The following is a 72,089-nucleotide window of genomic DNA, read 5'->3' as shown; positions in this document are numbered from 1 at the left end:
CCATCATTGTATTTAGTGGAAGGTCCGAAGTAGCCTGGGACAGGCATGGACCACTGCACATTATGTCGCTACAGCCTATCGCTTCCGATTTTTCGGAAAGTTGGTTTTGTTTGAGTTAAACATTTGTACGGGACAGTATAAGCCCATCTGGTTCAATTTCGGGGAAGTTCCAAATGGCTGCTGTAGAGAATTTTGGGAGTTCTAGTTGCCTAATAACTATAATTTCTTGGCCAAAAGTCAACCCTAGAAGTTTTAGAGATGAATCCTTGGATTCTTAATTTCAATAGATCTAGGACTTATATAAACCCCCCTCTTATGCCTTTTAGAACCTAACATAGGACACTTTAACTTTAAACCCTTAGGTTAAAGAGACTTATAACCTAGAATTAGATCCTCCCTAATCTTTGGCCCTTTAAATCCTAAAAACCCTAGGTCCTTAAGCCCCCAATTCTATGCGATTCCAATAGCGATGAAACCCTAAAATTGCAATTTAAAACTGAAAATTAAAACTTTGAGGGAAATATTTTCACGGTAAAATTGCCTTAACTTTTGGTTAGGGAAGAAACCATACAAAAATAAAACCCATGGGAAAATATTTTACCATAAAATGGTCCGTTTTGTATGAAAACAAAACCATACCTCAATCAGTGGGGAACCTTACCCGAGTTTTATTTTCACACGTAAAACCCACTATTTTTAGTATTTATATTATAATATATATAATGAAAAAGTTTATATAAGGTTGCAACCTATGTTATTGAAGTGAGGTGCACCTAAAAATTCAATAGAAGAGAGTGTCCTTATGTTGGAGAACTCTCTAGTTGAACAGCTCGACCACAAGATGTATGGACATAAAGAAAAAGAAGAATAATGAGTTCAAAAAATAATGCAAATGTAACAAGTTATCCGGGTCATCTATTTTCAAATTTTTCAAGTGTTTCTTGAACTTCATGATCGGTATTTCAAGTTTTAATTTTTAGAACTAGGGATAAAAATAAATTTTAAAGCTATCAGAAGATTTAAGATGGAACGACATCTCGGAGAAAATTTTAGAGTATAAGGAGGCAACCTTAGATAATGGGATTGTGGTTGGGGTCGTGGTGGCAACATCACTTGTGCCCTAACTAAAGTCTAGGCTTCTATTCTCACCTAACACATTAAAAAACCACTAACGATTTAAAAAAAGGGTAGGAGCTCGCCATCCCACTGAATTACCCAAAAAAATAAAAATAAAAATATGGAGGCAACCTTACATAAACCTCATTCATTATATAATATTTTATTTTTGTATATTAAATAAAATATTTAAGATATAAATAATATTTTAATAATATTTACTATATAATATATAAATAATATATTATGTATATAATGTATAAATAATATTTATATAAATAATATATTATGTATATAATGTATATATATATAACACTGCCGGCCTGGAATGAGTACCTATCCCCCTACACGAATCGAACTCATGTCTTTGACATGAAAAGATAATGTCCTAACCGCTAGACGAAAGGAACAAAAAAACCAATCTTCTCTAAACCTCAGCCCCGAGATTGGAGGTGGTTCAAGTTTTGTCATTAGCGCAATGATTCAATAAAGTGATTACAATCGTTAGCACAACCAACTTAAGCTCAACAACAAGGCCTTTTTTATTCGTGAGTTCCGTCATTAGTGTAACTACATGGCCCTCATTGTTGAGCGCCTTTTGCTACTGCCCAAAAGCCATGAACAAAGTCATGGCCGACTACGAGCAACAAAGTTCTAGTATAATAACTAGAACTAGTACTAGTAGTGACAGTTCTTACCATATAAGAAGAAGATCTAATAATATTGAGAAAAAAAATTTTAAAAAAAAATATGGGTTCAATGTGAGAATTGTTATGCATTGAATTACAATAAATTATTTAGATCCAAAATGAATGTTGGTGAACAATGTGGATATCACTTGAAAATGAGTAGTTCATATAGAATATATAGTGTATTTATATTTATACTATTATTATATATTTATATTATATTATATTACATTATATATTTATAATTATAATAAATTATTTAGGTCTAAAATGAATGTTTGTGAACAATGTGGATATCACATGAAAATGAGTAGTTCAGATAGAATATATATTATATTATATTGTATTATATTATATATTTATACTTATATTTATATTATTATATATTTGTATTATATATTAATGATCTGATTGAAAAGATCTATATGGATTTAAGGTTTCAAGGCATATAAATGTTGAAGGAATAGAAGGATGGGCTTTTGATAAGTGATCAAAGTTGGGTTTCTGTGGCCATTAAAAGTCTTATGAGTAGGGCTGCCAATGGACAAGGCCGGGCCTCAGGCTTCCGAGTAGGGCCGGCAAGTGGGCCTCCAATGGGCCGGTCAATGGGTTGGGATTGACCGAGTCATTGTGGGTATATAGTTTTATCGGACAGGGCCGGTCCAGGCTGAAAAAATCCCAAAATCTGCTTAATTGGCCAGGCTGCTCTGATAAGCCCAAAAATGCCTCGACTAAGCTTAAAATGGCCTGGCCCATTTAGCCTTTTTTTTTTTAATAACTTCACTCTTCACAATTTTATTATTCGTAGTAAGGCAAAATTAAAACAAAAATAAATATAAGCTAAAATATTTTCTATAAAACTAAAACTCATTCTCTCTCTAGAAATTCAATCTGACTTTTATCTCTAAAAACTCATTCTCTCTTTCTCTCTCTAGAAACCCAATATATCTCTCTAAAAACTCAATCTTTGTTATTATATCTAAAACTTATTCTCTCTCTAAAAACCCAATCTCTCTCTCTTAAAACTAATGCTCTCTCTTTAGAAACCTAATATCTCATAAAACTCAATATCTCTCTCTCTCTCTGTAAAAGCTCATTTTCGCTTTAGAAACCCATTGTCTTGGCCCATTTGGCCTTTGTTTTTTAAATAACTTCACTCTTCACGTTTTTATTAGTTGTAGTAAGGCAAAAATTAGAGAAAAACAAATATTTACTCAAATATTTTTTAAAAAAATTAAAACTCATTCTCTCTGTAGACACTCAATCTGTCTTTTATCTCTTAAAACTCATTCTCTCTTTGTCTCTCAAGAAACCCAATATCTCTCTCTGTCTAAAAAATCAATCATTGTGACTATCTCTAAGACTTATTCTCTCTCTAAAAACCCAATCTCTCTTTCTAAAAACTGGTGCTCTCTCTTTAGAAACCTAATATCTCATTCTCTTATAAAACTCAATCTTTCTCTCTCTCTGAAAGCTCATTCTTTCTTTAGAAACCCGATCTCTCTTTCTCTCTCTAAAAACCAAATCTCTCTCTCAACCCCATTCTCTCTCTCTAAACACCCAATCAGTCTTTCTCTCTCTAAAAAATATTTTAGCATATGTTTTTTGGCCTACTATTAATAAAAGCTTGGATAATGAGAAAAAAAAATGATATTCTTTAAGAAAACAGGGTTTCTTAATGGGTCGGCCCTGGCTGGGCCTGAACACCTAACTTTGCATCCAAATTAGCACAATGATTCAATAAAGTGATTACAGTCGTTAGCGCAACCAACTTAAGCTCAACAATAAGCCCTTTTTAATTCACGAGTTCAGCCATTAGTTCAAAAACAAGGCCCACGTTGTTGAGCGCTTTTTGCTATTGCCCAAAAGCCGTGAACAAAGTCACGGCCGACTACGAGCAACAAAGTTCGAGTATAAGAACTATAACTAATACTAGTAGTGACCGTTCTTACCATATAAGAGGAAGATCTAATAATTTCGAGAAAAATAAAAAATTAAAAAAATTATGGGTTTAATGTGAGAATTGTTATGTATTGAATTATAATAAATTATTTAGGTCTAAAATGAATGTTTGTGAACAATGTGGATATCACATGAAAATGAGTAGTTCAGATAGAATATATATTATATTATACTGTATTATATTATACTGTATCATATTATATATTTATACTTATATTTATATTATTATATATTTGTATTATATATATTAATGATCTGATTGAAGAGATCTCTATGGATTTAAGGTTTCAAGGCATATAAATGTTGAAGGAATAGAAGGATGGGCTTTTGATAAGTGATCAAAGTTGGGTTTCTGTGGCCATTAAAAGTCTTATGAGTAGGGCTGTCAATGGACAAGGCCGGGCCTCAGGCTTTCGGGTAGGGCCGGCAAGTGGGCCTTCAATGGGCCGGTCAACGGGTCGGAATTGACCGAGTCATTGTGGGTATATAGTTTTATCGGACAAGGCCGGTCCAGGCTGAAAAAATCCCAAAATCTGCTTAATTGGCCAGGTTGCTCTGATAAGCCAAAAAATGCCTCGGCTAAGCCTAAAATGGCCTGGCCCATTTAGCCTTTTTTTTTTTTAATAACTTCACTCTTCACAATTTTATTATTTGTAGTAAGGCAAAATTAAAACAAAAATAAATATATGCTAAAATATTTCTATAAAACTAAAACTCATTCTCTCTCTAGAAATTCAATCTGACTTTTATCTCTAAAAACTCATTCTCTCTTTCTCTCTCTAGAAACCCAATATATCTCTCTAAAAACTCAATCTTTGTTATTATATCTAAACTTATTCTCTCTCTAAAAACCCAATCTCTCTCTCTAAAAACTAATGCTCTCTCTTTAGAAACCTAATATCTCATTCTCTCATAAAACTCAATATCTCTCTCTCTCTGTGTAAAAGCTCATTTTCGCTTTAGAAACCCATTCTCCTGGCCCATTTGGCCTTTTTTTTTTAAATAACTTCACTCTTCACATTTTTATTAGTTGTAGTAAGGCAAAAATTAGAGAAAAACAAATATTTACTCAAATATTTTTTAAAAAAATTAAAACTCATTCTCTCTGTAGACACTCAATCTGTCTTTTATCTCTTAAAACTCATTCTCTCTTTCTCTCTCAAGAAACCCAATATCTCTCTCTATCTAAAAAATCAATCATTTTAACTATCTCTAAGACTTATTCTCTCTCTAAAAACCCAATCTCTCTTTCTAAAAACTGGTGCTCTCTCTCTAGAAACCTAATATCTCATTCTCTTATAAAACTCAATCTTTCTCTCTCTGAAAGCTCATTCTTTCTTTAGAAACCCGTTCTCTCTTTCTCTCTCTAAAAACCAAATCTCTCTCTCAACCCCATTCTCTCTCTCTAAACACCCAATCAGTCTTTCTCTCTCTTAAAAATATTTTAGCATATGTTTTTTGGCCTACTATCAATAAAATTTGAATAATGAGAAAAAAAAAATGATATTCTTTAAGAAAAAAGGGTTTCTTAATGGGTCGGCCCTGGCTAGGCCTGAACGCCTAACTTTGCATCCAAATTAGCGCAATGATTCAATAAAGTGATTACAGTCGTTAGCGCAACCAACTTAAGCTCAACAACAAGCCCTTTTTAATTCACGAGTTCAGTCATTAGTTCAAATACAAGGCCCACGTTGTTGAGCGCTTTTTGCTATTGCCCAAAAGCCGTGAACAAAGTGACGGCCGACTACGAGCAACAAAGTTCTAGTATAAGAACTAGAACTAGTACTAGTAGTGATCGTTCTTACCATATAAGAGGAAGATCTAATAATTTCGAGAAAAATAAAAAATTTAAAAAATTATGGGTTCAATGTGAGAATTGTTATGCATTGAATTAAAATAAATTATTTAGATCTAAAATGAATGTTGGTGAAGATTGTGGATATCACTTGAAAATGAGTAGTTCATATAGAATATATATTGTATTTATATTTATACTATTATTATATTTTTATATTATATTATATTACATTATATCTTTATAATTATAATAAATTATTTAGGTCTAAAACGAATGTTTGTGAACAGTGTGGTTATCATCTGAAAATGAGTTGTTCAGATACAATATATATTATATTATACTGTATTATATTATATATTTATATTTATATTATTATATATTTGTATTATATATATATTAATGATATGATTGAAGAGATCTCTATGGATTTAAGGTTTCAAGGCATGTAAGTGTTGAAGGAATAGAAGGATGGGTTTTTGATAGGTGATCAATGTTGGGTTTTTGTGGCCATTAAAAGTCTTATGAGTAGGGCATCCAATGGACAAGGTCAGGCCTCAGGCTTCTGGGTAGGGTCGGCAAGCGGGCCTCCAATGGACCGGTCAACGTGTCGGGCATGACCGAGTCATTGTTGACATATAGTTTTATCGGGCCGGGCCGGGCCAGTCCAGGTTGAAAAAATTCCAAAATCTGCTTATTCGCCAGGCTGCTCTGATAAACCCAAAAATGCCTCAGCTTGGCCTAAAAAGGCCCGGCCCATTTAGCCTTTTTTTTTTTAATAACTTCACACTTCACAATTTTATTATTTGTAGTATGGAAAAATTAAAACAAAAATAAATATATGCTCAAATATTTTCTATAAAATTAAAACTCATTCTCTCTCTAGAAACTCAATCTGTCTTTTATCGCTAAAAACTCATTCTCTCTCTAGAAATCCAATATCTCTCTCTAAAAACTCAATCTTTGTTGCTATCTCTAAAACTTATTATCTCTGTAAAAACCCAATCTCTCTATCTAAAAACCAATGCTCTCTCTCTAGAAACCTAATAACTCATTCTCTCATAAAACTCAATCTCTCTTTTTCTCTAAAAGCTCATTCGCTCTTTAGAAACCCGATCTCCTGGCCCATTTGGCTTTTTTTTTTTTAAATAATTTCGCTCTTCACATTTTTATTATTTGTAGTAAGACAAAACTAAATATATACTCAAATATTTTTTATAAAATTAAAACTCATTCTTTCTCTGGAAACTCAATTTGTCTTTTATCTCTTAAAACTCATTCTCTCTTTCTCTCTCAAGAAACACAATACCTCTGTCTCTAAAAAATCAATCTTTGTTACTATATCTAAAACTTATTCTTTCTCTAAAAACTCAGTCTCTCTCTCTAAAACTAATGCCCTTCCTCTAGAAACCTAAAATAAATTTTTCTCTCTCGAAAAGCTCATCTCTCTCTCAACCCCCTTCTTTCTCTCTAAAAACCCAATCAATCTTCCAATCAATATTCTTTGAGAAAAAGGGGTTTCTTAATGGCTCGGCGCTGGTTGGGCCTGAACGCCTAACATTGCATCCAAATTAGCGCAATGATTCAATGAGGTGATTACAATCGTTAGTGCAACCAACTTAAGCTCAACAACAAGGCTTTTTTGATTCGCGAGTTTAGTCATTAGTGTAACTATATGGCCCTTGTTGTTGAGTGCCTTTTGCTACTGCCCAAAAGCCATGAATAAAGTCATGGCCGACTACGAGCAACAAAGTTCTAGTATAAGAACTAGAACTAGTACTAGTAGTGACAGTTCTTACCGTATAAGAGAAAGATCTAATAATTTCGAGAAAAATAAAAAATTAAAAAAATTATGGGCTCAATGGGAGAGTTTTTATGCATTGAATTATAATAAATTATTTAGATCTAAAATGAACGTTGGTGAACAATGTGGATATCACTTGAAAATGAGTGGTTCACATAGAATACATATTGTATTTATATTTATACTATTATTATATATTTATAATATATTATATTACATTATATATTTATAATTATAATAAATTATTTAGGTCTAAAATGAATGTTTGTGAGCAATGTGGATACCACTTGAAAGTGAGTAGTTCAGATAGAATATATATTATATTATACTGTATTATATTATATATTTATACTTATATTATTATATATTTGTATTATATATATTAATGATCTGATTGAAGAGATCTCTATGGATTTAAGGTTTCAAGGCATATAAGTCTTGAAGGAATAGAAGGATGGATTTTTTATATAATCAATGTTGGATTTCTTTGGCCATTAAAAGTCTTATGAGTAGGGCAGCCAATGGACAAAACCGGGCCTCGGACTTCCGGGTAGGGCGGCAAGCGAGCCTCCAATGGGCCGGTAAACTGGTCGGGCATGACCGAGTCATTGTGGGTAAATAGTTTTATCAGGCTGGGCCAGTCCGGCTGAAAAATTCTCAAAATCTGCTTAATTGGCCAAGCTGCTCTGATAAGCCCAAAAATGCCTCGGCTAGGCCTAAAAAGGCCCGGCCCATTTAGCCTTTTTTTTTTAATAACTTCACTCTTCAAAATTTTTTTATTTGTAGTAAGACAAAATTAAAACAAAAATAAATATATGCTCAAATATTTTCTATAAAATTAAAACTCATTCTCTATCTAAAAACTCAATTTGTCTTTTATCTCTAAAAACTCATTCTCTCTTTCTCTCTTTAGAAAGCTAATATCTCTCTTTAAAAACTCAATTTTTGCTACTATCTCTAAAACTCATTCTCTATCAAAAAACCCAATCTCTCTCTCTAAAAACTAACGTTGTCTCTCTAGACACCTAATATCTCATTCTCTCATAAAACTCAATCTCTCTCTCCCTCTCTCTCTCTCTAAAAGCTCATTTTCTCTTAAGGAACCCGATCTCCTGACCCATTTGGCCTTTTTTTTTCAAATAACTTCACTCTTCACATTTTTATTATTTGTAGTAAGGCAAAAATAAGACAAAAATAAATATATACTAGAATATTTTTTATAAAATTAATACTCATTACCTCTACAGAAACTCAATCTATCTTTTATCTCTTAAACTCATTCTCTCTTTCTCTCTCTTGAAACCTAATATCTCATTCTCTTATAAAACTCAATCTTTCTCTCTCTAAAAGTTCATTCTCTCCTTAGAAACTCGATCTCTCTTTCTCTCTTTAAAAACCAAATCTCTCACTTAACCCCATTCTTTCTCTCTAAAAACCCAATCAACCTTTCTCTCTCTAAAAAATATTTTAGCATATGTTTTTTGGCTCACTATCAATAAAAGTTTGAATAATGAGAAAAAAAAATGATATTCTTTAAGAAAAATGGGTTTCTTAATGGGTCGGCCCTGGCTGGGCCTGCCTAACATTGCATCCAAATTAGCGCAATGATTCAATAAAGTGATTACAGTCGTTAGCGCAACCAACTTAAGCTCAACAACAAGCCCTTTTTGATTCGCGAGTTCAGTCATTAGTGCAACTACAAGGCCCTCGTTGTCGAGCGCTTTTTGCTACTGCCCCAAAGCTGTGAACAAAGTCACGGCCGACTACGAGCAACAGAGTTCTAGTATAAGCACTAGAACTAGTACTAGTAGTGACAGTTCTTACCATATAAGAGGAAGATCTAATAATTTCGAAAAAAATAAAAAGTTAAAAAAATTATGGGTTCAATGTGAGAATTGTTATGCATTGCATGATAATAAATTATTTAGACCTAAAATGAATGTTGGTGAACAATGTGGATATCACTTGAAAATGAGTCGTTCATATAGAATATATATTGTATTTATATTTATACTATTATTATATATTTATAGTATATTATATTTATTATATATTTATAATTATAATAAATTATTTAGGACTAAAATGAATGTTTGTGAACAATGTGGATAGCACTTAAAAATGAGTAGTTCAGGTAGAATATATATTATATTATATTGTATTATATTATATATTATATATTTATATTATTATATATTTGTATTATATATTAATGATCTGATTGAAGAGATCTCTATGGATTTAAGGTTTCAAGGCATATAAGTGTCGAAGGAATAGAAAGATGGGTTTTTGATAGGTGATCAATGTTTCTGTGGCCATTAAAAGTCTTATGAGTAGGGCTGCCAATGGAAGAGGTCGGGCCTCAGGCTTCCAGGTAGGGCCGCAAGCGGGCCTCCAATGGACCGATCAATGGTTCGGGCATGACCGAGTCATTGTGGGTATATAGTTTTATCAGGCAGGGCCGGTCCAAGCTGAAAAAATCCCAAAATCTGCTTATTGGCCAGGCTGCTCTGATAAGCCCAAAAATGCCTTAGCTAGGTCTAAAAAGGCCCTGACCATTTAGCCTTTTTTTTTAATAACTTCACTCTTCACAATTTTATTATTTGTAGTATGGCAAAATTAAAACAAAAAAAAATATATGCTCAAATATTTTCTATAAAATTAAAATCATTCTCTCTCTAGAAACTCAATCTATTTTTATCTCTAAAAACTCATTCTCTCTTTTTCTCTCTAGAAATCCAATATTTCTCTCTCTAAGAACACAATCTTTGTTACTATCTCTAAAACTTATTCTCTCTCTAAAATCCCAATCCCTCACTCTAAAAACTAATTCTTTCTCTTTAGAAACCTAATATCTCGTTCTCTCGAAAAACTCAATCTCTTTTTCTCTCTAAAAGCTCATTCTCTCGTTAGAAACCCGATCTCCTGGCCCATTTGACCGTTTTTTAAAAAAATAACTTCACTCTTCACATATTTATTATTTGTAGTAAGGCAAAAATAAGAAAAAAATAAATATATACTCAAATATTTTTTATAAAATTAAAACTCATTCTTTCTCTAGAAACTCAATCTGTCTTTTATCTCTTAAAACTCATTCTCTCTTTCTCTCTCAAGAAACCCAATATCTCTCTGTAAAAAATCAATCTTTATTACTATCTCTAAAACTTATTCTCTCTCTAAAAACCTAATTTCTCTCTCTAAAAACTAATGCCCTCTCTTTAGAAACCCAATATCTCATTCTCTCATAAAACTCGATCTTTCTCTCTCTAAAAGCTCCTTATCTCTTTAGAAACTCGATCTCTCGTTCTCTCTCTAAAAACTGAATCTCTCTCTCAACCCCTTTCTCTCTCTCTAAAAACCAATCAGTCTTTCCCTCTCTAAAAAATATTTTAGCATATGTTTTTTGGCCCCACTATCAATAAAAGTTTGAATAATGAGAAAAAAAAAGATATTCTTTAAGAAAAATGGGTTTCTTAATGGGTCGGCCCTGGCTGGGCCTGAGCGCCTAACATTGCATCCAAATTAGTGCAATGATTCAATAAATTGATTACGGTCGTTAGCGCAACCAACTTAAGCTCAACAACAAGCCCTTTTTGATTCGCGAGTTCAGTCATTAGTGTAACTACAAGGCCCTCGTTGTTGAGCGCTTTTTGCTACTGCGCCAAAGCAGTGAACAAAGTCACGACCGACTATTAGCAACAAAGTTCTAGTATAAGAACTAGAACTAGTACTTGTAGTGACAGTTCTTACCATATAAGAGGAAGATCTAATAATTTCGAGAAAAATAAAAATTTTAAAAAATTATGGGTTCGATGTGAGAATTGTTATGCATTGAATTATAATAAATTATTTAGATCTAAAATGAATGTTGGTGAACAATGTGGATATCACTTGAAAATGAGTAGTTCATATAGAATATATATTGTACTTATATTTATACTATTATTATTTATTTATATTATATTATATTACATTGTATATTTATTATTCTAATAAATTATTTAGGTCTAAAATGAATGTTTGTGAACAATGTGTATATCACTTGAAAATGAGTAGTTCAGATAGAATATATATTATATTATAATGTATTATATTAGATATTTATATTTATATTATTATATATTTGTATTATATATATTAATGATCTGATTGAAATGATCTCTATGGATTTAAGGTTTCAAGGTATTTAAGTTTTGAAGGAATAGAACGATGGGCTTTGGATAGGACATCAATGTTGGGTTTCTGTGGCCATTAAAAGTCTTATGAGTAGGGTTGCCAATGGACAAGGCCGGACCTCGGGCTTTCGGTTAGGGTCGACAAGCGGGCCTCCAATGGGCCGGTCAACAGAACTAGACGTGTATGAGTCTCGACTCGGACCAAGAGTGGGTCTAGGTTCGGACCTGGGTGTGAACCTGATTCAGACCTGGAATGAGCTTGGTACAAGCCTGGGCTTGGACCAAGAGGGTTTTGATAATCCGACTGGATGTGGACCTAGACTGGATCAAGGTTGAGTTCGGCACAAGCCCTTGGCTCGAACCAAAAAGGGGGCCTAGGTTCAGACCAAGGTGTGAACCTGGTTAGGACCTTGGCTAATAATCAGACCGAGTAAGGAGGACTAGATCAAGGTAGGCACGAGCCCTGGCTAGGACCAAAAGAGGGCCTAGGTTCAAGTCAAGGTGTGAACCTGGTTCGGACCTAGGCTCAGTTGGGTACAATCCTGGACTTAAACTCAGAGGTTTTTGCTCGGACCAGAAGCGGATCCGGACTGAGATCTAAGATTAATCAACCATAATAAGCAAGCACAACACTCGAAAACCTTTGCTTTAAATTGTGGGAAGGCTTGGTCTGAGTTGGTTCTTGACTATTGAAATACGGTTAGGCTGAGTAGGTCCCCACATACGTCCTGACCTCCTGTTATAGGATTTTCAACGGGTCCTACTATGTGTGGAGTTTCTTTGAGACAAAGGATTACGAATGGCCGTTCACAGTTAAAGTTACGTGAATCCCAACTGCCTCGGCTCTCAATGCTAGGTTCCCCTCACACAGTTTTTGTGGATTTTGGGGATTTTCAAAAATATTTGTTGGTTTCCCGGGGCTTCCCCGGTCCGGTGTGTGCAAGAGTGTGTAAAGAAGCACACTGTGCAAGAGTGTGTAAAGAAGCACACAAGCAAAAATAAAATGGCAAGCAAGCAAACACACAATGCAAGAAAGAAATAAAGTGAGCACTCGGCACCAATCATGTCAAGCGATGCGTGCTTCGAGGCTGAGCTCGCTCGATAGCACAGTAAAGATGGAGGGGTAAGCAACCCCTAAGAAGTTATACAGTAAAATAAGAGTGAAACTAGGCATAGTTCGTGCCTAGTCGAGTGCGACCCGAGTCCAGGGTGACTCGAACGGGACACAATTCAAAGAGAGTGCAAGCAACGCTCAAAATAATTAATTTAATTTAATTTTTTTAGTTTTAATGAGGCAGAGTTAAACTAAGCATGATAAAGAAGGGAAATCATGATTTCTAACAAAATAAATTAAAGTAAAATAAAATAAGAAAAGCACAAAGATCTGTCTCAAGCAAAATATTTTTTTGTATTTTTTGAACAATTTATTTTGACCCAAAATTTGCTGAGTAGTAAGATGAAGGGTCCTGAAGGGTTGTGGGGGTGGGAGGGGGGGGCGGGCGGCGGCGGGGGTGGGTGTTTCCAGGACCTCTGATTGTGGGTGACACAGGGAATGTCGCCTGGGTGACACAGGTGGTGTCGCCTGGAACTGGGTGGCACTGGTGGTGTCACCCAAGGCAGACAACTAAAATACAAAGTTTTAAGAAAAATATTTTTTCATATTTTTAAAAAATTTAAATTTTTACTTAAAAATTGGTGTGCAGCAAGAACCAAGGTCCTAAATTTTTCGAGACCTATGACTTTGGGTGACACATGGTTGTGTCGCCTGGACCTGGGCAGTACTTGTGGTGTTGCTGGGCGGCACTGGTTAGGTGCCTCGATCTTGCCCTTCAGATCCCTGGGGGATCGGGCGGCTCACGTCTCGGGTTTTGAGGAAGACCCAGGATGTTCATGACATCGCTCTCTCGGGAACTTTATTTGAAAATGGGGGCAGGTGTTACCAACTGGTGAGAGAGGAATTTAAAAGGTGGGTTCGGGACTTACTCAGGCTGACTCATGTAGGCGCCCTCTTAGATCACGAAGAAAGGCCCCTAGTAATAAAACTGGTATGGCATTGCCTCCCTTGGCTCGTATTCTTCTTATTTTTTGCTTCTCTGCAATCACGAACATATATGGCAAAGGTTACAGGATAGGTGGGTCAGACCTCACCCTTTTCCTCTCTAATGAGGTTACACAAGCATGCACATTCAAAAAGAAGAAAGAAAGATGGGGGGAGGGAAAAATTCGGACAAGCTAGAGGATCAGAGCAATGACTAGGCTGGCAGATAATTGACATAATGTGGTAACGAAATGGGCTTGATAACTGAGACCGACTCACAAGATCGCTACTAGACGTTATTGCCGATATCGATTAGCTAGGCACGATGGTCGGTCTGTCATGGCAATAAAGCGGACCAAGCGAACCTGGCGCAACAACATTATAGCTAGACGACAAGACTGCCATGCGATGCTAACCTCAATCCCTCTTGGTCGAACGAGAGAGCAGCAAGGGAATGGTTAAAGAGAAGAAGAGGATAAATGAAAGGAGAAAGAATAAGGAAGAGAGGAGGAAGAAGAAGGAAGAGGAGATGCAGTAGGCGTTAGACATCGCCGACTATTTCAGAGATGGGAGAGAGAGGAAGCAGTCGGAGTTAGGCTTCGCCGACTGTGTCAGATGAGAAGAGAGGAAGGGAGCCAACTGGCGCTTAGTCTTGCCGACTGATAGAAGAGGAGAGAGAAAACCAGTTGGCGTTAGGTCTCACTGACTGATAGAAGAAGATAGAGAAGACCAACCGGCACTAGGCCTTACCGACTGGTAGAGAGAGAAAAGACAACCGACGTTAGGCATAACCGACTGGTAGAAGAAGAGAGAGAAAACCGACCAATGCTAGGTCTCGCCGACTGATAGATGAAGAGAGAGGAAACCAACCAGCACTAAGTCTCGTCGATTGATAGACGAATAGAGAGAAGATCAACTAGTGCTAGGTCTTGCTGGCTGGCAAAGTAAGAGAGAGGAAACCAACCGACTCTAAGTCTCACTGACTGATAAACGAAGAGAGAGAAGACCAACTAGCGCTAAGTCTCACCCCTTGACAAAAGAAGAGAGAGAAAGCCAACCAACGCTAGGTCTCGCCAGTTGACAAAAGAAGAGATAGAAAGCCAACCGGCGCTAGGTCTCGCCAGTTGACAGAAGAAGAGATAGAAGGCCAACCGACATTAGGTCTCACTAGAAGAAGAGAGAGAAGGCCAACCGGCATTAGATCTCGTTAGAAGAAGAGAGAGAAGGCCAATCGACGCTAGGTCTTGCCAGAAGAAGAGAGAGAAGGGAGAGAGAGTGTAGAAAGAAAGAGAGAAGAGAGAGAAGAGAGAGAAAGAGAGAAGAGAGAAAGAGAGAAGAAAGAGAAAGAAAGAGAAGAGTATGAGTCTCGGCTCGGACCAAGAGTGGGTAGTTTGCATTGCCCTTACTCTCATGATATTTGGTTTCGACAATTAGGTTCCCCTTTATTCTTACATGCAGATGTTATGGGAGATTTGCATGCTCTTTCGGTCCCTTCTTTACCTCAAACTGGTGCTATTAATTGGCAACTAAGTCGAGGAGTGATTCTTTGGGAAATTTGAAAGGAACGAAACCAAAGAGTATTTGAGGGGGCCTCATTGCCTTGGAATAGCGTGTTGGAGAAGATCCTCCATTTTGTCTGGATGTACTTAGCGGTTCATAAGGTGGGGAAAGATATTGTTGAGGTTGATGTAATGTTCAATTTATCTACTCTTTTCCAGTTAGGATGCCGCAAGGTGAGACCCATGGAAAGATGGTCTTCGCCAGTCAGAGGGATGTTTAAATTGAATTTTGATGGGAGTTCATATGGAAATCTTGGGGTTGCGGGTTATGGAGGTGTTTTTAGGGATTGGGAGGGTCATATCTTGTTTTCTTATGCATGGCCGTTAGGGGTAAAGACATCAAACTTTGTTGAATTTTATGCTCTTATTCAAGGTCTTCGTCTCTTCAGGGATAAGAATTTTGGGACGAGGTGTGAAGGGGACACTTTGAACGTTATAAACTGGTGCAAAATGGAGAAGAAAGTACCATGGGAGCTTAGATTTTTCTTATTGGATCTCTCTAGCCTTTTATCCATTTCCTTTCTTCATGTCTTTAGGGAGGTAAATGTCATGGTGGATTCCCTTGCTAAACATGATTATTTTCTTGATAATTTGGTGGTTTATGATGTTCTCCTTTCCTAATCTATTGTACTACTTTTATAATTGAACAAAATTTATAGAATTTCCGTAAAAAAGAAGAAGAAATGGTGACGATCAAGCAAATATATAAACACTTCAAAATCTCGAAAATGGATGGTTCAAATAATGTGTTTGAAGATGCCTATTTTAAGACTAGAAATTCCGAGGTCAAAATGGGTGATTTGAGGGTTTTCCAGCATGAGAACAACCTTATCCCTATAGTATAAGGTTGACACTTTATATAAACTTTTACCTATGTGAAGAACAACTAAAATTTATAAATCATCATGGAAACCCAATGATTGAAAACTGATGAGACCATTGGGATCTCATTGAGTGAAGCATTGTAGAGCTTTATTTCTTTTCAATTTTAAATAGAAAAAGTTTATATCAAGTGTCTACCTTACAGGTGCACTACAAATTCCCACCTAAAAAAGATCGTTGTGATGCTAAAAAAATCCACGAATTGATCAATTCCACTTTGAGGTGTGCCACATATATACATGAATTTATTTTTTTTCAAGTCGGGAATATGCATCTTGTTATGTATTATTTGAATCATCTGTTTTCAAGAATGTCAAGTATTGATAGATCAACTCTATCTATATTATTTTTTGAGCTTTAAATTTTATAATTAAAGATAAAAAATAGATTTTTGAGTAATTGTAGGATTTTTTGGGACTGAAACATCTCTCCATATGATTTAGAAGTGCACCTTGCTTTACTTGTTTAAGGTTGGGACTTGGGACCTTATCCCAACCGCACCCATTTTAAATTGCTAGCCAATTTCACTCAACATACGAGTTATCCCGAAGTGAGTTTTTTATGGAAAATGATTTAATAGGGTTGCAACCCTATAAAAATCAGTATAGCCTCATTGTATAACTCATCGAAATTTGATGTTCAGGCATTGGAAAACCTTTAAATCGATCATTTCGACTTGAACATTATGATTATGAAAAAAAAAAATTCCAAGCTCTACAAATAGTGTATATTATAACAAATTTTTTACACCGTCCATTTCGCCCTAAAATTAAATGTTCATAGATCCATAATATCTTTGCATTTTTTAAATTTAAAATTTTACTTTTGGTATTGAAAATTGATTTTAAAGCTATCATGGATATTTTCGTTTGCTGGAAGCGCTTTATGGACATGGATTTGAGATGAGGTTTTATTTTGTTTTCATAAAGCTTAAACCTTACAAAAACTTATAAAATATCTTGGTAAATTGCTTTTCATTTCCATAAAAACAAACTTCTTTTTTCATGCGGGTTGGATTTCATTTCTATATATGCGGTCCAGAAAGTATAACGCATCTATCTTAAAGATGGACGCAAGTAGGTGTTCCATTTAAAAAAAATGGAAACTAACGGTCTAAATGTTTTCTTATTAGAATTATTATTTTCAGTTTTGTAAAATTATTTATTTATTCATATTCATGATCTCTATGTTAGAGATTACGTGTCCTTAAAAATAAAGTCTTAAAATCCATCAAAAAATAGATTTATTGAGAAGCCCGCATTTCTACATATGTGGGTTTGGCCGCATAGAAACCTGAGTCCAAAACAAAAACTCGTAAAATATCTTGGTAAATTGATTTTATCTAAAAATTATTCTATAGCTTTAGATTAGGGCCCGTCAAGGGTCGAGCAGCGTTGGCCTGCCCCAGTACGCTGAAGCTCTGATCTTTAAATTTTTTTTGGTCCAAAAATGGAGGGAGAAATTGCAAAACTGTAGCTAACTCTCTAACTCTAAATTTTAGACTTCAGAGGCCAAGTAGGATTTCAAAAAAAAAGAAGAAGAGGAAAATATATCGAAACCTTCTCTTCCACCATTTTAGGCTCTTGCTTGGGGTTTAAGGTTTTCCAGAAGCAGCAGCCATGGAAGCATTTAAGGCCTGGAGATTATCTTCATTCAAGCGTTTTATTTGCTCTGCAACTTTAACTTCTTCTTCTGCATTCATTAAGTTTTCTTCTTCTGCTTCTCCTTCTTCTGGTTCTTCCTCTTCAATAAGGGTTTCTGATCGAAGAAGGTCTGCCTCCACTTCCACCTCTGATAGAGATGCGGTTCGCGTCATTCGTCTTAAAAAGGCAAGACTTTTGATAACCTAACATATTTCATTTTCTTTAATTGTTTTTCTTCTTTCTTTTTGAGTTTCACTTTTAATGGCTATTTATCTGCATTCTTGGTGTTCTTGTGCATGTTAATGGTTATCTGCATTTATTTGCAGTTAACGTAATTGTTGAGGAGCTTATGATACTTAAAAATTTGTGTTTTTAATTTTTTGGAATTATGTGATGGTTTGCATGCTTATTTAAAGTCTTTGCGTCCTCTTTGTCATACTTCTATCTTCTGAATGTTTAATTACGTGTAGACATTTATCTGAGTCTTCTGAATATGTGGCAATCGGTCATGTCAACTTATTTTAAAAGAAGTGATTTGGTTTTATCAGGAAATAGAGCATGCATTGCCTGCTTCAAAGAGTTAGTGTTGTGTGAGCTAATATTGATAGGAAAGGTTGAGCTATTCCCTGAAACCAAGCAGGTGTATCTGCTTCCCAATGGTCAGAACTGAATATTCTTTCACTAGCAGGAATCTTATGGTGTCTTCGCCATTCAGATTACTAATTCATTATTCCAAGCAATATTACTATTCGTTTTGATAGCATTTTGCCCTTAAAAGTTACAATTATATTCAATTTCTTTCTTTTTTTCTAATTTAACATGTGGAAATATTCCAGGAGCACAAACCACTGGAAAGAATTATGAGAGAAAGTGGAAATCGAAGCAGAAAAATAAAGAAAATAAATATAGAGAATGAAACTGATGTACTTGTCAATTCAGAGTGTTATTTTAATGTCTTTTCAGATTTGACAATTGTCTGGTGAATGCATGTTGAAATGTAATTTTTCTAAGAGAATTCTGCAAACAATGGTCTATGAATCACAAAGAAAGGAGAGATGAAACAATTTCAGCGAGCTTATGCAAGCTGATGTGAAAGTCATAAATGGACTTCCTTTGTCTACGAGAATGATTTAGGACTTTGGTTTCTTACATTGTTAGGTATTACTTGGTGGTTGTTGTCACTCTTTTCCACAAAAATGAGTTAACTCTTTTAATGTGCTTTGTCTTAGTTTTCTATTCTTTTCGGTGGTAGTATGAAGCTTTGTTTTTCTTATACTGGCATCAGTGTTGGGTCACAATTTATCTGTTGATTACTGTGTTTTAGGTGGAGGACCTGAGAGCGCAGGGCTATGAGCCCTATGCATATAAGTGGGATAGGACCCATACAACCAATCAGTTGCAAAAGTTATATCATCATCTAGAGAATGGTCAAGAGGTGAACAATGAAGAGGATCAAGTATCTGTAGCAGGAAGGATTGTTGCACGGAGAGCTTTTGGTAAACTTGCTTTTCTGACTTTAAGAGATGACTCTGGTACAATTCAGGTTCGTTGAAGTCACTTGATCCTTCACCACAGTCGCTGTTGTGTTGGATTTAGGATAGTATCCAGCTTATATGAAGCATTAAAAATTAGATTTCTTTGGACCTAAGAAGTGGGATTTAAGGTTGTGGCTTGAGTTGATGTCTGTTGTGTATGTTTCCAGCTGTACTGTGAGAAGGAGAAACTTCAAGACTACCAATTTGAGCAGTTAAAGACAGTTCTTGATATTGGGGACATACTTGGTGTTAGTGGTTCAGTAAAGAGGACAGAGAAAGGTGAGCTTTTGAATAAGGTTTAGGATGTTCATGCTAAATTTCTTTGACTTCTATGTTTTGATATATTAGGTTTCTTTTTTCTTTTTTCTTTTTAATTATTGTTATTATGATTATTATTTATTTTGCAGTGAGCTGTTATATTTTACAGTTCATGTTCTCTCAATTTATAACCCTTTTGATTCCTCTCATCAGTTTGAACCTGCTTCTATGTTTTATTTTATTTTTTCTTTTCAAATAGATTCCATCCTTGACCTTTTGAAAAACTTCAATATCTCATCTTAGAGCCTCAGATGGTAACTTCTTTCTCCATTTCTTTTATTTGTAATGAACGAGCGTTTTTTGTTCTTGTTGTTTGAACCTATAAAACCATGATCCATTCTCACAAAAAAATGGTCACATATATATATATATATATATATATATATATATATATATATATATATATATATATATATATATATATATATATATATATATGACCATGATCAAAAGAAGCTCTCCCCTCTTTTGTTTCCCAAAAACCTTCTTATGTTTTTTACCAACTTTTTGCAGGAGAACTTTCTGTTTATGTTAAGTTCTTTTCGGTCCTTACAAAATCACTACTCCCGTTACCAGACAAGTATCATGGTCTTACTGATGTGGATAAGCGTTATCGCCAACGGTGAGTCTTTTCCCATTATTTCAAGTAGGGTTGAGAAGTTCCCCCTGCGTGTTATTTTTGAGAAGGATTAATGCATGGTGCATCCTGGAGTTACATGCTTTAGTCGCTGGATATTAGTTGTTACTGATTCCCCCCACCCCGCTTCCCCCCCCCTCCCCCCCCCCACCCCCGCCCAAATAAAAGAAAAAAAAGAAGAAGGTTGGATATTAACCTATATAATGTAATTCGACCTTTTTAACCAACTTTGTCATCATCAGGATTTGACTCTGTAAGCTGTTGTTGATATGTGGGACATTTTCCTTTTTGAATTTACTCATATGGATCAATGATGTGCATGCGTGGAACAGATCGTCTCTTGAGGATATTCTAAGATATACTCCCATTCTGATTTCTTCATGTGGATCTATTGTGTTGTGCCTCAATGATGGAGTCATTGGTGTTAGTAAATAAACACAATATACATGGCAGTCATAGAAGTAGGCATGTTATTAGTTTGAGAAAAGAGATCGGAAAAAGAAATACTAAATAACAACATAAACCAATGTTAACCATACTTCGGGAAGTGAGAAAGTGGGTATCACCACCAGAGAGAGAACTTGCACCCTGTAACATGGAATACTTCCTTGTGGGGCTTCCCTGTATCTTGATATTCTAGCATAAAGCGAAGAGTTTCTCATTTTTCATTCTTGTCTACTTGGAACTTTAGCTTGACAAATTTGCATTGTTCTGACCCAACTTGATTTCATTTTCCTATATGCTTATCATGGTTTGGCCCACCTCTGTTGTTATATATGATACATATAATGTGCTTCTGTTTGTTCTTGATTGCAAACCACTTGTAATGTCATCTAAGGAAATTTCCTTGTCAGTTTGGTTCCCCACCTTTCCTTTTTTTTTTTTTATATATATATATAAATTAATGTGAAATAAAAAGAGAGAACTTAATTTGAAGTCCAGCATCAACAAACTCCATCATCTGCATCTCATTGAAAACCTCCCATCATGCTTAGTAAAGCTTGTGGTCTTTTGTTTGTTTGTTTGTTTTTTATTGTTGAAATTATTGTTCTTTCAAACTCCCATTTTTCTGATCATGATATCATACCGTTTTTTAGCATTCCAAGCATGCATTCTATCTCCAGATTAAAAAATATATAAAAATCATTCATCTTTCATCTGTATGATGTTGCTAGTGGATGCTGAATGGTAGCAGAAATTTGATTTTGCCAGCCTTGACATGGAGTTGATTTCTTAGTATATTGTTCATTGTATACTCATGGAGTTTGTCGTTTTGGGTGTCGTATTGATAAGTATCTCTTTGACTTTGTTCTATTCAAGAAGTGTCTTTCATTTAATTCTGCGAATGTCCAGTTGTATTCTGCAGATATCTGAATATTCTACCTATATTCTTCTGGTCTTATTAGTTTGTTTGTTTTCAAAATTTTCATGTACAAAAGAGTTATGCGCTTGTGCTTTTATTTGGCTTGGTTCTTGTGTTATTCATTTTGTCTGTGCTTGAGTTTTCAGATATGTTGACATGATTGCAAATCCTGAGGTTGCAGATGTTTTCCGAGCAAGAGCAAAGGTGGTGAATCATGTCAGATTTCTATTTTCTAACTAAGTTTGGAAATGTAGGATGCTATCATTTTGATGGATTCTGCATGGATTCTTTTTACTATTGAAGCCATATACTTAATTCTGTTATGGACAAACTGTTATGGACAAACTGTTATGGACATGTTTTCATTAATTGATTAACTTGAGTTGTATATCATGAAATTTTGGTTAGATTACTATATAAGTGTGTGTGGGTGTGTATTTATGTTTTATGCTTATAGGAAGTATTAGATTCACACACGGACGTATGTATGCAGAAAATGTGTCTGTGTGTGTTCTGCCGTCTGTCTTCAGGTATTTTCATGTGTGTGTGCGTGGATGCATGTGCACGTGTGTGTGTTTGGAGGTATATTATATGCTTGAGTATTAATAATTACACACTCTCACTTCTTCATTTTAGTGTATGAGCATTGATATAGTCACTTTTAAGCATGCAGACACAAACATGCAAACACATATGGATAGGTAGGGTTAAATAGATAGATAGACAGATAAATGTCTGATTCGCTAACCCTCCATGAAAGATACCCTCGAAATGCACTTGCCTTCAATAGTTTGAGTTGCATTTTCTTGGACAATTTTATTTATTGCTACAAAGACATCTTCATTTCTGGATTGTGTTGGGAGATCATGATTTATATCCATTTTTCATGTAAATATAGTTGGTAAAAGTCCCTCGCAGCACATGATAGTTTGTTAGCTTGGACATGTTTCTATATTCTTTTATTTCCAATAGCAGTATGTTCTATTGTGCATATTGCATGGATACCTGATTCTGCTTTATTCATATAGATTGTGTCAGAGATTCGAAGAACAATGGAAGCTTTGGAATTTGTTGAACTCGAGACTCCTGTTTTGCAGGTATCTAGTCATTAATTTGTATTTTGTCCTGCTGATCTTTGGTTTTGATTGCATTCATAATTAAATCTATGTAATCATAAATATTAGTATACACACGTTCTCTTTGATTACTGATGGGATTTTGTTGGATTCAACCGGAAAACTCTTCCCTATATTATTAAGGTGTATATGATGTGAAACTTGCCATCTGTAGAGCCTTGTTGGGAGGGAGGAAGGGAGGGAGGGAAGGAGGGAGGGGAGGGAGGGAGGAAGGGAGGGAAGAGAAGGTTTTTATATGGTTATTAAGTTCTTCCTTTAGTATTTCCCTTATGATGTTTTGTAGTAGAATTGGTTACATCTAATGGTTTTGGATACATATAATGGTTCTCTTATTGGTTTCCAGATTCCTATTTGTTGTCTTTCTTCCAATATATATCAGTTGATCCAACGTTTATCATATATCAGGATTGAATCATGCGGGCAATTATTATTACGAATTCCATTAATACTCTAATTGGCTTCAGTTTTAACGACTATTGTTGTTCTGAAGGTGCCTTAGTTGCTGTGGGAACCTCTAGTTGCAGTTAGGAGCTGCTTTCTGAAATGGTTTTTGATTTATGTTGTCTTTCTTCCAATATATTTCAGCTGATCCAACATTTATCATATATCAGGGTTGAATCATGCGGGCAATTATTATTACGAATTCCATTAATATTCTAATTTGCTTCAGTTTTAAAGACTATTGTTGTTCTGAAGGTGCCTTAGTTGCTGTGGGGACCTCTAGTTGCTGTTAGGAGCTGCTTTTCTGAAATCGTTCTTGATTTATGTTATAAGGGAGCTGCAGGTGGTGCAGAAGCTAGGCCATTTATTACTTACCACAATTCACTTGGACGAGACCTTTATTTGAGGATTGCAACGGAGCTTCACCTAAAACGAATGCTGGTAAGTTTTTTCTCTCTTACCTTGCTTCCTTCTATAAAATGTTGCGTGCAGCCTTATACTGTTTTTATTGATCGAATTGCACCAGGATAGGGCAGTTACTGATTCAGTCGTTTAGCATAGAAATGAGTGAGAGGAGAAGTTATCAGTGTAATTTGTCATCTATCCTGTCCTGTGTCTCTTTCCCATCCTTCTTGCTGTATTTGTCTCAAGTATTATTTCTGTATGTACTCCTGAGTGTGGATTGATGTTATGTGTATCTGATTTATGTCTCATGACCAGTCATCCAAAAAAGAATATCTTAAATTATGGTTGACCCCTTAAACAAGTTCATCAATATCTGCCATTATTAGTTTGCAGATATGTTTGTCTATCTTGCATTGCTTCTCAATCATTTCAGAAATATCTTTTCCTTGGCAAAATGACAGTCTACTTCTATTTGTTTGTCTACACTTGGAAAACTTGCTCCATTACTCTAGTGCAAATTGTTTTAATGATGCATATATATGGCTGTTTTCATTCAGTGTTGTTATCTTGGATCATGCATGATTGATGGCATAACCTATATTGGACTTACTAAAGGATAAAATTCGATGCTGTCCTTGCTCCTTCATGTCACTGAAGTAGCCCCTATGAAAAAATGGTATATTTAGCTTTGGAATTTTATCAGTTTTTTCTTGTGCTTAGAATTTTTATGCTTATGGATATGTAACTTTAATGGTCTATAGAGAACACATCTCTCTGGAGAGGACATAGGAAGATGTCATATTCCTCCTGAAACTAATTCGAAACGTCTTGTAGTCTGCCCCTAAAATGTAGAGTGGGAAGCTTAAATGAAGGTTTGTCATGCATTAAAATCATAATTAGTGTTTCTTTTGCACTGGGACTTCAATCTAAAAATTTATAATGCTAATGATGCAAATGGTGTTCCCAAAGTCTTTCAGATATAAGAAGCATGCATGGGAACCATGTCCCTATCTTCTGTTTCATATGTACATCTCCAATCTCTTGAGCAAGTCAGTATTTTCTGGATTATGACCTATTTGTATACCAGGGTCTTGCTTGATTTAGATAGCTCTAGAGAGTGGTGGGGAGTCTTCAGAATTGGCGGTTATACATGTGGCGTATTACCATAACTTGATGCGTGAGATTGATTCAGTTATATATCCCCTCACTGGTAGTATAATGCATATTGACAACAGGTATCCTAAGCTTCATATTAGTGTATTACATGAAGTTTATTACATGCAAAGACATGCCTGGGTTGTTTCATTAAGCTTTCTGATGCCATTTCATGAAGGTGTAGTTTAATGGTCGTAACCTTTCTTGAGATGGTAACCTCTCACAGAAAATACAGCCCTTAACTATTGAGCTAATTTCTGTGCAAATGACAGGTTGGGGGGTTTGAAAAAGTTTTTGAGATAGGTCGAATATTTAGAAACGAAGGCTTATCCACTCGACATAATCCTGAGTTCACCACAATTGAGGTAACACTTCAAATTCCATACTGATTGCCTGATTAGATGCCCAAATTGGCATATATGTATCAACTCAGTCTTTTTTGTTTTTCACTTTTTCTATCTTTTGATAAGATATAATACAATCTTACTTACTTATATCCAAATTTTAGTGCAATTTCCTTCCCATTTGAAAGGCTGACTGGTATAACTCTAGTTTGAGTTGTAGATTTATGAAGCATATACAGACTATGAAAGCATGATGAACTTGGCGGAGGAAATTGTCACTCGATGTTCTTTGGTAGTGAATGGGAAGCTTAGAGTGGTCTATCAGGTATGCTCTGAATGATGCTGTTGCATGATGCTCTCAGGTTCTGATGTTTTCTCATTCTAATGCATTTTTTCAAAAAGTAGGAAAGTATTATTACTCTAGTGAAATATAACCAACACTCTTTTCTGTTTATCATGGTCAGGACTGCTTAACAATAATTGTGGATTCACTGATAAAATACAAACAACTGACATTAACTGCATATGTTTGGTTCGTATTGATCGAAATTCTCTTTCACCAAGTAAAGCTGCTTGCTTGGCTTTGAATGAAATATCTCCAGATTTGTTTCTTTGTTACTAAGAGGTGTATCAAATGGGCTTTGAAGGGAAGCTTAATAAGTGATATGAATGTTGTCTCATTCTAATGCATTTTTCAAAAGTAGGAAAGGCTTATTACTCTAGTGAAATATAGCCAACACCCTTTTCTGTTTATCATGGTCAGGACTCCTTAACAATAGCTATGTATTCACTAATAAAATACAAACAACTGACATTAACTGCAAAAGTTCAGTTTGTATAGATCGAAATACTGTTTCACCAAGTAAAGCTGCTCTCATGGCTTTTGGCTGAAATATCCCCAGATTTGGGTTCTTTGTTACTAAGAGGGGTATAAAATGTCATTTGTAGGGAAGCTCAATAAGTGATATGATCAGGAAGTCCGGCAGTCTGTCATTTGTTACATCTTTTTGTATTTTTACTGTATCTGTAACAGTATATATGTAAATTCTTGTTCAATGAATTAAACTAATATTTCTTTCATTTGTTGAGGTAAAAGAAAAAGGGAAAATTATCAAAATACCATATGGGATGAACTATTTAACATTGTACCCACATTTTTTGATTCAATTTAAAAAATGCCCATAAAAAAGCTCATGATCATAATAGTCTAAAAAATGTTAAAATTCTGAATAATGCATCTCTCATGTGTTTTTTGATAAAATTCCCCCAAAATAAAATAAAATAAAACTTGATTCAATGCAAACTTGTTACATAGTGGCACCCTTTAATGCTTCCACAATTGATTGACTCAATAGACATGGTGAGCCTATATCTTTCCAGTTATTGGCCGCCTTATAATTATTCCAGGGTTAACTTGTTAATATGTTTGTATGTTTATGTGTCATCTTTTAAAGGCATAGCCGCAGAAGTAATCTAGTGGTGGTCTGGTCAATTTGTGTATTGTAGGTGCACTTTAGTCATTTGGCTTGTTGCCCAATCATGTGCATCTGTGTATTTTTTGAAACAGGTCGAGGATTCCTTGTATTTGAGCATTATGAAATAATTTGTCTTTTAAAGTCATATTTATTAAATTTATCAAAAAAAAGAAGTCATATTTATTAAAAAAAGAAATGGTGTCTTTTTTGTGATTTTTGTGCACATGGACCGAAGTTTTTTTTTTAGGGGGGGGTGCTAATTGTGGACGAGGACCAAAATACCAAAAAGTCTCTTTTAGTTCATTCCATATTGGTGGTTGAGGAGCCCTTTTTGGTAAATATTTGGTCATTCTTCCTAAAGCCTTTGGGAGGCCTCTGAGAGAAAGAAAGTGGGTGTGCGTGGGAAGGGGCCGAGGTGGTTTTGTGGTCTGCCTTTGGGTGATTAATTATGCTTTTTGATTCGTGCGCACAGGCAAGCATAGTAGTGTGGGATGAGTTGTGGTTATGGCTGTTACCATCCAAACAGTAGATCTTTTCTTTGCTGCTGGTTGGAGCACATTTCACATGAATATTAACCTCGCATGTGACTTTCTCAATGCTTTTCCGTGTTTGTCTTGTGAATGAGTGCATTTCATTTGCTTGTGTGATAATTGGCTTAGCTGTTACTTTCTCTTTCTATAGGGCAGTTTTATACTTATCCTTTATCTATCATATCCTAATCAATGCTCATCTTACTTATCTAAATCTGGTAATTCGTAACTGACTTGCATTTTTCAGAGGTCTATAACAGAAGGCTTTCACCATATATGGAAACTTATCTTAGAAAATGTAGTTTTGCACTTCTTTGTGTTTTTCTCGCTAGTTTTCAGTTGCAAATCAATAAGGGTTCCGTGTTATCTTTGTTGTTCTTTGGGTCTGTGAACTCCTTTTTTGTTTTTCCCCTAGTTAGTTCAGCGTTAGGAGGGTCTGCAAACTAGACACACCAAATATGCTACTTATGGACTTGGTTTTATCCTACGGACTAGAGAGAACCTCAGCAGAAACTCTTTTTGACTTGGAGAAGTTTCCACAATGGGAATGAAACTCTTGTATGCATTTGAACATGACACGGGTGGCATTGGCATACACACACAAACACACACTTCTACATAGACACACACATTCTCGTATATGCATATACATGTGTTCATCATCTATTTGTTCATGCACTTAGGCATTACTTCTATTTTCATTTGCCTATCAATCCGTGTATGGACTCACTAGTTCACCTGTCAATGGATATCTGTCTCTTCCTTTTGTGCAAATTAGTATATGCCTTCTATGTGTTCGTGCATATAACTGTTGCAGTTATTTATAGTAACAAGGAGATTATATCTTCATTAGGGGAAAACAAGAAGCACACCCTTCCCAATAATTTATCCAAGATGTTTCTTTTATAGAGTACAAAAAATCTCACTGGTTCTTCAAGGAAATAGTCAAGGACTATGAAAATTAGCTATCCTTCTCCTGCATTGTTGAATAATGAATTACTGTCTAACATGGAGCAAATGCAATTGCCTCAGATATAATGTCTATTTGACTCTTTTGCCTGTTGGAAATGAGCAAGATCATCACATGTGATTTTATATTGTTGCTTTAAGGTTTAAAATCAACCTGACAGCTTACATATAGGGGACAGAAATATCTCTGGAAAGACCTTGGAGAAGAGAAACTATGCATAATCTGGTCAAGGAAGCCACCGGAATTGATTTCAGTGAGATGGGTGATGATGTTAATGCTGCTAAAGCAGCTGCAATAACAGCACTTGGACTTGCTTCTGACAACAAAGACAAGTTTGCAATTGAGACATGTTCATCTGTAGGCCATGTCCTCAATGAGGTAGTTGTCATATGAATTGGATTTTTTATATAGAAAATATACTTTCCTTTTTTAGATATTCTTGATTTAAAGACAATGCTCGAGAAATGTTATTAGATGGACACTGTGTGGTAATTTATACGGGTGAGAATCAGTATGCATATAATCATTATGAACAGATAACGGATGAAAACTTGATCAGACTTTCTTTGATTCTCAATCTTGCGAAGCTGCTACATGTTGTTTACTATGACCTGTTCTAATTACTATTGGTCCAGGTTTTTGAGACAGTTGTGGAGCCTACACTGGTTCAGCCAACATTTGTGCTAGATTACCCTGTAGAAATATCACCTTTAGCTAAACCACACAGAAGGTAAACTGTTGCCTGGCCTGAATATTTCTGCTTCATGGGTTAATTATTTTTTGTTCTCCAATATTGATTAGATGTTTATATAACGTAAGTTAAGAATTCAGATTTCTAAAACTGACCTTGATTGCACTAGGCATATCAACTTTTATTATCATCCTAAAGATAATCAAACCATACTGGGAACCACAAATGGAATATTTGTTTCCACAAAATAACATATCATGATTATTTATAGGCTATCATATGTTGCAGATAAAATTAAAGGAGACAGCCAAGTTTCCTATTATATTCGTAATGGATTCCACCGAATAACATATCATGACCATTCATAGTCTAACCTATGTTGCAGAGAAAATTAAAGGAGACACAGCTAAGTTTCCTATTATATTCCTAATGGTTTAGGTCACCAGAAAAATCATCATGTGTCATGTGGCAGTACTTGTGTAGCATACAAATCTAGCATGTAAAACTCTTGGGTTCTTGTTACAACTCATATTTGAAATTCAGATTTGAACATCCATCTTTTCTGTCAATATTTTGGTTTTTTTGTGGAAAATTTCTATCTGATAGTGTCTCATGTATCCAGCAATAATGAAAAGGAGAATGGTTATGATATTTCGGATCTTCTCTTCAAAAACGTATTTCTCTGAACATATGAAGGGCAAATTTATGGTCATCCGTCAACATTTCTCAATTCAGGACAATAGAAGGCATTATACGATTACTAGCAATCAAATGAAATGGTAAAAGAAATCTGTTGTTTCTAGTAAATGGCAGATTCATCACTCCATTAGCCCAAGTGACTTCCATGAATGAACAATTTCATTTCTGGAAGACAGTCGGGGGAAGTACATTGGTGAATCAGCCGTTGAACCCCAAAAAACCTTCAAAATGTATATCAGTCTCCAGCTCTAATGTTCTTCATGTGCAAGGGCTAGGCGCTAGGCGGCACCTAGGCGGTCGGAAGGGGGGGGGGTCTAGGCCGCCTAGCACCTAGGCTGGTGCCCAAAACCTAGGCGGCCCAGTAGAATTTTTTTTTTCGGGTTTTTTCTCTCTAAAATAGGCTCTAATGGGTTTTAGGTTTCAAATGAACCTAAAACCCACAATTTTGTACCTTTCGTATTAAAAAAATGACCCAAAAATACCCTCAATGAGGGGCATTTCTACCCCTGGGTGGGGTGCAAGCCCTTGGCAGCCACGTAGGTGGGTTCCCAAGCGCCTAGGCGGGTTCCCAGGCGCCTAGGTGAGCGCCCACGGATATTCGCTTTTATTGGGGGCCTAGGCGTTGGGTGGTCCGCTTTTTGAAACACTGTACAAGGGTAACCTTGTACTCATGTTCAAAAGGCAGGTTGTCTCTCTTTGAGGGATAGTTCTTCTATGTTCTGTTCTATGTAACTTGGAGACACATGTCCATGGTTTTTGGCACTTTCAACACCCTAGAGACAAGTAATACGTGTTTGACACTTTACAAGCTTCTTTTGGCATGTCTTTAGTTGGAATGTCAATATAAAATACTTAAAAAGTTAATTGAAAATATAGGCGGAGACTCACAAAGACGTATTGTGCTATTTACCTGCGAGTGGTATAATTGGATTGATCTTTTGGTGGGAAACGTTCTTCATTTTGGATAATGAAACCATTCCATTACTTCCAACCACAGAAAGACGACCTCTCTTAGATAAACGGTTCATGCCGGAAAGCTACGAAGTTGGACTAATTTGGAAACATTGGACAATTTGCTTTATACCTATTCTGTCTGGTTTTTTATTCCTAGTCATTAGTTGGAATGTCGCTGTAAAATACTTAAGAGCTATTGAAAATATAGTTACATGGCATTGCCCAAATCTAGGTGGCAATTCCGCTTCAGAATCTCGCTCCCACTCTCTAGGAGAGGGATCTTCAAAGGAGCTCAAAGACTATTGGCCTATTAGCCTCGTGAACTGCTCTTACAAAACTCTATCCAAGGTCCTTGCTTCAAGGCTGAGAGGGGTCCTTGGATGGATCAACCCCCAACCCAAGGGGCTTTTGTCAAGGACAGGCAAATCCTCGACGGAGCCCTAGTGGTAGTGCATCCATTCAAGGCATCTCGTCAAAGTTCCAGGTCTTGTAATCAAAATGGACTGAGAAAAGGCTGATGGGCTTTGGCTCACGTTAGAGAATGTGGATCAGAGGGTGCAGGTCGAGGCCTTCGTTCTCCATCCTCATCAATGGCTCCCCTAGGGGTTTCTTCCATTTGTCGGGAGGTCTTAGGCAAGGGGACCCCCTCTCACCATTTCCCTTTGCCATCACGGCTGAGGTCTTCAGTAGATCCCTCGCGGGGTTGTACCGAAATGGACTCCTTAAGGGTTTTCTAGTTTCCAACAACGGCCTTGAGATGTCCCACCTTCTATACGCTGGCGATACCCTGTTGTTCTGCGATGCTCCCCCCAGCAGGTTGACTGCCTGCTCCTCTTTCTCAAGTGCTTTGAGATGGCCATTGGCTTCAGAGTGAATCTAGCCAAAACTACGACGATGGGGTTACCGTCGACAATCTCACGGGTTCTAACCTGGCTATTCGGTCGAGAGGTGCAAAGCTCAACCCCTGCCTTCCTCCTATTTGGGACTGCTGCTGTGCATCGGCAAGCTCGAACAACGACGATGGATACACATTATTGATAAATTTGATAGGAGGTTCACGGGTTGGAAAGGTCGCTTCCTTTCATCAGCAGGTCAGTTGCTAATTAAGGCTAACGTATCCAGCATTCCCGTCTTCTAGATGTCTGTCTTTTCTATACCCTCCTCGGTGGTTGACTGCCTAGAGGAACTTCCCGTGGTCAGGTGAGGAAGTACCACCTGATTGCTTGGGATAAAGTCTGCCCTCCCATGTCTCAAGGGGGCTTAGGCATTCGCAGGCTAAAAAACAACCACCTCGCCCTTCTAGCCAAATGGTGGTGGAGATTTGCCACCCAGCGGAACTAGCTTGGCTGGATGTGCTACATTTGGCACAAGTACCATTGTGAACCCTCTGTCCGGTTCCCTAGATCCAGAGCCCTGAACAATTCCTCAGCGCTTTGGAGAGGCTTGCACTATTGCCTCACTCAGTTCGCAACCAACATCGGCTTTTGGCCGAGAGCTGGCGAAAGAGTTTCCTTCTGGTCAGACCTGTGGATTGGTCATGCCCCTTAAGGGATCGCTTCCCTAGCCTCTTCCATCTGGCCATGCATCCCCTTGCCTCGGTAGCTGCTAACTTTGAAACTCTGGGGTCTTGTAGGGTATGGAACTGTAACTTTAGGAGGCCTTTGACCGATTATGAGATGCTGGAATTCTTAGAATTTCATTCCATTCTCCGCTATACCTTCATCCCGTCTTTTGGGCATGATAAGATTGTCTGGTGGCCAGCCCATTCGGGCATCTTCTCAGTTTCCTCCTTTTACCGCACACTACGGAGGCCCCGAACCGCGCCATCCCCACCTCATGCACAACAGCCAAATCTTGGTCTTCTTGTATATCCCCCAAGATTCAATTTTTCTGTTGGATAGCCATTTCTGAACGTGTTGTGACAGTGAACCAATTGCAAAGAAAGGGGGTGCAGATCCCCAACCAATTGTATTATGTGCACCGACGATGCTGAAACTAACGCCCACCTCTTCATCCATTGTGACTTTGCCGGAGCTCTCTGGGGCGACCTCCTCCAGCTCTTCAAATGGACATGGGTTACTCCACAGTCAATCCCCACTACTATTCTTGTTCTTCCTCTCCATCCCATGGCCCAGGTCGTGTGTCCTTTTGTGAAAAGCCGCAGTGGCTGCTACTCTTTGGGTGATGTGGTTGGGGAGAAACAAGAAGATTTTTCGAGGTGAGAAGGCCCACATCAAGGCCCTAAAGGAGAAGGTCCGCTCTGTGGTTATCTTTTGGGTGCAAAACAACAAACATTTTAAGTACTGTTTGATTTCGGACTTCCACCAGAATTGGCAGGCATTGCACTTTTTCCTACCTACTCGAATACCTCGGGCTTCTTTGGTGGAGACCACCAGACTGCGGCCAGTCCAAGTTCAACTTTGACGGTTGCTCTCTAGGGAACTCTGGCCCTCAGGCATTGGGGCCATTTTCCATGTCAAGGATTGCTGTACTCTGTTTTTGTACTCTTGGTTTATCGGCCAAGCTGACTTCAACACCGTGAAGACCACAACCCTCCTTTATGGCCTTAGGCACTTTAACCATATCTGAGGCCCCTCCTTTCGTCGAGGGAGATTCGAAGAATGTTATTGCATGGGCCTCAAAGTCTTCTCCTTGTCCATGGAGGTCCATAGTTTTTTATGCGATATTCCAGATTTGTAAGGATATGCACGTCCTATGGAGGCATACTTGGAGGGAAGCCAATGCTGTAGCCACACCCAACATAACTCGCAAGGAACTCTTTTTTTGCATTTTTTTAGTTCTCAAGTATCTTGTCCTAGTTATTTTTTGGTTGTCTATACAGGTTTTAAAGATTTTTTGGGACCCTAAGGGGTTTCTGGATTCGAGCACTCGCCTTGTGGGTCTTTGAATTTTTTGTACTTCTTTACTTGATAAAAATAATTGGCAGTTTGAAAAAGAATCCCACCTCCCCTCTTTCAACATCCCAACTGTTGTGTTGTGTTTGAAAGACCAATTTTATAGTTTGCATTTTTGATGCTGGTGTCCATGTTGGATGCTGATAGACGTGTCCATGTGTTTGTAACATAGCCTGTCTTGCAAAGCTCCTTGAGAGGGTGCAATCAATATCTTGTCTCACACTTCATTCAAGTGGAAAGTCAATTGTCTCCCCTCCTAACTGAATAGATTGATCTCACTCATTCCTTCGAATGGGCCAGTACTTCCCTTACATTTGCACATTCTCTAGAGATTTGGTGAAATGGAAGACTTATTTTGGTTTCCAGACTGGGATGAAGTTGCAATGGATCTAAAAGGTGGCAGCGAAGGGAAAGGACAAGGTAGGGCGATCAGAGAGCTAAAGAATGCAGTCTCTTCTATTGCAAAGAGTATGGAAAAGCAAGGGAGGTAGAAGTTGTGAAAGGTGAAACATTGGCACTGGCTTCTCTTTGTTTAGGCAAACTCTCGTCTTTCTGTTGTTTATAGATGTCCTATCTGTCCTTTGTGACCGGTTGCGGAATGAGCTAAGTCTTGGAAAGTGCCTAGTTGCTCAAATATGTTATGGCATTAAGGTATAATTAAAGCTACAGCTAAAATAAATTAATTCTCAATTATAAGGGAGATGGTTATGATCAAATAGGTAACAGTAGCTTAACATGGTTGAGTTGCCATAAGCAAAGGGTGGAAAGGTTCCTAGATGGAACACATGTATGGCCCAAAGCTATTATGGCAATGGAGCAGGTGAGACAAAAGTGCCTAGAATAGGATATTCCAGATGTGAGGATCATTTATGATGAGTGAGCATGGTGGAGGCTGAGGCATGGGTATTCCTTGTCACACAGAGGACACATTGTCCTGCTCTAGATGTGGGAGACAATAAATTGTAGTAGTCTGCCATGTAGTGCATTCAAGTGAGTTCTCTGAAACAGAAGCATTTACAGGGAATGTTGCAGAGCGTGGGTGTCACTGCAAGCATATGCCATTCTAGTTGGGGATTACACTCAGGTTGGTGGAGTGAGTAGAGGCTATAGGTAACAGTAAATGTTAGGAGTACTTAAGGGAGGAATAGAAGTGTAAGAAGTGACACAAATTATATTAGGAATGGCCTGAGAATTGTGTAGGGAATATTAACTTTGGGAGAGGAGCACGAGTTTTTGGCGCTAAAGATAAGCCTAGTTTTGGTCGTATGGAAGATTGGGAGATGCCTGCTGAATATTGCTTACTGGACAGACTTGCTTGGACTGAAAGATATGTTAGTTGTGAGGTCGATGCCTGAACGGTGTTTGGTTCCCATTTGGACAGGGCCTTGAATATTGTTGATGCGGCAGGAAATATGGGTTTAGAGGATGATTGGGAGCAAATGGTAACATAGTAGTGGTAGATGTTACATGTTTTCAAGTTGTATGGGGGGACCGCCTCATTGCTTCCAGATTTGGCCATATATTTGGCTTTAGAAGGTGGAAAATTGATATATGCAGTGAAGGGAATGGTGGGATGAGCAGAGGCAAGGGCTAGATGAGGAGTTTGCAAGGATGGAAATGGGAAATTTTTGTGAGTGAGAGTGAGGTGATGCATGACCTGTGAGATACTCGAGGCATTAACCCTTGAAAGGAGTAGGGTTGGAACCTAAACGGTACGGGGATATATTTGCGGGAGATGAAATGTCAATGTCTTTTCAAATATCTTATGAGATGTGGTGCAGGTGAAATTGGTGGATGCATTGTACTGTGAAGGAGCTAAAAGAGACTATTATCACAATCAAGAACGAGCTAAAAGGGACTATATCACAATCAAGAATGGCAACTGGTTGCCATGAAACCTATTGAGTGTCAGGTGTAGGGCATTTTTGTGGTATCAGAAGTGTTTTTGGGAGAGCTATCCATGATCAATGACTATATTGTCCTTCCAAACCATAGTGCCCATGGCATTGGTTGACCTTGAAACATGAGCATCTGGATTAGCAGAGAGAACTGGGGTACAGTGGTGAAGCTAGTTACTTACCGAGTGAGGAAAATAAGGTAGTGAAGTTGGTTCTTTCCTGATCGCCATGGGCTATAGTAGTGGAGATCATTGATGGCAGGTGGTTAGGTTTAAGCATGCAGCTGCAGTGGTTCCATGAATGGAGGATCATGAATTTAACATGAATATTAATGGATTTGAGGGCATGAGTTTGGATGATCAGCTAATGCTGTAGATGGGGCATTAATAAAAAATGTAGTAAGGAGCTAAAAGGTTATTGATACTATGGAAATGTTAGGTAGGCGATATATGATACTAGCATTGGACATACTGTCAAAGAAGGTGTAATATTAGGATCTGAGGACTCCAAAATGGTACCAAGCATAAGAGGTTGATTGGGGGAACAATGGAAGGAGAGTTGGTCCAGGGAAGAACCGAATGAAATGCTATGGCAAAGCAAGTTTGACAGGCTTAATGGAGGAGTAGGCTAAGGCTAGCAATTTCTATGCTTTTTCTTTCAGGGGGATGGGGCGATCTTGAACAAGCATCACCCTCTATGTTTGGAGACCAAGGAGCTGGACCCCCTCATGGGTTTTGTTGTTAAATATTATAGCTGATGCCAGCATTTCCCAATTGCAGCTGCACACTGGTGTTGGAGTCCTTTATCCAGCCTTGTTGGGAACAATGGATGATTTCATGATCCCGAGAGAGTTGAAAGATGTTATTGGGGGAACTTTGTAATAAGTTGCAATGATGGAATTGTGCTTCAGGGGCACTTTGGAAACCTGCAAAGGTTGGGAGCTTGACTTGTCCATTTATTATGTTTAAGAGACATTGCAAATGATATCCATTTTGTAATACCATTGGGGATGTCACATCTTGAGTGATAGGGGTTTTGAAAGAGATGCTGAGACATTGAATCCTGTTGATCAAAGGTTGTATTTTTCAAAATTAAACTCTCCGCTGCAAGTTTGGATATTTCTCTTATCCAACGATATACAAGATCTAGTTATGTGCTATCTTGCAATCCGACATGTAGAAGTAGGATCTTATCAAGAAGTGATTAACCAAGGGGCCAGAATCCTAGGATTAGTGGAGTAGGTAGTGTTAGTAGACAATGGTCTATTGAGTAGCCTTCATGACTTGATTGTTAGGCCAGTTGGAAGCTGGATGGGGCATTCATTATTTCCTTATGCCTAGCCTAATTACTTTCCCATTTGAGCACTTGGTTTTTGTGGCATTTTAATGTCTTTACTCCATGATGTTTTTTTTTTTCTTTTTGGGGTAGCTCAGTGGTAGGAATCAGACGAGATATATAGCGTTGCTGTTGGGTTTTGTGGCTTTTAAAGGCTTAGAGAGCTAGTAAAAAGATACTTTATGGTAGAATATGCACTTCAATATTGTTGACTCACCATGGGTTGGGCGGTTTGTGGCTCTGATTATGTCCAAAACCCTTCCCCCTAGGCATCATGTGCTACTACTGAGAAGGGTTTACAGTGGATCATCCCTTGTCGAGGTCAGAGAGATGCTTGGGGATCATGTTTGTAGGTCAGGAAACTGGTGGTCTCCTTTGTGCGGTTGTAGGCCTGTGAGAGCAAGCGCCATGACCTCAACAAACTTCTACACGACATGTACACATGACAACTACGGAAGCAATCCTGTGGAGGGACACGTGAATATGTGCACTCAGAGAACCCTTTTTGCACTGTAGTGACAAGTGCTAGACTTGCTCTTAAAGGGGAGATTGAAATCCACAGTCTAGGATCATGGTTTCACTGCTTATTGACCGACTTTGACGAGCCAATCATGTGCCCTTGTATTGAGATTGTGTGTCATGGGTTTTTGTTGGATTGGATGAAAAAATAGCAGTGGATCATGGTTATTGGTCAAGTGGAGTGTCCTAATTGTCGTTAATTTTGACCCATTGGTACGGGCCACTTTTAAATAATTTATTTTTATATTAAAGTTTTTTTTTTTGACTTTTACTAAATTTTCTGAATTTTAAGAATTTACTTCTACTGTAAATTCATAAAAAATGTTAGTTTTGAATTTTTCAAAACAAGGGACTAAGCATACAACCCACACATGTGTGTGCCACCCTTGAGTGGGACATGTGGCCTTGTGGGGCCCACATAAAGTCCATAGGGTGGGCATGCCCCACTTATTTTCTTTTATGTACCACTTTTAATTAAAAGTTAGTTAGGGAATCTTTTAAAATTAAATGGATTTGTTTCCGATTTAAGTGGGAGTTTGTTTTTGACCAAAATAAAAAGATTATCTTTGACTTCCTATAGATTTTCTAAAGAGATTAGGAAGATCTAGATAATATTAAAAGTAATTATAATTCTAATTTAAATAGAAGTTGGACTTGAGTCAAATTACAAGGGGATAAGGCTTCCTAATTTCCACCCAAAATCATGATTATTGATTTGTGGGATGGATGACTCAGATTTAATTCTTCTTTCCCTGCAGATCTCTTAATATCCTAATGGTCAAGCTAAGGCATACCTAGAAGGAGTCCTATTCCAAGCGGGAGAAAGATTTCTTTCTATATAAACCCTACTTAACCTCTTTTACAAAGTACGATAAAAGTCTCTTCTCCACACCCCAACATTTCTCTCTCTCTCTCTCAATTTTTAATCACGTCTCTCTCCCCCCTTTCTTTATAGGGCCATGCCAGCCAAAAGAAAGAAAAAGAAGGTAGCACTTTGAAACTCTAGGTTAGAATTTTACTGGTTTTGAAGAAAAAAGATAGGAACAATCAGCCAAGAGAGAAATAAACGCTCAAGCCTAGCCCTAATTTGATTCTATAGGGTTCCTACAAACCCTAAATAGATTTATATGCTATTAAAAGCTTTAGATTGAAAAGTATTGCCTGAAAAACTTCCCTATCTCAGAAATTCTAGCAAAACCTCAAAGATTAAATCAAGCAGGGAATCGAGTATAGGGTGTATCAAGTCCTGTGAAGGTGATCCCATGCATCATCTACTAAGTCTTCCCGATTGATTTAATTAATTTACAATCATATTTTATATTTTTCTGTGAATTTTCAAGAGAACATTTTGTACGTAAAATTATAGTGGAAGATTGGTTATTGCTCCCAGATGGTGTTTATTTGTTTTGGCAGTAAAAGTAAAGATTTTAGGTTGCATTTAGGGTTTTAATTTTGATTCACAACAGTGTATAGTGGTCCATGTAAGTGGAATTCAGGGATATTAAATAAAAGAAAGAGATATTTTTTAATTTACTACCTTGAGTTGCACATAGCCACCCCTTTCAGTTGTTTGGCATCAACTGCTAACCGGTTAGGCCCAAGCCTGATTCCTAGCATATTTGTTTTTTGTTTAAAGAGAATACCATTTATTTAAAAATTATATGTTAAAGTCACTTACAGTTTCATGAAAAATATTTAGTCATGTAGTTCCCTAGAAAATAAAGTTACAAGAAATTAACTTACAATAAGAGATAGTTTGGAAAAGGGAAATCATATGTCATGATGCTTAAAAGTTAAAGCCCATGCTTTCCTAGTATTTTAATATGAAATTTTGTACTGCAGGATTGTGGGTTTGACTGAACGATTTGAATTGTTCATTTGTGGTCGTGAATTAGCAAATGCTTTCTCAGAATTAACGGACCCCGTGGATCAGGTAATGCTGAAGCTTTGTAATGACGTTTAAGTTTAATGATTTAAACAGTAATGGCATCTTTGCTTGGTATGTTCTATTGCTTTCAACTTCTTTTAACAGCTATGATTATCTGCTTATAAGGTTGTGCTTCTTGGCCGTGCTCTGGGAATGTGCATCCTTTGTTCCCTGTTGTTATCTGGAGTATTGCTGATTATCCTGCATTTATGGCTTTAAGAGCAGCATCTCTCCCATCTTATATTCTGAATATGAGCATATAATTCCCAAGTTACCCATAAAGTTCAGGATCATGTCATAGAATGCCTTCTAAGCCGAGAGAAATGAGATCCTTTTGTTCTTCTTTTTTAATTGGTAAGGTAAGTTTGTTTCTTGAGAACTGTTGAAAACACCATATGAAATTGATTATGCTGAGAAATTAGGCTTATTTTTTCATAGATATAGCAGATTGACACTTCAAGACATATGCTATAATATACTTTACAGATGAAAAGAACAAAAAGGCAAAGCTATCTATTTTGTTCCATGAGCATTAATATGCATAGCTGGATGTTGCATCTGAGGGTGAAATTCATATGTATCCCAGGTGGTTTTTTTTTGGTTATTAATGGGAATGTAGTAAGGTTTGGGCACACACCTGAACTGCATCCTGTAAGAATATCTGCAGCATATTTGCTCATGCAGGTTTAGAAGCTGTTTGATTTCTATTTCTGTGAAGGAACTCGAAAAGTTGCATCCTTGTAGCAGTTTTTTATTCGTTTTTGTGATCCGTGAAATAGAGTGGAAATGGCAAATGCTACTGAATCGTGAGATTAACAAACCTATATGTTTTTTGAATCCCATGAAAGAAGAGAGCACTAAATCATGGGACGAAACCCCCTATCCTTGGAAATAGCTTCTTGGTTTGTTGGCTCTTCTGGCTCAGATGTTGTTTAGTGGATGCTCGTGATATGAAACTTTTCTGCACCATTTAGTTGTGCTTAAAATACCCAAACTCATTTCGGTATGCTGAGATTTCAATTGTCATTGTGATATTGATATTATGCTTTTCCAATATACTCTTTTCTGTTCTTTTTTCTTCGTCATGTCTTTGTTTTGTTTTTCTTGGTCATTCCGAAGCATTTGATTTCTTTGAAAAAGAGCATTTTCACATGAGCATGGAAATTGATGGTTTATGCGAACAATGGAACGACATTCTGAAGTGCTTCGTGAGGATATATAATTATGTACTTTTTCATGCCTGGTCTTCCAGAGGAGACGCTTGGAGATGCAAGTAAAACAACATAATGAAAAGAGAGCAGCCCACTCAGCAACTGGGGATGGAAAAGAAAGAAGCAATGATGATGAGGCATATGAAGTTACTTTGGATGAAGACTTCGTAACAGCTTTGGAGTATGGGATGCCACCCGCTGCAGGAATGGTATGGTTTCTCTCTTGATCTTCTCTTGCCAAATGCATCTTATCTTCCCATGCTGCATGGACACTAATGGATTTGAAATTGTAGGGACTGGGGATCGACAGGCTTGTGATGCTTCTCACGGATTCTGCAAGTATTCGAGATGTCATTGCTTTCCCCATTCTCAAGCTTCAGCAATAAACCTTTGTTTTATTAGGAAAAGAAAGTACCATTCATCTATTCAAATTTTCGAGGTTTTTGCCATCACTTGAGATTTGCTGCTGCGAGTTGCTTCTCTTTCATAAATCTTGTCCTCTGATGAGATACCAAAAGCCAATCCTTTTGTATTCAGATAATCTATTTCTTTGTGAACGCATGTACGACTCTTAATTCTTTGGAAAACTCATTACACAAGTTAGTCATATGCGGCACTCATGTGTAGGATACATGTTTATGGCATATTCGAAGTGTCCAAGATATATTTAAAGAAAAAGAAAAATATATTGGCAGGTTGCAGAGAACCTCTGCAACCTGTTGGCAGAGAACCGCTGAATTATTACTAGCAAGAGGAAAATAGTAAGAAAGTTGACCATAAGCATAAACTCAAAAAGGTCAAAAATGACATGTGCGAAGCACCAGGATAATCTCATGACTCATAGATAGGACTATTGTGGTCAAATGACTCACGTTTCAATTAACACGAAACTTGAAGTATGAGCATCTATATCAAAAATTGAAGCCTCTCAAATCAGATACAAATACTTTCCTGCTTTGTTTCATATAAAGTTCATGGCCTCTCAAATGCCATAACAAATGCAAAATTGTGAAGAAACCAAATTGGTTTGAGAGGGAAGCTTATACACGATTTTATATTGGAAAAATGTGAAAAACATATGTACATCATATATTGCCCTTCACTACTTATTGTTAATATTTTCCTTCTTGTAGTTGACGTCTCAATCCTTTGTTGTCATTGATGTCTAAATCATGGTGAAGATAAATCTGATTTCCCAAACTTGAAAAACAAAATAAACTAAAATAAGTGAAAACCAAAATCCTAAGAAATAAAATTAAATAAAATCCAAGTGAAAACCAAAATCTGAAGGAAGAAAAATTCAGCAAAAACAAAGACAAAAAAAGTAAAAAAAATAAAAATAAAAAATAAAATGTTGAAAAAATAAAGAAAGGACTCGGTTTCTATGAGTCCATGTAGAAATGAGGCTCTTAAAAATCTATTTTTGAGATGGGTTTTTGGATTTAATTTTTAAGGTCATGTAATCTTTAACATGGAGATCATGAATGTAAAAATAAAAAAATAAAGTTTGAAAATTAAAACATTTGGGCCGTTGGTTTCAATTGTTTTTAGATGGACCACCTATTTGCATCCATCTTTAAGATGGATGATTTATACCTCTGTATTTTTTAAGAGATTTTAAAAAATCGAGTTTTTTAATGCAACCGATATAAATCTACATTTTATCTTAAAAAAAAAAAATTCCAAAAAACTTCTTCTCTATAACTGTCTGTTCATTGACTTAATATCTTTGAATTTTAGTCTAGAGATAAGCACATTAAGTGTTGGAGTAAATTAGAATGCATTAAGTGTTGGAGTAAATTAGAAATCTTGATTTAACAAAAATTTCCAACAAAAAAATAATATATCAAGACAACCATATATCTCAAAATAATAGTTAGATTTGAAGGAAGAGTAACTCAATGAAAAATCTTTTTTCTCTAAGCACAACATCATCATAAATCATCATAAAGAGCAATGATAACTAAAGATTTAGGCAGCTGGGAAATTTAGAGTGACCCTAAAATATCTAGATTTGCTTAAGCATTTTTGTTGATTTGTTTCTCCATACTGAAGTTTGATTAATTTGAACTTTTCAAAAAAAATTTACTTCATTGGAATATAGCAATTTGGATGGACTAGAAATTTTTTTTTTTTTTTGACAATAATCCTATGCCTTGGGTTACTCGTTGCTTGCTAATGCAGTTCTTGTATTTAATATTGTTGTTGTTTTATTGTATACTCCCAATAATTTTATCGTATATTTTGTTTGATAACAATAGAGTATGTATTGTTGTAGTATTTAATCGATATTTTTTACCCAATTTTTTGTCTCCGACGTTTTGGAAAAAAAATGATTTATTAAAGATGTTTTAGTTTGCTGATATATTGTTATTCCCCGGCTTACTATAGATATAACCCACATTGATGTTGAGAGGGATTGCGGATTGGTTGATTAATGGCTCCATATGACTTAAAGGGCATGAGTTTATACTCATGCTGGTTATTCTTGGGATGAATCGGAGTGTTTTGAATCCATGGATAAAATAGGTCATTTGAGTGGACTCCAAAGGTGAAAGAGGCCGAGCAGGAGTTAGGCTCTAATCGGTCAAAATTGGTCATTAGAGCAGGCCTCTACTTCGATGAGAGAGGCAACTAGAGCAAGCATAAGCAAGCCACTTGAATAACAGAGGCCATTAGAGCTGGTTAGAGTTTATCTGGGACATATTAATTTCGCCCTGGTGTGAGCTAGATGGAATGGACCAGCACCCTGAGCTTGATAGGCATAGTCCTTATGATGGTCATTAATGAAGATGATCCACAGGTATGTGCTCTTAAACGAATTAAGAGTGAGGATCAAAAGATCTTGGTGAGAGATGAAGAGGTCAACAAAAGGTGGAGAGTTTATTTTCAAGAATTATTCAATGACAAACTCAATGAGAATATAGTGGTACAATGAACCGTTGACATAAATGAATGTAGATGTCATAGATATATTTATAGGATTAAGACATCAGAAGTGAAAGAAGCTGTGAAGATGATGAAGATATAAAAGGTTTTAGTGCCAAATGGTTCCAATAGAGGTTTGGAAATGCATAGGGTAGATTAGTTTTGACCAGTTAACCAAGCTGTTCAACAAGATATTAAGAACAAGAAAAATGCCAAACAAATAGAGGAAAAGTATTGCGGTACCTATTTACAAGAATAAATGAGACCTACATAATTGTGCAAACTATTGAGGGTTCAAACTTATGAGCCATACTATGAAGATGTGCGAGAGTGATTGAACAACAGTGAAGACATGAAAAACGTGTATCAGAAAAACAATTTGATTTTATGCTAGAGAAGTTAACAACATAGGCTATTTTCCTACTTAGGCAAGTGATTGCAAAGGCTAGGGCGATGGGAAAAGACATCCACATGGCTTTTATTTGATTTGGTGGGTGTTGGAAAAGAAAAGAGTCTTCATACACTTCAATGACTTAATGAAAGATATATATGAGGGAGCAACAATTAAAGGAGAGACGAGTGAGTTGTCATAGCACTGTGGCAAGGTTTTCATAGCATTGCATCTCAAGTTCCATGCTGATAAAAATAACCAACAGCGGGTGAACATTTTGGAATAAACACCATGCGAATTTATGGGTTGTAGGAAACTGTGAACCCTCTCACAAAGCTTAGGGCATTCTCCAAGGACACAATCTCCGTTGGTTGATGACTTCACACGTAATTAACTGAGAGTATCGTGTGTCTCCAAATCATTGGCAGGATAACATAATTACATAGACAGTATTTCTTTCATGTGAAAGCACCTTTCGAGTTAGAATATGTTTGTGAAAGATATTGATTCGAATCTAAATCGACTGATCCAGATAAAAAATTGGTGGGAATTGGTATGTTTCTCTGTTGAAACCGGGAATTAGTTGGTTCCCCATGGAGCAAGCCAATTCCCACATTCTTTATTAAAATTTTCAATTTTTTATTTTTTCTTGGCAAATTCTTTCGTTCATATTGCCAATCCGGATATGTGATTCATGTTAATTTTTATTTTAAAAATTTGGAGATTTAAAATCCTTTTAATGTTAATATTGATGATGGTCCATCATGCACTTTTAGTATGCATGGACCACCACTTTTTCCTCCCACCTTTTTACATTGTCTTTTTGTTTTTTAATTGTTGCTTGGTCATGATGACCTCACCTCCTTGCCCTCGTGGGGGGACAAGTGTCCATATACTTTGGCATTACACATTCTCCATGTCTTTCTTTCTCTCTCTCTACTTGCCACTTCTCTACCCTCCCTATATTATATTATTTCTCTATTATATAAGCCTTGGGGCAAGAGAGAGAAAGTAGATGAGATGTATAAATTTGGGAGAGTGAACAGAATGCGGTTAATGGCAATTTTCAGCAACATTTTGAAAAGAGATTTGAGGTATTTCTATAAAAAATGAACTCATAGAATTTCTTCTTAATGTTTCATTTTTTTTTAAGTAAGATCAGTTTAATTGTTGTGTTTTTAGAGAGTTTTCTGAGCTTCGAACTCAAAAACTTTGATTGTTTATGATCTGGTTGTATCTTGGGGGTGTGCTCACCAGATACCTTTCTGCATCTCGATTTTGTATCAGATAAGGGGTGATCAACACTTCGAAGAAAGCGAGCTCCTCTCGTGCCTCCAGATCCTGATCTTTGTTGCCCCATTGTATAACCTCCAAATCCATATTTCGACTCCTACGAGAGGCCGACTGACACAAGGAGTGTTTTGTTTTTCCAGATATAACCTCCAAATCCAGATTCCTACTCCTATGGGAGTCCAACTGGCACTAGGAGTGTTTCCTTTTCAGGTATAACCTCTGAGTCCAGATTTTGACTCCTACAGGAGTTCGACTGGCACTAGAAGTATTTCCTTTTCCAGATATGACCTTCAAATCTAGATTCTGACTTCTACGGGAGTCGGACTAGCACTATGAGTGTTTTGTTTTTTCAGATATAACTTCCGAATCCATATTTCGACTCCTACGGGAGTATGATTGCTACTAGGACGTTCTGGTACAATCCAAGCTTTATCTCGGTCTAGGGGAGGTGTTGTCGAAATTTCCCAGGATGAGAGTTAGTGCAAGGCTGATTAAGTGTAAATTCCACTTATGAGAGGGCAGTCAGATCTATCGATCTTAAGTTCAAGCTATTGGTCGTGAGTTCAAGCTATCGAGTATGAGTTCAAGCTATATCGGCTATGAGTTCAAGTTATCGGACATGAGTTCCAAGCTATCGACCGTAAGTTCAAGCTATCGATCGTGGGTTAAAGCTATCGACCGTGAGTTCAAGCTATCGGTTGTGAGTTGAAGCTATCGGTTCAGAGTTGAAGCTATAAACCATGCGTTCCAGCTATGGACAATTTGTTAAGTTTTCAACCTTGCAACAACCATCACCATTACCCAAAAGCTAACAATTTCGAAGTATTGATCCAATGTGATGGCAACTGGAAGCTCCCTAAAAGCTATGACCCAAGATTTTGTCAGACTAGACTGTTTTTTATGGATTAAATTTCAGACGATGGCAATCGAAAGTACTATTCTTACTTAAGACCTTAAAAGTGGAATATGCAAGAGAACCACGTCATTTTACCCCAAGTACTTCCTTGACACCTACCGATGATCAGACTTTTGCAGATCGGATTACCAAAGAAATTGCAGCATGGGATGAAAATGATTATATTTGCAAAGGGCATATCCTGAATGCTCTAAGTGATTCGTTGTTTGATCTATACTAAGGAATGCCAACTGCAAAGGAATTATGGGCAGCTCTGAAAACTAAATATAGAGAAGAAGATGCTGGTAGAAAGAAGTATTTCAGTAGAAAATACTTAGACTTTAAAATTATAGAAGAAAAACCGATCTTGGCTCAAATTCATGATTTTCAGACCACAGCAAATGAACTCGCATCGAATGAATTTAAACTTGATGAGGCATTCTATGTCGGGGCAATAATTGACAAATGGCCTCCTTCATGGAAAGACTATAGAAATACATTGATGCATAAACTTGAAGACTTTAGCCTCGAATATTTAATGACCTATCTGAGAATTGAAGAAGAGACCAGACTCTGAGATGCCAAAGAATACAAATCTCAGATAGTCGCCAGAGCTCATACAGTTGAATGTCCGAGAAGAAAGAAACCAATAACTCATAAAGGAATTAAAATGGAAGGAAAGAAATAAGAAAAGAAAGACATCAAATATGTAAACCTGAAGACAACCCAGGATAAAAGAAAGAAACCCATGGTATGCTTCTTCTGTGGTAAAACTGGCCATATGAAAAAATTCTACATAACTAGAAAAAGTTTCAAGCACAAGCCAATAGGGGGCATTGCAGACTGGTGGGTGGACTCAGGTGGCACTAGACACATCTGTAATAACATGAATTTGTTTAGGACTTACGAAATGGTGGGGTGGGGGGAGGGGGGGGGACACTATCTTGTATATGGGTAATTCTTCCTCCTCTAAGGTTGTTGGCAAAGGGACGGTTGAACTAAAATTCACGTATGGTAAAGTCCTTACCCTTTTGGATGTGTTCCATGCCCCTGAAGTTCGGAGAAACCTGATAACTGCATGCCTTTTGAACAAAAGGGATTTCAAACTTGTCTTTGAGTTCGACAAGTTTATTTTGTCGAAGAATGATGTCTTTGAAGGATTGGGCTATGCCTCGGAAGGCATATTCAAGCTCAATCTTCATAATGAAATAGGTACATCTTCTTCGGTATATATTGTTGATTCTTTTTCCTTATGGCATAGTAGATTAAGACATGTTAATTATCATGCATTAAGAAAGATGAGTAGATTAACCTTAATCCTAAGTGTGTGACTTTAGATAATACTTTGTGTAAGTCTATGTACGATCTAAGATCACAAGAAAACCCTTTCCTAAGGTGGAAAGAAGATCCATGTTATTAGAATTAATTCATAGTAATGTCTATGATCTAAGAGGTATACAAACTCGTGGTGGGACGAAATACTTTGTCACTTTCATAGATGATTTCTTATGTTTATTTGATAAGAAACAAAGATGAAGTATTTGAGAAATTCAAAGTTTATAAAACATAAGTTGAGAACCAATTGAATTCTAATATTAAGGTTCTTAGAAGTGACAAAGGTGGTGCATACTGTTCTGCTGATTTCACTAACTATTGTGAAGAAAGTAGAATTATTCACCAAGTTACTACCCCATATACATCACAACAGAATGGCTCAACTGATAGGAAAAATCGCACTCTTATGGACATGGTCAATGCCATGCTCATCAGTTCTAATCTCCCTGCTAATCTTTGAGAAGAAGTCGTGATGTCTTCTTTTTTTTCATTTTAAACTGTATATCATATTTGAATTCTAGTGCTTCACCATATGAAAGTTGGAAACGTAGGAAACCTGATTTCCTCAAGGTTTAGGGATGTGCAGCCTTGGTAAGGCTCCCTGTAAGGACCAAAGTTTATCGGCCACAATAACACGCATGGCGGTAGTAGCATGTTAAGAGAGGCAACACCGCATGTGAACGAGGGGCATCACCGTCTGTGCTGCACAGGCTGTGTGCACCGGCTGTGAACGAGGGGCATCGTCGTCTGTGGCATCGCCATCTGTGGCATCACCGCCTGTGTAAGGAGAAAGGGGAGCAACGTTGTGAGTGTATGGAAAGAAGAAGTTTCACACACGGCAGTGTGATGGAGCAATAATTAGTGCATCGTCGTGTGTGTCACTAACGTGCATGAATAGTTAGTGCCACCTACTGAGTGCATGCAGTCTTGAGTGCCACTTGTCCAGACTTTAAGCCAATTGGTGCCACTTGGACAGCTACCCCAACCACATGAGTACTTGAGCCTCCCCTCTCACTCCCACGCCATTCATTCTTCCCTCATTTCTCTCTCTCTAAGGCAAAAGAGTTGAAAAATCCAGCCACTATTGGAATAAAAGAAAGCTGTGAAAGAAGGTTTGGAGAAGGAACCATTGCTGTTCAGGTAAGTGGATCCAACATCATTGCATTATAGCCATGAGAATACATGAATTTGTATGATTATGAGATGAGTAATAAAAATGTATGTGATATGGTGATTTCTTATGCCTTGTTCACTGAAATTGAGGCTTTGTTCTATGATGAATGTTGATATTGAAAATAAATGTATAATTCACAAATCCTATAAGAATTGTATGTTTATGCGTGTACATTGTGAGAGAATAGTTGTTATCATGCTCATTACCATGAAATGAAGGTTATGGAACATGTTCTTGAGGCATGTATAGTATTACTGTATAATTCCAAGAATATGCATATTTTTTAAGGGGCTTTTGAATAGTCAAACGAAGTCCAATTGACCTCAAATCACTGCCATTAGAAGGATATGTGAGTCTAGTAAAATATTTGTGTTTGCTCACTATCAAAATTCTTTATAAAAACAAAGTTATATTTCAAAATATGGGAGTATGTCACTGTTGGTGGTTTTTCCCTGGATCTTTCATTGTCACTGCTATGGTCAATGGTTTTAACTAACCAAATGAAGCCCATTTCTTGTCAAACCACCGCCTTTTAAAAGTCTTTGAGTGGGCTTAAACTTGCATATAGAAATTATTTTGGGATTCCTCTTAGATGGAAAGTTATGCATCATTTTGTGAAGATATGTTACTGGGGACAATTTTGATAAAACTCATAACTATCACCTTGTTTAGCACTGTCTTTAAATAACCAAATGGAGTCCAAATGCTTTCAAATTACCCTTGTTAGAAAGATATGTATCTTGGCTGAAACTTTGATTTTAAAAGTGTCTCAAATACTTCATGGATTGAGAGTTATTATGACATGAGTACATCGCTGTCTCATGTACACAATAGGGTGCAGCTAGCAAACCCCTATTTTCTTGTACCTCTAAGAGGCCAAACAGGATCCAATTGTCTTTAAACGACCTCCTTGTGAAAGATAGATGGGTCAAGTATAAAATTGGTTTTGGAACCGTTTTTAAACTCCAAATGAACCAAAAGTTACGATCCTATTAGTGAGCGCACATCATTGCTTATAATTACAGGAAATTAAGTTGGAACGCTCAGTTGTGATACTGTTACTATTACTATGATACTGCTAATATTACTATGATGCTGCTACTGTTACCTTGATACTTCTACTATTACTGTTACTGTGATACTGCTACGGTTACTGTAATACTGGTAGTGTGATAATGCGATACTGAGTTACTGATGTGATACTGACCATTATGCAATGGGTCACCCATTGGTAGTGAGTACTATTGTAGTGTTATAATACTGATACAGTAAACCATTATGAGGCTGACCACTACGCAATGGGGCACCCATTGGTAGTGGCACTATTGTATTGAGTAAAACATTGTGATACTGACAAAGCTGTGACACTGACCACTACGCAATGGGCCACCCATTGGTAGTTGGATGTTGTATACTGGTAACTGTTGATTGTTCCTCGACCCCAATGATAGGACTGGGGTTGGGAAGCGAAATTGAGAAATTGGGTGGGTCACACCCCATTATGGGCCCCAATGGTAGTGTAATGTTCTCTTGCCGGAAGGGCACATGAGAGGGTTTTATCTTGCAAGGCCACTGCCTATCGAAAACCCCAAAGCGCGTTAAGGATGTGTGTGTGTGTGTGTAGCGACATTACGAAGTGGAACACCCACTTATCATTGTCATCCCTCCTGAATGAGAGTAGAGGTTTCAAGCTACAGGATTGGCTTAGCGTAAGCAATGAAATTTCTATTTCAGGAGTAGACCTCTCCAACTTATCTAGCTGTGACCTGTTAAACTTCATGTGCTGCCTAAAGTGAAGTGATTTATGACTTATATAATGTGTATTGAACTGCTTTTATCATTATACTGTTAGAATACTGAAAGGCATTATAAAGGGACTCTTCTTGATATTTTGTGAATTAGTATGCAATGTTTACTGTTATCACTGTCAAAAAGTTGGGATACAATGGTGTAGATCTGCTTACTGGGATGTTAGCTCATTCCATCTCATTTACATGATTATAGAGTAAAAGTGTTAGTCTCTGAGCTGAAGGCGAGTAGCTATGTTGTGTTCAGGTGGTTGAAGCTTGAAGTTTGAAGAGTCGTCTTACGAAGTTTTCTATAGTATGTTTTTGGTGGTCTTACCACTATGATGTTTACTTTACACTTTGTATTTTTGGGCCATTAGTGCCTTGAAAAAGATGTAAGGACTTTTGGATATCTAGTGAAATGGAAATGGTTGTTCTTCTGGATTAATATCTGTCATTATGTGTAGATTTTAGTTTTATTTCGTGGTTTGCTTTTGATTCTCTATATGCGTTGAGCCACTCCCACCTGAGTGACGTTCGCGACCTCCGGTTGTGATCCCGCACTATGTCGCCCTCTAGTAAGGTACGGTAGGAGCCAGGGGGCGGGGTCGTGACACTCCCTGACCTTAAGAAGCCTAAACTTAGACCTACATTTATAAACTGTATTTTTGTGGGCCATGTTGATTATAACAAAGGCTATAGGTTTATGGACTTGGAGTCAAATGTAATCATAGAGTCCAGAGATGCATAATTTTTTTAACACATATTTATTGATGAGCGGGATAATGACTATGAATCTCAACATTGCAAACATAAAATTGGTGAACTAGATGAAAAAATTTATGTTGAGTAACCAGAGGGATTTGTCCTTAAGGGACAAGAGCACAAAGTTTGAAAACTCGTAAAATCCATATATGGTTTGAAACAAGCACCCAAGCAATGACATAAAAAATTGACTAGAATTATTACGTCACACATATTTCAAATCAGTGATTCTGATAAATGTGTTTACGCTAGATTTTATGATTGTGCAGTAGTTATAATTTGCTTGTATGTAGATGATGCTCATACTAGGCAGCAATACTGCATGCATTAAAGACACAAAGAAGTTAATGTCTTTTGAATTTAATATGAAAGACATATGGCTAGCTTATGTGATACTTGGAATAAAATAGTGAGATTACTGACTAGGTATGTTTTAACCTAGACCCATTCTATAGAGAAAGTGCTCAAAAGATTTGATCACATTGATTCCAAGCCAGTTTCTGTTGGCTATGTGGCTTTTCAAGGCCTTGAAGCAAAGAATCTTCCACTCGGTAGAGAAACTAAATTTGGATGCTTGGTGTACTGGGGCCGAGATTCATATTACCCCGAGTTTTATGAGGCATTAAGAGCTCGTATTTTAGAGAGAGTAATCTCTCAAGGAGGTGTGAGCCACTTCCCAGTCAAGAATATATTGATTAGAATGCCTCATAGTTGATGTGATAAGCCAGGGCTTGGAGAATCCAATAGAGAGTAATAGAACCCGAGTGTTTAATAGAGTATTTCGCCTTATATGGACTGATCGGTTCATGGGACTTGAGCCCGTATTCTGACACGAGTTCGTTTCATGGAATGTACACCTACAATCGTATGGGGAAACCACTCTTTTATAGTTTTATTCGACTTAGAAGAGATAATGCATATGCTCTTTGAGAGGACCCTATAATAGAGTAGTAATATGTCCCACAAGGGTACACCTGTAATCCATTGAGAAGATAGATGTGGGAAGCCCTGGCTCAGTTACTATGATGTGACCTATTATGTGTCTCTGTTATAGACTGTGGAGCACAGGTCTGTTGGGTCAACTTGAGACACCGCGAAACATCATTCAAGACTAGCCAAATTGAGTACTTTAATACCTAGAATCAAAGACTCGAGATCTCACATAACTTGTAATGAGAAATGATGTTAAAATATGATTTAAATATTTATTGAATTTTTTGAGAATTTTTTTTTATTTTTTAAATCATAAACAAAATGTGATTTTCAAAATTATTCGGGCTTATGTAAGGACGTCCATGTGGATGCCACGTGGCACCTGAGTGGTCATAGGATGGCCACGTGGCACCATGGACCCCTAACATTGGGCCCCCCTTGTTTGGGAGTAAATTTTCATGCATGGGAGACCTTATGGCTCTTGATCACTTATTATTTATTTCAAACCTTATGTTATATTATTAATTATAATTATGACTTAATGTTGATTTTTTGTTACATGGCTTGTGTAGAGCCAAAGTACTTATTCAAATAAAATAGTATTTTTAAAATATTGTTTTCTATATGGGACATGCCATGTCAACATTTCATGTGGAGGTGCCCCATTGTTATGACCCATGTGAATTCTGTAAGGTGCATGTGAAGGGTGTGAGTTGAGTAAATTCTATTGGTGGTGTCATAACCTACCCATGTGATTGACACTTTTTACCAAAATGTTATTACCCTTGACCATTCTTTACATATAGATTTATTAAAAACTCAAGGGTCTTTATATAAAACCCTTTTGGATTTGATTGAAATTAATATATTGGAACAATGACAAAAGGGTAATGTGGTTTTGATTTATGGTTTATGAGGTGATAATATGCTTAAATCTTATCCCTTCATCCTAGTGGTTGGATGTGGATGAGCGACTAGGATAATTAGCCTCTCATGTGCCATTGATGAAGTGCATCAAGGGTTATGATCAACTCATAACTTATATACTTCATATAAATACATTTAAGGCTCAAATTCAAACCGTAAGATAACACTTTTTACAAATAAACGATAGAGAAAAGAGATCAAAACTAAGCCTCCACGTTCAGTCCCCTTGGGTTCATGTTCTTGGTTAGAAGATGATCTTTTATGGAGCCCCTTCCTTCCACAAGGTCAAGTCCATCATATGTATTTGTTGTAAATTCACTTCCTCATGATCTAAATTTGTTGTAAATTCATGTGTACAGAAGTTTAACTTCCCCTTTCCATTGCTTTTGAATGATCTTTAAGTTAGAGACATGAGGTGTCTCCCTTAACTTTAATCATGAGTTCAATACCTTGATTACTTTATAAGTCATGTGTAGTTTCTCATAGATCATTTCCATCCAATTTTTCTTGAGTGTATTTTTATTAATATTCAAGTTCAGAGAATTAATATTCATTTTAAAAGTCCATTTGTTGAGTTAGAGTTCGTCTTTTTACGTTGAGAAAAACTTTGGTGGACCATATGGAGTAGTTTGTTCATATTTGGCTCGTTTTGAGTACAATCTCTCTTATTCTCTTTCGCAAACTGATATCCATCATTTTAATCTCTCATTGGGCCTTATTAGTTATTTTAAAGTATATCAAGCTTCCCATTTGAATTGATCAGCTTGAGATTATAAAACCACTCTTGCACTCATCTTTGAGATAAAATTAAGTCTTCAAAAGCCCCAATTGTTGGCTGGACACAAGGGGTTCGAACCATGACTTCCCCCATGATCATTTGCATGTTAATTTGATATATTTACTGTTATTAAGTGATTAATAAAAGATAGAACTGAGTATGTTTTGTGAATATTGAGATTGTTCTTAAAATCTTGTGATATGAGTTATAATGTTATACTCTATTGTTCATGCAAGTGGAAACCTCATTTGATTGTTATGAGTAACTATATGATGTGTATGAGACAATGTGGCATATGATGAGAATGAATATTAAAGAAGAGATGTTTATGTAATTTTTATAGATTGATGAATTTGAGCATAAGTTTTGTAATATGTTGTAGAGATGTACATTTGAGTATTTGGACATTGCATTGAACTTGATTGTATTTTGAGAAAGGGATAACTAAGTGACCTATTAGAGTTATAATTTTATTTATTAAGGTTGGTACAGACCAATTTTGAAGGCTGGAATTTATATATCACAGTTTTGTATTGAGTTCTTCATGTATTTAAAGCCTTATGTTTTAATAGAATGGAATTTTTTTTAAGTTATGGACCTAGCCCCTTGGTCTTATACCACCTATAGTTTCAACCCTTTATGATGCTCATATTAAACTAAAAAAGAACCATGAAGGCCTTGTTTCCCAATTGCACTATGCTAGAGTCATTGGATGTATAATGCATGCAATGACATATACTAGACCAGATATAGCCTTTGTTGTCGGTAAACTAAGTAGATATAAGCATGAGAATGTAGTCCATAGGGTACTGAGATATCTCAAAGGAACCATAGACTATGACCTTCATAATGCGGGTGTTCTACTGTATCTATAAGTACAATGATGCTTTCAAGATTCTTTTGAATCTTTGACTTTCTAATGCATCTCCACTTATGGTGTGGGGGGGAGGGGGGGGGGGGGGGGGGGGGGTGGGCACTTTTAGGATTCCAGGAGGTAGATTTGTATCTCCAAATGATTGGAGAAAATTGCCTTGGATTCCATTGTGTGAAGGCTAAATGGCTACGGAACTTGTTAGTAGACGTACCACATGTTCAAGTCCTAGGCCTGCAGTCTCATACGGTGTGACTGTGAAGTTTTGTATACCAAGTGAATGGTTAGGGATTTACTTCGAGAAATCCAGTTATATTCGCTTGAGGCACAGTCAGTTGAGACTTAAGCTTGAAATGAAGTCATAGTTGTACTCCATATCAGCGATATCTAGCACTTGGTAGAATTTTTGAGAAAAACCTTGCAAGGCACCAAGTCTTAAAGAAAGCTAGAGAGATGGGATTGAGCCCAAATGAATTTATGCCACAGGGCGATGGGAACCCTACCTAGGATAAAGATACCCCAAGTCCAAGGTTCAAGGGGAAAGCAAGTCGCTTGTGTGATGTCTGATAGTTGTGAGTACCACAAAAATTTTATATTATGAAAATTTATAAATTTCTACCCTATCCCTAGCTATGTGGTACATTTATTGCAATGAGTAGAGAGGTTGAGCACGGCTCTTAATGATTCCATTTGCTTAGATGATGTAAGGCCTAGGCTGGGATGTTACACTGCAAAACATCTTCCATGGACTCACCTATATGAGTGTGGAAGTGGAGGCCGCTTCCTATGGGAACTGGGGCATTCTCTAGAGTGCTCATGAAAAACAAGTAGAGCGCAGGGCCTTTAACGCGTAAGCCTTTTTGAAAATCACAGCCTTTGAAAGGGAATATGTGGTATATGGGAGGCTTATCTTTTATGGACATAGTTCAAGGTTCGTCCACATACTTTCCTGATAAGTGTTTTGTATAACCCTATGTAGAGGTTCAAGACTGAATGACACCTTCACTTATGCATTTCCTTTCCTGATCTTACTTCTTTTCTTCCCGCCTGGTAGGTTTTTGAAACTCGTGGGGGATTGTTAAATTTTATTTAAAAATTTTGGAGTTTCAAAATCCTTTTCAATGTTAATATTGGTGATGGTTCATCATGCTCTTTTGGTATGCATGGACCACCACTTTTCCTCCCACCTTTTTATATTGTTTTTTTGTTTTTTAATTGTTGTTTGCTCATGATGACCTCACCTCTTTGCCCTCATGGGGGGACAAGTGTCCATATACTTGACATTACACGTTCTCCATGCACTCTCTCTCTCTCTTTCTCTTTCTTGTTGCAACTTCTCTACCCTCCCTATATTATATTATTTATCTACTATATAAACCTTAGGCAAGAGAGAGAAAGCAGATGGAGATGTATGAATTTGGGAGAGTGAAGCGAGTGAGATTAATGACAATTTCAAGCAACATTTTGAAGAGGGATTTGAGGTATTTTCCATGAAAAATGAACTCAAATTCTTCTTGATGTTTCATTTTCCTATAAGTAAGATCAGTTTAATTGTTGTGTTTGTAAAGAGTTTTTTGAGCATGCAACTCAAAAACTCTTATTGTTTATGATATGGTTATATCTTGTTAGTGTGCTCACCAGATACCCTATTGCATCTCGTTTTTGTATCAAGTAGGGGGTGATTAACACTTCGAACAAAGCCAGCTCCTTTCGTGTTTCCAGATCCTGATCTTTGTTGCCCCATTATATAACCTCCTAATCCAGATTCCGACTCCTACTGGAGTCCGACTGGTACTAAGAGTGTTTTAGTTTTCCTGATATAACCTCCGAATCCAGATTCCTACTCCAACAGGAATCCGATTGGCACTAGGAGTGTTTCATTTTTCTAGATATAAGCTTCAAATCCAGATTCCGACTCTTATTGGAGTCCGACTGGTACTAGGACGTTCTGATGCAATCCAAGCTTTATCTCGGTCTAGGGGAGGTGCTGCTGAATTTTTCCTAGGATGAGAGTTAGTACTAGGCTTATCAAGTATAAGTTCCACTTATGAGAGGGTAGTCAGATCTATCGATCGTAAGTTCAAGCTATCAATCGTGAGTTCAAGATATCGATCGTGAGTTCAAGCTATCAACCGTGAGTTCAAGCTATCGATCGTGGGTTCAAGCTATCGACTGTGAGTTTAAGCTATCAGTCATGAGTTCAAGCTATCAGTTGTGAGTTGAAGCTATCGACTGTGAGTTCAAGCTATTGAATGTGCGTTCCAGCTATCGACAGTCTGTTAAGTTTTCCATCGTGCAACAACCATCACCACTATCCAAAAGCTAACAATTCATAGATCCAAACTAGTTGGTTCACATGGTCGATCCGGGTTTTCAAACCCTGGTTTGATATGAAAGTGCTAATGTAATTCATAGAGTTCCATGAAGCTCCAATCCTAGGCAAGATCATAAGCTCCAATCATAGGCACGATCATACAATTATTGTGAAGCATGTTTGGCTTTTTTTGAGGGCCTTGAGAGAATTTGTTAACCAACAAAAAAATTTCCCTATTGCGATTTCTAGAAGTGTTGTTACATTATACTTTGATACAACTGTTGCATTGGATCTCTCTCTCTCTCTCTCTCTCTCTATATATATATATATATATATATATATATATATATATATATATATATATATATATATATATATATATATATATATATATATATATATATATATATATATATATATGATGTACTTGTTGGTAATGCCGACATCAGTAAGTAAGCATTTGGAAAAATTGATGAGGAATTTTCTTTGGGGGTCTTATGGAGATGGTCGAAAATACTATTTGGTTAATTGAGATAGAGTGTGTACTCCAAAAAAGGATGGGGGCATGGGTATTAGGAGAGTGAAGTTAGTCAACCAGGCACTGTTAGCAAAATATGGTTTTGATCAGCTACGGTGTGAGGTATTGGTCACTAAATATGGTGTTGATCCTATTGCTCAAATGGTTTCTAGAGGTAGAAGAGCTAACGATCAATCTCCCATGTGGAACGGTATTGTTGGCACTAGAACTTTGGTTTTAGGAAGCCTTAGATGGATATTGGGTAATGAGAATTCTATACTTTTCTAACATAATAGGTGGCTGGGTACTAATGCTTTAAAATTTCAATTTCCAGAGCTATTTGAGTTATCAAGTTGTAAAGCGGCTGAAGTGGTGGATATGGTAGAAGGTGGAGGGGGGGGGGGGGGGGGGGAGAGGAATATAGTGGAAAATTCAGATCTCTAAAAATTGGTTACCAGATATTTAGTAGTTCGCAGTCAATGGCTGATGATTTGGTGTGGGAAGTTGAGAATGATGGTCAAATTATAAACATGTGATCTTTTATTTTATGATAGGTTGAGGTGGAATTGTGTATCCTTGTATAAAGTTTGGAGATGGCCAATACCGCTGAAATTTCGTGAATTCTTGTGGATTTTATTTAAGGCAAGACTTTAACTGTGGAAAATCTCTAAGGGGTAGAACTATGGTTAATGTGTTTATTCTTTGTAAAGAGGATGCAAAATGTGGTGACGACCTTTTTTTTATGTTGCTCTTTTTCTTGTAATATTTGATGTTAGATATTTCAAATGTTGGGGATATCAATGGTTGTTCCTAATTATGATGTTAATATTTTGGAGCAGTGGGACGATATATGTTTAGTTGGAATTGGTAAAATGATTTGGCAGATTGCTAAAGCTGTGGTTTTATGGGAGATATGGAATAAAAGAAATGATAGAGCTTTTGAAGGTAGAATGGTTGAGTTGGGTGCGGTGAAGAGAATGATTATTCATAACATTTGGAGCTGGTTTTCTATCACAAAGGAGGGTTTTGGGATATCTGAAGTTGATGTTTCAGTAAATCTTGCAAGTTTAATAAGCCAAAGGATGATTAAGGTTCAACCAAAAAATGTATGGTGTCCACCGCTGTATGGAACCATAAAGTGAAACTTTGATAGTAGTTCACATGGAAATCTAGGTGCAGCTAGTTATGATGGGGTTATCAGGAATTCAAATGGAAAAATACTTTTGAGTTATGGAGGTCCATGTGGGGTGGCAACTGCAAATAGTGTGGAGATGGAGACACTGCTGTGAGGTATGCGTATTATCCTTCAACGATTTAGGACCTGCCAGTGCATTGTTGAAGAACGGGATTTTATTGATATTATTAATTGGTGACATTAGCTGCCAATTGACACTTTCCTTCAAGCATGTATACATGGAGGCTAATGCGATTGCGGATGATCTTGCAACTAAATAGGTTCAAATGCATGAAATGTTGATTTTGGAAGAACTTTTTCTTTGATTTCTATCTACATTTGTAACACTTTTGAATTATTAAAGAAGTAACTATAATCTCGTCAAAATAAAAATAAAAAATGTAGGTTATCCGCGCCACTACCTGCCCAAAGGACAGAGGGAATCAGGGTGACATGGGATTTGTCTATTCATCTCCATCCACATTGACGTGAAACATACGCGTTCACTTTGGAGAGCATCTTCACGCCCCCACCCCTTTGTAAAGGGAAATTGTTTGATAGGGCCGCAGCTCTATCAACAGAAATAAAATCTCACATGAAAACTTAGTGAAATTATAGTTTTGGTGTCGAAAAATCTTCAAATCGATTATCTCAACTTGATAATTATGGTTATGAAAAAAAATAGGATTTCAAGCCTTAAAAATAATATATATTGTAACACATTGTAGAGCGTCCATTTCGCCTTAAGAATAAGTGTTGACGGATGCGCTATATATATGAGCTTTTAAATTTTATAGCCTGTATTGAAAATTAATTTTAGAGCCTTTATAGAGATTTCTGATGCCCAAAGTGCTTTCTAAAAGAGGATTCGAGTTGAAGCTTTACTTTCCTTTTGTAAAACCTAGGGCTTATATAAACGCTTCCATAATTAAATTCACCTTTTCTTATAAATAAAATCATTAAAATTGGATCTTTCCCAACAGTTTGATTCCATATTGATTGGTTCGGCTGATTTTCCAGTTGGATGGTCCATTAAATATATTAGAAAATAAAATAATTTAAAAAATAAGAGAATTGATTGATTGGGCGTTCCTTAAAGTGTAATCAACCTCCTATCATCCTTGATCTAACGGCAATTTGGATCCGTAATTTTTAAACTGTTGATACTTTTTATAAAGATTCTTGAAAAAGTACTAATTAGATGATTGAACCACACTGGAAAAGAGTATTGCTTTTTTAATTTCATTTCACTCGTGAACCTTCTTAATAAATATATTAAAAAAAGTAAATTATATCTATTTTATGATTTCAAGTCTTAAAAATGGTATATATTGTAATACATTATCTAGACCGTTCATTTTGCTTTAAGAATAAGTGTTCACGGATCCATTAGATATGTGAGTTTTAAATTTTATAGTCCGTATTGAAAATTAATTTTAGAGCTATCATAGAGATTTCTTATGCCCAAAGTGCTTTGACGATGATTCGAGTTGAAGCTTTACTTTTCTTTCATAAAACCTAGGGCTTATAGAAACACTTCCATAACTAAATTCACCCTTCCTTATAAATAGAATCATTAAAATTGGATCTTTCCCAAAAGTTTGATTCCATATTGATTGGTTCGGCAGATTTTTGAGTTGGATGGTCCATTAAATATAATAGAAAATAAAATGATTTAAACATAGGAGAATCTGAGTGATTGGGTGTTCCTTAAACTGGAATCAACCTCCTATCATCGTTGATCTAACAACCATTGGGATTGGCAGTTTTTAAATTGTTGGTACTTTTTATAAAGATTCTTGAAAAAGTAATTGAACCATGTTGTAAAAGAGTAATGTTTTTTTAATTTTATTTCACTCGTGGACCTCCTTAATAAATATATATAAAAAACAAATTATGTCTATTTTAAGATTGAGAACGACTAACAAATGAGGTATTTTCATAATTTGGCTTTACTCAGCTGAACTAGATGACCAAGATACATTGGTTTCAAGGTTAAAACATGGTTTTTACTCGGCTGAACTAAATGAGCAAGATACATTGGTTTCAAGGTTAGCAACATAAAACATTGTTTTACAAAAGAAAAGGCGAGTTTGTGTTACTAGTCTTTGACCAACGTGAGTTAATGAGATTGACACCTTTATAACCTTGCGAGGTGGTTTTTTCATTTGAACAATATTTCTATTGAATTCTTCATTCTTTTAAATTTGGGTTTGCATAAGATATTTATTTTAAGCAATATCGTAAAACTTTGTCAAAAAATGTAATTTTGGTGGTAGAAATTTTTAAGATGGCCTCAAAATTTATTTTCACTTCATTATAAAATTTAAAATATAAAAACTGGTGTAGGTCAAGCTGATTTATAAACATATAAAAATAAAAAAAAAAATTTATTGAAATTCGACAGTCCAAATATTGTGTTACAAGATCATTATTTTAAAAACCTTTTTTTTTTTTTTTGGTAATTGTATCTCGTAACAACAATAAAAAACCATATGGGACCCAAAGTCGGGTCCATATGAAAAATAGTTATCATTTTGGACATTATATTTTAAAGACTTGAAATCTTTTTTTTTCTAAATCTAAGCATCCGTGATGATTTAATTGGATCCATGATGATTAACCGGAGGAATTTCAAAAGTTGAAACTTGAAACTAGTATTGTGAGATTCGCTTAGCTTTCGGCCCATAAAAAAAAAAAAAAAAAAAAAAAAAAAAAATACATTTTAAATTTTAAATATTAAAGCCTTCAAATTTTAGACCAGAAGCAAAGCAAAGCAAATTCAATCACCCTAAACCCTAAGCCATAGGTTGTTTTTATAAGCGTCCCTCTTCCGTAAAATTGACGCCTTTCCTCTGTTGTTTTAGCCCTCTCCCCATCTCTCGCCCTCTTGTTCATCACAAAATCCCAACCTTCCCTTTTTGTTCATCACAAAATCCATCCACTTAACCAGACTTGCTCTTCCCCCCCCCCCCACTTTTCCTTTATAAAAAATTAAAAATCGCACTATAAGAAGCTCTCTCCCTCTCTCCATACGTAAATATCTTTGTATATCTCTACCTATTCCATCGATATTTTCAATCCGTCTCCTCAAATTCTCCCTCCTTCATATTTATCAATCCATCTCTGCAGATTCTTTCTCCTTTCAGTGTGTAAGAATCCTGTTATTGGGACATATAGCCTAGGGTTTTGTAGAGAGAGAGAATGGCGAGCAAGAGAATCCAGAAGGAGCTGCAGGACTTGCAGAGGGACCCTCCAACATCATGCAGCGCAGGGCCTGTTGGTGAGGACCTCTTCCACTGGCAGGCCACCATCATGGGCCCTGCTGAAAGCCCCTTTGCTGGTGGAGTCTTCTTTGTCATGATCCACTTCCCTCCTGATTACCCCTTCAAACCCCCTAAGCTCAATTTCCAAACCAAGGTAAATCCTCTCTCTCTCTCTCTATCTGTATCTCTCTCATATGGTGTTTGGATTAGTTCTCTTGCAGTATTTAGATGGAGAATTGATGTATTGGATTGAATTGGTAGTTTTGCTTTTTCTTTTTCTGTTTCTTAATGTGATTTATTTTCTTCGAATTGTAGGATTAGGGCATGATTTGTATGAATTTGTAATTCTGGAAAGCTAGGGTTTTGGAGGGAGCTTACATGCTTTGAATCTTGAATCTCTTCTGCTGAATTAAGAACCAGCTAGTGAGATGGTGTTTTTTTTTTTGGGCTTTCACTTTTATTCTGACAAAAATTAATTTTGCTTTGTTACTATGGAATTCTATGGCGTAAGATGTAATCCATGTTCTATCCCCACCACTTTAGATAGGGTTTTCTCCTGGCTTTTGCTTTTTGAAGTATGTGGTGAAAGCCATATTTATGGCACAAGAAGATATCTTTTAATTGTCTGACTTGATGTTTGTTATGTTGATCATTATATATTGACTAAAATTTGATGGCGTTAGAGACATAGCTAGGAAGAGTGGCTAGTTTGGATAACATGTTTGGTGGAATCTTATGCTATAAAATATGGTATTTTCTAGGGTTTTGTTAGGGTACTCCTATACATGGAGTTGTTTCTTAATGCACTCAACATTTTTGGGTTGAAGATTAGTGGGAAATGAGTATTAGTTTCTTTTAATTCTATATGTCTTGTATTGGGTGTTCACCAATATATTTTGTCACAACGTTGTTGTTTTTATTGTTGTTGTTGATGTGTGGATGCATCTACTATCTTCAAGCTTTGTGTTTTAAATAGCCTGGGGCTATAACACGTAAGAAGTTGACATTTCCTCCGAGCAAGAATTTGAAGAGCAAGATTAGAAATTTAGAAGATAAGGTTGGTAGGAAACTTATTCAAAATTTTATAAAAGAAAAAAGTCGGGCTAGTAGGAAATGGATAGTAGTTTCTCAATGTTGGATGTTCATCAAACTATTTGGTTACCTTACTGTTATTGCCTATTGCATTCATTATCTTGAAGCTTTGCATCTTGAAATGAGCAAAATATCCCCCTGTTCCTAGCTTTTTGAGAAGCCATCTTTTATCCGTATTTTAATGCAACACAATGAATTTCTCACAATAATATACACAAATGTGTGTGTAAAAATGTATACTTTCAGCCTTAAATTACCTTGCCCATATTTACTTGTCATTTTTTGGTTTTATGAAACTATGGGGCCTAATATCGGCAAGTGCTCTGTTGGCACACATTATATCGTTGTTTGGGGCAGTCATTTTGCATTGTTTGCCCTCGGGCATTCTGAAAATTACCCTGCCGATAATTGGTTTGATATTGAGAGCCGGGTGATTTGTTACATATAAATTTGATTTACTTACTTCATGCACTTGAACGTTTGCTAGCAAACCTTGTGTCTATGTGTTTTAAGGAAGTCATTTATTTCTACTTTCTACATTTTTATTTCTACTTTCTACATTTTTATTTCAACTTTGATGATTATATTAGTCTTTCTGTCATTCTTGAAAGGAAAATCTTGCCCTGACTATTTTATCTGATTCCGTTTCCTTGACATACTTTCTCTAGAAACGGCTTGTGATTTGTACTTGATGACCTCGATCCATTGTTTGGTTATATGCAAAATAACCCCTTGACTTCTTTGAGAAATCACTTGATATTACACAAATTTCATGTAGTGGTAACCAAATTGTCATTTCTAGTGACCTAAATTCTCATGTTCTTAATGTTGCCCAAATGCCGCTGAGGACTTTGGACTTGTCATTGCCAAAACCAACTGGTCCTTTTGGGGATTCGTTTAATGGAAAACATCACATCATGTATTTTTGTTCTTGCTCTTTTGGCCACTTATCTCTGTGTTTCAAGCTAAAAGTTTGTTGTGCCATAAAAACGAGGAAATATATTAATGGTAAAGCTAGTGTTAATGAATAAAAAAAGTTGAACCTCTACTTTAGGAGCTCTCAAAAAATGTATCTCTTGCCGATGTTAAAAAATTCGTCTACTTGGTTGTGCCTTCACAGCTAGGACAAAACACTGCATAGTAAAGCCCTAGGCGGGTGCCTGCCTAGGCACCCAAGGTACCGCCTAAGTAGGCATCTTAAGGTGGGCACCTTGATGGCCTAGGCACACAAGGTGCCGCCTAGGTAGCCATCTTAAGGTGGGCACCTTGATGCCCTTGGCCAAGGGCAGAAAAGGGTCCAGTTGAGGTAAGTTGAAACTTGAGGGAAATTGTTTTTCAACTTCTAGGGAGAAAAGGGTTTTGAAGGCACTGTAACCCCCCAAAATACTTTGTGTGCCTTCTTGAAAGCGAAATAACACTAAAAAATCTATGCTTTTGAGATTTTTATTAAGATCAATTTTTTTTTCGGAGTTTTTGATTTCTTACAAAATGGAAAGCTAATCTAGTGGATACATTTTGGCGCTTGGAGTGATTGCAAAGGTGGACTTTGGCAACCAAATGTCATTGATTCGTGCCTATATCTATATATAATGTGTCTATATTCGGGGTGTTATTTAGAACTCCTCTTTTGTTGGTGTTTGACCTATTCATTAGGAAGTTAACATTGTAATGTCTCTTTTTAAGAGATGAATGAATAAAGAAGGGATCATCTGATTTTTATCCCTACACTATCGTGTAAACCTTTGGAGGTATTGGGTTCCCTCGAAGCAACCCAACAACATATGTTTCCCTTCTTCTTGTTCTATATCTTCTTCATTGTCCAAGATAGGTAACAGAAAAATCACCAAGAGTAGCCAAGCCGTACCAAAGTGGTATCAGAGCTCAAACATGGACCAGCAAGTGGAGCAATTAGAGCAAGTGTGGGGTCTCTCTCAACCAGTCAGCAAGACATCATGAATCAGATGGCTGAGTTATTTGAAAAATTCAGTACTCATTAGGATCAAATAGCAAGGCAATTTGCTAGGGAGATGGGAGAGAATTCACTAGCTCCAAGTCGAGCAAATGAGGGGCGGGGTCAATGGCAGTAGCGGCTATCTATCATCACACTGGGTCTTATATGCCTAAGGTTTTGAAGTTGGACTTCCCACGTTTCAATGGAGGAGAAGACCCAACGAGCTGGCTATGTAGGGCCAAGCAATTCTTTCAATTTCATGAGACGCCTGAAGCTGAACATGTATCACTGGCATCGTTTCATCTTGAGGGCAACGCTTAATTGTGGTATCAACTCTTGAAGCAAGGGATGGCTGTCATCACTTGGGGATGAATTCAGGGATGGACTCCACTCTCGTTATGGACCAAATCAGTTCTACGATTCTTTCGAGGAGCTCACTAAGTTGCAGCAAAACGGATTGGTATGGGACTACCAAAATCAGTTCAAGAAGTTACTTGCTAAGGTTGGGCATCTGTCGCAAGCTCAACAGGTAAGCTATTTGTTAGTGGCTTGCGAGACTAGGACTGATGTGCAGGCCAGCAGACCCACGACCTTATCAATGGCAGTCAGTCTGTCGTGTTTGTATGAAGCCCGCAACCTATCTCAGGGAAGGGCAAACCCACATGCCCCCAAAACCTGGCTTCCAATCTAACAAGGCAGCAAGTCCAAGCCAACCAGCCATTCTAGTAAGAAGAACGTCGCTGGCAGAACTTCAGGAGCGGTGAAAAAGGTGGGGCTTTGTTACAATTGTAATGAGAAGTTCAACCTGGGACATCGCTGCAAGAAATTATTCCTCATCGAGGCATGCTTGGAGGAAGGTGATGGAGACATAATCATGGAGGAAGATGAAGAAGTGACTAGTTTGCAGAACACCAAAAAATTCTCTTCATGCTATTGCTGGGATCAGCGCGCTGGAGACCATGCAAGTTGAGGGCAGTCTTGGACATGTGGTCGTTACTGTTTTGGTTGATTCTGGCAGTACTCACAACTTTGTGAGTGAGAAATTAGCAAGGAAAGAGGGATTGCAGCCAGTCTTAGGTACCCGATTTGAGGTAATGGTGGCTTTTGGATAGAAGCTAGCAAGCCTAGGTAAATGTACAAATGTCCAACTTAAATTGCAAGGAGTCCCTATTTATGTTGACTTTTATTTATTACCACTTGAAGGGTATGATGTGGTATTAGGGGCTCAGTGGCTATGTACATTGGAGCCCATTGTTTGGGATTTTTCAAAATTGCAGATGAGGTTTCACGTGAATGATAAGGAGCTGGCATTACACTTCGTTATTTCATGAAATCAACTTTTACACTTCATAATAGTTCATTGTTTTTGATAATTCTTGTTGAATATAAGTTAAATTATCTAGAGCGAATTGCTTTGGAAATCGGTATTCTTGCTCTATATGAGGAAGGGGGGGCTCCATATCAAATTTCCAAACAAGAACTTTCTTAGATGAGAAAGTCAGTCCTCAAGTCGTCTTATGTGTGGTCACCATTGAGGATCGCAGAGGTGCCTAATGATGTGGAAAACTCCCAATTCTTCTTAGATTTTAAGAAAGAAGATAAGCTCTTTACGGTCGTTCTTTTGCCAGAGCCGAAGGACTTTATAGTCTCGGGCTCGATTGCGCGTGTTCTTAGTACAATGTTGGACTCTTCCTTTTCAAAGCATTCTTACAGTTTTCATCAAAATCGCGGGAAATCAACGTTCATACAAGAGATGAATAGTTTGGGCACGGTTGAACTATTGCTTCATTTGAACCTATCTTTCAATTTTCGTTTTGTCGATCGTGCCCGTCTTCTTTCAAAGTTCTATTTGAGAACATGAGATGAGGTTTTTTCAATGGCTATGTACATTGGGATCCATTGTTTGGGATTTTTAAAAATTGCAGATGAGGTTTCACGTGAATGATAAGGAGGTGGCTTTACAAGGCTTATCTGTTCCAGAAAATAAGGTTGTTAGTAATCCCCAAATAGAGCGTGCTGCTAGGAAGAAAAATGGAGCTTTGTTGCAACTGTTCGCCTTGGGGGCCCCACAATTACAGCTGACCACCTCCTCCATCCCTACACAGGTGCAACAACTCTTGGAGAAATATAAGGAGGTGTTGACTGAGCCTAAGGGGCTACCTCCTCAACGGGCACAAAATCATAAAATCCCACAGCTGCCAGGATAAGGTCCAGTTTGTGTTAAGCCATACAGATACTGACACTACCAAAAATCCAAAGTTGAGAAATTATTGGCTGAGATATTATCAATCGGGGTAATCCACTCAAGTAATAGTCCATATTCGTCTTCGGTGATCTTGGTAAAGAAACACGCCAGTTCATGGTGAATGTATATTGATTATATGGCTTTGAATAAAAGCATGATCAAATATAAATTCCCTATTCCGATGATTGATGAGCTCTTAGATGAATTGAATGGTGCACGATTTTTTTCAAAGCCTAGATTTACGCTCTGGATATCATCAAATTAGGGTACATCCAATTGACATTGAGAAGACGGCCTTAAGAACCCATCAAGGCCATTGCGAATTTTTGGTAATGCCCTTCGGTCTCAGCAACGCACCCTTGACATTTCATGCACTCATGAATTAGGTATTTAAACATCGTTTGAGAAATTTTATCCTTGTCTTTTTTTATGATATCTTGGTTTACGGCAAGTCGTGGGCAGAACATGTGCTGCATTTCGAGATTACCTTTTCTATCCTAAAGTCTCACCAATTATTTGTCGAGCTATAAAAATGCTAGCTCGGCCGAGAGAAGGTTCATTACCTAGGCCACATCATCTCCAATGAAGGTGTGGCCGTGGACTCCGAGAAAACAGCAGCCATGGTGGACTGGCTGAAGCCCAAATCAATTAAAGCCTTGCGCGGTTTTCTTGATCTAACCGGCTATTATCAAAAATTTATCAAAGATTTTGACAAAATAGCCGGTCCTCTGACTAAAATGCTTAAGAAGGATTGTTCCTCATGGAGCCCACCAGCGGAAGAAGCATTCTAATGGCTCAAGGAGGTGATGACATGTGCACACATGCTGGCCCTTCCTGATTTTTCAAGGACATATATCGTAGAATACGATGCATCAGGTTCGGGCATTGGAGTCGTTTTGATGCAAGAGAGGCCAATCGCTTTTTATAGCCATGCCCTTCAAGGAAAACATCTATTGCTCTCTACGTATGAGAAGGAGATCTTAGCTCTTGTTCTTGCAGTGCAGAAGTGGTGGCTCGATCTCTTCGGAAGGCAGTTTGTGCTATGTACAGATCAACAAAGTCTCAAACAACTGTGGGCTAAGAAGATCACAACTATCGCACAAGAAAGGTGGTTCTTCAAGTTGATGGGATTCGACTTTGTTGTTGATTACAAAAAAGGGAAAGAGTATTGTAGCTGAGAGAAGAGAAGGGAGAGCATCAAGGAGAAATTGTAGCTATCTCTTGACTTATACCAAATTGGGTGGAAGCAATCAAGGAGGAAGCTCAAACTAACCCAACTTTAAAAAGGTTGGTACAACTGGTAATGCAGGAAAAAATTTCAAAATTACAATTGTTTTTTAATTTATCTTTTAATTTCAATAGGGGTGCGTAGAGATAATTATTAGGTGGGCATAAGATTTGTTTTTTGTGCGTGAGTTTAAGATAGAGATAATTAACCCCATGGTTAGATTGGTGGATAAGGCTAATGTGAGATTAAAGAGACCTATCTTAAGGAGATCTTCAAAAAATATGGTATGTGGGAAGAATAAGAGATTTAAGAAGATCTTCAAAAAATATGGTACGTGGGAAGAATGAAAGCTTTAGTTATTATTTGTTTATTTTTTCATAGTCTATTTAAAGGGAGATGTCTTTTCTTTGTAAAGGCAGTGAATGAGAGTTGAATAAAATTTGGTCTTGTAAAGAGATCTTTTTGGGGTGGATTCTTTTGTAGACCTTGAGACAGGGTATATTCTCTCAACTTTTTCTTTTTTTATTTTAGTGTTCTCGTATTATTTTTCTCCCTGCATCAGTTGGTATTAGAGCAAATAAGATCCAGAGATTCAGTTTTTTTATTTTTATTTTTTTTTATTTTTTTCTTTTGACAATGCCACCAAAAGCTAATCAAGCGAATCCTCCTCTTGCTATGGATGATCGTTGAGGACAAGCTATAGAAAATTTGACTAAAGCCCTAGAGGATGTTCGAACCGAAGTACGTGAGATGAATCAGGGGATGCAACGATTGGATCAGAGGTTGCAATGTTGGAGAACAATGTTGATTGTGAAGAAGGTGCTCACAACCACATTGATCTTGCACCAATAGTCCCACGACAAACTCACAGTGTTGATTTCCAGCGTAACAATGATTACAGGCCAGATCTGCATCGTATAGAGCGACCATGAGATTTTGGTATTTAAGTCAATCTCCCAGAATTTCATGGTAAGCTCTACATCGAAGCTTTTATTGATTGGTTAACTATAGTTGAGAATTATTTTGAATTGAGTGAATTGCCAGAGAAACTTAAGGTTAAACTTGTTGTTACCAAGCTCCGTGGGTATGCTGCAACCTAGTGGGAGCAAGTTCAACAATCCTGACTTCGTTGTGGGAAAGGAAAATTACCGACTGGCAAAAGATGAAAAAGAAATTGAAAGAAAACTTTCTTCATGTGGATCATGAGCAAATTTTTTTTCAGGAACTCCAAAATCTTCGACAGAGTGAGAAAAAATTGGAAGATTATACAAAGGAGTTTTATGATTAGTTGTTCGAAATAACCTCCACGAAATGGAAGGATAAAAGGTTGTTCGATATGTAAATGACTTTCAACCTACCATTAGGGATGACATTTTTCTACGTTGACCATGGACTTTAAGTGAAGCTTTTCAACTTGCTTTACGAGCAGAAACTAAATACCGAGGGAGCATCGATAAGTGATCTTACACTCAAAACGAAGTTTTACGTCAACTGAAATTTAATGAAGAAAAAATAGATACTGCAAAGTTTACGTGCTATTGATATAACGATCCAAGGCACCGTGTGAATGAATGCCCAAAAAATAAGATGGAGGTACACTTGGCTAAGGAAGAGGATGAAGTTCCAAAGAAGGTTAAGTTCAAAAAATAGTCCTGCATGGTGATGAAGGAGATCTATTTTGAATCAAGCTTGAGGTCAAGCTTCTCTCAACCCTGGGAGAATGATGCAAGGAAAAATAACACGGGAACTCTCTCAAAGTCTGTAAGGGATTCCACCCCAAAATCGATCTTTTCACAAGACTAAATTTTATTCAACTTTCATTCATTGCCTTTACAAAGGACGGACATCTCCTTTTAAATAAACTACGAAGAAAAGATACCATATTTTTTGAAGATCTTTTTATCTCTCTAAAAGATAGGTCTCTTTAATCTCACGTTAGCCTTATTTACCAATCTAACCATGAGGTAAATTATCTCCATCCTAAACTCACACACACACAAAAAAAAGCTCATTCCCACCTAATAATTATCTTTGCCCACCCTTATTGAAATTAAAAGATAAATTCAAAAAAATAATAAAATTGTAATTTTGAGTTTTGAATTTTGAATTTTTTTCCTGCATCATTCTCCCGGGGTTGAGAGAAGCTCGATCTCGAGCTTGATTCAAAGTGGATCTCCTTCATCACCTATGCAAGACTATTTCTTGAATTTGATCTTCTTATGGAACGTCATCGTCTTCCTTAGCCAAGTGTACCTCCATCTGCTTTTTTGGGCATTCATATGCACGATGTCTTGGTTCATTGCATCGATAACGCGTAAACTTTGCAGTATCTTTTTTTCTTCATTAAATTTTGGTTGGCGCAAAACCTCCTTTTGGATGTAAAATCGCTTGTCGGTGCTCCCTTGATATTTAGTTTCTACTCGTAGAGCAAGTTGAAAAGCTTCACTTAAAGTCCATGGTTGATGTAGAAAAATATAATCCTTAATGGTAGGTTGATGGTCATTTACATATCGAGCGACCTTTTGTCTTTCTGTTTCGTGGAGGTTATTTCGAGCAACTAATCGATAAAAATCTCTTGTATAATCTTCTTTTTTCTCACTCTGTCGAAGATTTTGAAGTTCTGGAAAGAAAATTTTCTCATAATTCGCAGCAAGAAAATTTTCTTTCAATTTCTTGTTCATCTTTTTCCAGTTACTAATTTTTTCTTTCCTACTACGAAGTTGGGATTGTTGTACTTGCTCCCACCAGGCTGCAGCATGCCCGCGGAGCTTGGTTAAGTTCCTCTGGCAATTCACTCCATTCAAAATAATTCTCAACTACAGTTAACCAATCAATAAAAGCTTCAATGTGGAGCTTACCATGAAATTCGGGGAGATCGATGTTAATACCAAAATCTCGTGGTCGCTTTATAGGACGCGGATTTGGCCTGTAATCTTCGTTACATTCGAAATCAACACCCTGGGTTTGTTGTGGGACTGCTGGTGCAAGATCAATGTAGCTGCGAGCACCTTCTTTACGATGAACATTGTTCTCCATTCGTTTGAACCTCTGATCCAATCGTTGCATCCCCTGATTCATCTCACGTATTTTGGTTCGAACATCCTCTAGGGCTTTAGTCAAATTTTCTATAGCTCGTCCTCAGTGATCATCCATAGCAGGAGTAGGATTCGTTTGATTAGCTTTGGGTGGCATTGCCAAAAAAAAAAACTCATTTTTGGCAGCACATGCGTCGTCACGGATAGGACATTAAGGATCGAACTCTTCGAAAGGATCGAACTCTTCGAATCGGACAGAGGGTTGAATATCTGGATCTTACTTGCTCTGATACCAACTAATGCAGGGAGAAAAATAACATGGGAACACTAAAAATAAAAATAGAAACAGTTGAGAGAATATACCCTCTCTCAAAGTCTGCAAAGGAATACGTCCCAAAAATGATCTCTTCACAAAACCAAATTTTATTCAACTTGCATTTATTGCCTTCACAAAGAAGGGACATCTCCTTTTGAATAGACTATGAAAAAAAATAAACAAATAACTAACCAAAAAAAAACCCATAAAACAAGTAGTCTCCCTCTCTCTAACTTGCTCGTACATCTCAATCCTTCCATAACTAGATCTCCTTAAAGCTCTTATTCTTCCTACGTACCATATTTTTTGAAGATCTCCTTAAATCTCTCCTTCTTCCCATATACCATATTTTTTGAAGATCTTCTTATCTCTTTAAAAGATAAGTCACTTTAATCTCACGTTAGCCTTATCTACCAATTTAACCATGGGGTAAATTATCTCTATCCTAAACTCATGCACAAAAAAAAGAGCTCCTGCCCACCTAATAATTATCTTTGCGTACCCCTATTGAAATTAAAATATAAATTAAAAAAAAAATTGAAATTTTGATTTTTTTTTTTTGTTTTCCTACATCAGCTGGTCAAAGATGGGGAAGCTGTGGGCCCATGGAGAATTCAAGATGGAATTTTATTTTTTAAAGAGAGGATTTACTTTGTTGAAGATTTTTCTCTTGTTGATGATATAATCAACCAGTTCCACGACAACACTCATGAAGGCTTCCTAAAATATCTCCACCGGATCCGATCCAACTTT

General features: G+C 36.9%; 2 protein-coding genes and 1 long non-coding RNA gene across 11 annotated transcripts in view; all 3 read left to right on the top strand.

The window, feature by feature from the left end:
• Positions 1-17,315: 17,315 nt before the first annotated feature.
• OVA5 (Lysyl-tRNA synthetase, class II) lies at positions 17,316-40,728 on the top strand. 9 transcript variants are annotated; one of them, XR_016058533.1, is made up of 14 exons: positions 17,316-17,849; positions 18,988-19,206; positions 19,366-19,477; positions 20,030-20,138; positions 21,663-21,720; positions 22,545-22,613; positions 23,427-23,534; positions 24,926-25,018; positions 25,206-25,322; positions 28,144-28,350; positions 28,608-28,702; positions 38,826-38,916; positions 40,163-40,330; positions 40,415-40,728. XR_016058533.1 is itself a non-coding variant. In XM_020664687.2 (14 exons), the coding sequence occupies exons 1-14, from the start codon at positions 17,640-17,642 to the stop codon at positions 40,505-40,507; spliced, it is 1,737 nt and encodes a 578-aa protein (XP_020520346.1). In that variant the 5' UTR covers positions 17,316-17,639; the 3' UTR covers positions 40,508-40,728. The 9 variants fall into 9 exon arrangements, 3 of the variants coding, with proteins under 3 accessions (XP_020520346.1, XP_088726965.1, XP_088726967.1); XR_016058531.1 differs by having other exon boundaries at positions 21,663-21,732; XM_020664687.2 differs by having other exon boundaries at positions 25,218-25,322.
• Positions 40,729-55,597: 14,869 nt separating this feature from the next.
• LOC148781775 (uncharacterized) lies at positions 55,598-58,514 on the top strand. Its single transcript, XR_016058528.1, has 2 exons — positions 55,598-55,679; positions 57,869-58,514. It is a non-coding gene; the product is annotated as an uncharacterized LOC148781775 (long non-coding RNA).
• Positions 58,515-61,094: 2,580 nt separating this feature from the next.
• LOC18429949 (ubiquitin-conjugating enzyme E2 11) overlaps positions 61,095-72,089 on the top strand; it is a 14,475-nt gene continuing 3,480 nt past the window's right edge. Inside the window, exon 1 of the mRNA XM_006840115.4 lies at positions 61,095-61,623. Within this exon, the coding sequence (XP_006840178.1) occupies positions 61,408-61,623 (216 nt within the window). The 5' untranslated portion in view covers positions 61,095-61,407. The remainder of the gene's footprint in view (positions 61,624-72,089) is intronic.

The sequence above is a fragment of the Amborella trichopoda genome, chromosome 6 (genome assembly GCF_054954075.1).
Source record: "Amborella trichopoda isolate Santa Cruz 75 chromosome 6, AtrichopodaSantaCruz75HAP2 v2.0, whole genome shotgun sequence".
Classification (NCBI taxonomy): domain Eukaryota; kingdom Viridiplantae; phylum Streptophyta; class Magnoliopsida; order Amborellales; family Amborellaceae; genus Amborella; species Amborella trichopoda.
Note: the sequence above shows the minus strand (reverse complement) of the source record. Positions and strands in the feature narration are given on the sequence as shown.

Excerpts from the sequence above, each read along its gene's own strand:
- OVA5 (XM_088870839.1), top strand. The coding sequence starts at position 17,640 with ATGGAAGCATTTAAGGCCTGGAGATTATCTTCATTCAAGCGTTTTATT. Across the intron at positions 21,733-22,544 it reads GAGCAAAGGTGGTGAATCAT|ATTGTGTCAGAGATTCGAAG; the intron begins GTCAGATTTCTA and ends TTATTCATATAG. Across the intron at positions 25,323-28,143 it reads AGCTTAGAGTGGTCTATCAG|GGGACAGAAATATCTCTGGA; the intron begins GTATGCTCTGAA and ends GCTTACATATAG.